Source organism: Epinephelus fuscoguttatus, linkage group LG19, assembly GCF_011397635.1.
Source record: "Epinephelus fuscoguttatus linkage group LG19, E.fuscoguttatus.final_Chr_v1".
NCBI lineage: Eukaryota > Metazoa > Chordata > Actinopteri > Perciformes > Serranidae > Epinephelus > Epinephelus fuscoguttatus.
In genome coordinates, this window is record NC_064770.1 from 18,956,478 (window position 1) to 19,028,566 (window position 72,089).

General features: G+C 41.5%; 3 protein-coding genes across 8 annotated transcripts in view; all 3 read right to left on the reverse strand.

Annotated features, from left to right (window-relative positions):
• Positions 1-10,379, reverse strand: part of baiap2a (BAR/IMD domain containing adaptor protein 2a) — a 73,759-nt gene extending 63,380 nt beyond the window's left edge. For all 6 annotated transcript variants that reach the window (XR_007447974.1, XM_049561907.1, XM_049561910.1 and 3 more), the window contains exon 1: positions 10,154-10,379. Coding sequence is in view for 5 of the 6 variants with exons in the window: in XM_049561907.1 (XP_049417864.1) it covers positions 10,154-10,225 (72 nt within the window). In the remaining variant the exon portion in view is untranslated. The remainder of the gene's footprint in view (positions 1-10,153) is intronic.
• Positions 10,380-12,803: 2,424 nt separating this feature from the next.
• LOC125879818 (charged multivesicular body protein 6-like) lies at positions 12,804-18,199 on the reverse strand. The gene is made up of 8 exons (XM_049561917.1): positions 17,973-18,199; positions 17,253-17,362; positions 16,745-16,832; positions 16,246-16,332; positions 15,770-15,835; positions 14,237-14,317; positions 13,280-13,355; positions 12,804-13,175 (listed from the first exon to the last, which is right to left on the reverse strand). Exons 1-8 carry the CDS (start codon positions 18,036-18,038, stop codon positions 13,126-13,128), a joined length of 624 nt encoding a protein of 207 aa, XP_049417874.1. The 5' UTR covers positions 18,039-18,199; the 3' UTR covers positions 12,804-13,125.
• A 1,787-nt stretch (positions 18,200-19,986) lies between these two features.
• ttyh2l (tweety homolog 2, like) lies at positions 19,987-56,142 on the reverse strand. The gene is made up of 14 exons (XM_049561911.1): positions 55,650-56,142; positions 51,417-51,589; positions 45,680-45,791; positions 37,119-37,339; positions 32,900-32,995; positions 31,287-31,359; positions 28,993-29,062; positions 28,828-28,883; positions 27,177-27,269; positions 26,989-27,081; positions 25,029-25,171; positions 24,685-24,870; positions 24,526-24,604; positions 19,987-21,117 (listed from the first exon to the last, which is right to left on the reverse strand). The coding sequence occupies exons 1-14, from the start codon at positions 55,824-55,826 to the stop codon at positions 21,037-21,039; spliced, it is 1,653 nt and encodes a 550-aa protein (XP_049417868.1). The 5' UTR covers positions 55,827-56,142; the 3' UTR covers positions 19,987-21,036.
• Positions 56,143-72,089: the final 15,947 nt, after the last annotated feature.

The window sequence follows — 72,089 nt, forward strand, 5'->3', positions numbered from 1 at the left end:
TGCATTCCACACAAATCTTATTACATTTCACCAGAAGAATGCCAATTTAATTTAAAGTTCATGCTCAAAATAAACTGAAGTCAGTGTTTTGACTTTTCCTCATAAGGGATAGTGGCAAGCTTCAGTTGAATCTTAGATTTGCACATCAACATCAGTTCCCTGCAAATTAGTGGCATTTTCATGAGTTATCGAAGGGACCACGTAGCGGGGGATGTTGGGTACAAGGAGTCTACAAACTCACCGCAGAGCTACTGTTCAAGTGAAGGGAACACAGCCAACTTCTTACTGCAACACAGTTTACAGACACATTGGAGGACCTTCTAAAGTACACACATCCATACAGAAACCACACACTGACTGTCACATGCTAGTTCCAGAGCAAAGTCCAGGTATACACTATGAGTAGATGCCAAGAAGAAGTTTGTCCTTCTTGCATACCTAAAGCCTTACTAATACTGCAGTAGCCAAAGCATGTGCTTTCAGCAGAAGCCAGGGTGAACATCAGATCCAAGAATACCACGTGAATATCTGTGTCCTTTCCAAGTTGTAGTGAGAAGAGCAAACTTTTCAACATCGTGAGCTGAGAGAAGAGGGTCGGCACAGTTTGAGAGAAGCTCTTGTGTTATTTTGTTACAGCAGTGTACAGAGTATGTTACTGCACATCAGTAATGTCAAACACAGACAGCAATCCATAGGCGTTCTTCTAACTCCACAAAGTGCCAGGCAATTCTTTGTTTGTTGATGCAGCAAATACTGACAGTTTCAGCACTTGCTGAAGATAATGATGTTGCCGATTTCATGCAGACACAAACTGAATAAAATGGGTAATGCCTACGTGCCAGATTGATGATCTTTAAAGCTTTCCTAAATTTAGCAGCACTCAATGGAATTCCTTTCTCTTGGGAAAGTTGGGGAAAGTTTTGTCTCCTCTGACTTGGATAAACAACTAAATGAGAGTCATTTCTCCGGAGTGTCAGAGACAGTGCAAATAAAAAGCTGGCCTCTTGTGATCTCATTGTCCAGCTCAAGTAAACAACATTAAGCACTAGTTATTACAGTTATCTTATTAGTGGCTCAAATCCAATTATGGGTTGTAGCCACTGAAGTCGTATTGCAACTCATGACCTGGCAGAATCTCAAAGACAACCAGACAAGTATCTCAGTGCTCCACTGTCAGTTTAAAGGGTAAGGTTGGTATTTTCACATTGGAGCCTTTTTGTCCCTTAATTTTGAATCCAAGTGACCATTGGAAACAACAGTTTATGAAATTGGTCCAGTATTGAGTGAGACCTCTGCAGCCAACAGCCCCGAAACAGGCTGCAATATAACTAATCGAGGCATGTTTGCACTGTTGATTTACATCCACAAGTGCCTGTTTTGCCATTGATATGTTCAGATTATTGATTTAAGCATGTGCCACTTTATGAAAAGGGTCCCTACAGAGGAAGACCTTTTTGTTAAAGAGTAAGAGCCTTTTTATTTTTACCAGAAGCAGCCCAGAATTCACTATCACTGAATCCCCCATTAAAATAAACTGTTATTTAATCATCATTAAGCACAGTTCACTCAAATTTTGGTCTGATTCATTTCAAGATGGAATAATTCAGCAAGTGCAAAAAGGTTTCATTAACCCAAATCTGTCAGAATACTCTTTTAATTGTTTTAAATTGCAACTTCAGTATTTCTCAACCTGGCCCCTATTTTCCCATGTTTCTGTGTCTAAGTGACTAACAGGAACTGTATTATCTTTAAAGTGGTCCAGTATTTAGCAACACCTCTGCAGTCAGCAGCTGCAAAACAGGCTGCAATGTAACGACATGGGGCAATTATGCACCTTCAATGTACAGTACATCCACTAAAAGTACTTGTTTTGACCACAGTGTCTGACAACATTATGGAAAGGACCCATACTGATAGGGATGGGGTCGATCTAATCCCGTAATTCACGGATCGGAAATTTCCGATCCACGAGCCGCGCCTGTGCTTTCACGTTGTCTGCTGGAATAATATGATGACAGGGCTTGGAGCAAGAAAAAATCCTGTGCCTGAAATTTTTTTAGAGGGCCTTCTGTGCTAGGGGGGTCCAGGGGCATGCCCCCCCCCGGAATAAAATTTTGAACATTTGACGTCTAAATGAATTAATTTGGTCATCAGTTACTACAAAATGGTTGGGGCCGGGCAATTTTAGGCAATTCTGAGAACCAAGTGGCAGAACAGGAAGACAACAAGAACGCATTAAAATGTACGTTTTACATCAGTTGAAGCTTGAACTCACGACCTCTGACACCAAGGAGCATCTTCTATCTGACTGAGCTAATTTGCAAGTGACAACTCATTGGTGGCTTCACAAATTATCTCACTTATCTCTACCACACCGCCTCTTTCTCTTTCTGTATGTGTGAATTGCAACCCCCAACCTGTAGCCATTTCTCTCTCTCTCTCTCTCTCTCTCTGTGTGTGTGTGTGTTTTCATCTCTCTCGTGTCTAGACCAAACTGAACAAATATTTATAGACAGACAAGCAACATCATAATTAAACAGGCTTTTATTTTTTAAATTTATTTTATTTTGAAAATTGGCTGGATTCTCTCGTCTTTTCTGTCCGACTTCCTGTTTGGTATGATCCACTCTATCCAGCTTGACAAAGGCGCTCACGGCTCGTGTGAAAAATAGACCAGATGCCGAACTGAAGCGCTGCAGTGCGCAAGCCTCTGCGGGTGCTCCGCTCTGCTCACCGGCCTGTGTGGACAGTCAGATAGGTTAACACGGACGCCGACTGAAAACTGCCTCCGCTGCTGGGCGCTGCGCTTCGGTTCTGCGTCCGGTGTGTCCGTGGCGTGACTGAATGAGAGACTGTGAAAACTTAAGGCCCGCCCTACTCTGCCTCTGATTGGCTAGAAGTCCTTGTTTACCTTGAGTAATGTGATACACCATTGGTAGTTGGAACTATCACTTTGCTTTGCTTTAAAACGACTGGTTAAATCACTGTTGCTACGGCAAGATGATAAAATATTCACGAGAAAAAAATATTCCTGCACCAGAATATCCCTGTGCCGGAAATCCGGCACCGGGCCGAAGAACTTCAAGCCCTATGATGATTGCTACATAGTAGTGTTGCACTGACAGCGGTACTAAAACACGACGGTACATATGATACCATAATGTTGGAGTACTGTAGTACTACGGTACCTCAGGTAACACTACTGTGGGATAAGATCAAACAACAGGGTAAACAAGCCCTGAGTGGTTTCATTGCAGCCTGTTTCGGGGCTGTTGGCTGCAGCGGTCTCACTCAATACTGGATCAGTTTCAAAAATTGTTGTTCCGATTAGTCAATCAGAAACAAATAAAAACTACAGAACTTACCTTTGAAGTTCTTCTACGTCTTATGTAATTATGTTGTTTTTGCAAATGTGAACATATAACAATAGAAGAAGATTCTGCTTATCCAATAATGGTTCTGAATCTACCTGATTTTGTGAAATGTTAAACAAGGAAATTCAACTGTTGGATGCATGCAAAATGATGCATCTCCATCACCATGAATCTTTAGTCACGCTCCATGCTCTTTCCTTTTTCCGCCATGCTAACACGCAAAACTGTGTGACTGTGTGAAAGCTAAGGGTAGAGGAGAAAGGCACAGGCCTATCATTTGTGATAATCTTCCATCTGCCTGCAACGCAGAAGGCAAATATCAACTGTTCACATGCACTGTATCTGTAAACTTCCTGCAAGTCGACAACAAATGGAGAACAATGCACGCCACGTCATGTGGAAGTAAGCTGCTTAGTCATGCCGAAGGTGCCCCCCACCATGCAAGAAAAAAAGCATTCCTTAGACTTCCGTATTTGTCACCAACAGATACATTATTAGTGTCACAATTTTGTGAATTCATTCACAACTGGACAAGCTGTAAGGTTTTATGACCCCACAGTCATCTACAAGAGGTCTCGGGCAAAGGAGGAAAAATCCAAGCTCCCTCTCATGCAGGTTCCTTGTCCTGCCCCCACCTTCGAACTGCAGTGTCTCCTTCTGCCAGCGCACAACAAATCATTTGCTCACCAGAGACCAACTATTTACTGTGTTTGTTTGCTTTTCTGTCATCTGCAGCCAGTGTGACCCCCTCCCCACTCAGCCCGCCATCAGCCACTCAACTAACCCAACACAGGCGCTGGTTACCACAGCAACCAAGACCCAGACTTATTTGCTAGCTTTAGTTCTTTGACCAGCAAAACACCCATTCATTTTGGGCGGAGGAGAGACATGCATTGCTCTGCAATCTCTCAAAATATTGTCCTAATCAATTGTGAAAGACTCAGAAAGCAGGGAGGTAATAAACAGACAGCTGAGGCTGTTGTTTGTCTAAATGACCATCAGATGAAATAAACAACACATTGTGCAATGACGGACTTCATTTCCGTGTGGGTGGGTTCGATGAAGAGGATATCAGCAAATTCACATTTTGCATGCCAGCTTTAAAGCATTCAGGAAGGTTGTTTATGAATTATGGATGTATTGTGTGAGGGTCCCACTGCTGACCTCCTCCTTGCAACATTGAGATTTCCACACAGCCCTACACAGATATACAACAATACATCTAGTGCTTAACAAATGTAAACTCAAAGTACATTTATATCTGCTGCTTAAGTGTCCCAAGGTGCAGATCTTTCTAAGTGCTCAGTCAATTTGAATGTGACGTAAAGTTGGCACTGTTTTTCACTGTCTTTTTTATTTCATACTAATGCATCTCAGTGAGCTTGTGACAGAAATGTACATCCTGCAGTATTGTCAATTAATAGATACTTTGTGCAGGGGCAATCACATAAATCACATAAATGCATTTTGAATTAAAACCATAAAGAAACTGGAAGTTGGAGGCTGCCGTAACACTGAGTGTGTCGGCTGAATTAGTCATTTTACATCCCAATGGCAAAGTTTCGCAGTGTGTAAATGTCCTTACCGAAAGGAACATTCAAACCATGTGGGCATGCAAGCTACATTTCCTACTTTCGGCACAATAACATGACTGGTGTGGGTCTCAGAGAAGCTGTGGTTGCCTGCTCAGCGAGCCTAGTGGGTGGAGTGTGGCCAATGCTACTGAAAGTAGCAGCATCTGCCACAGAGACATACAGTACCACTAGCCACAGGCATCTTAACTGTAGCCCGTGACCCGTAAATGTAAGGCCATTGTCCACTGCTTCAGCACTAACTGAAATGTTCTGTCTTCTCCTCTGTGTGTCTCTTTCAGTCTGTGTAATTATAGCTTCACCCTCCACAGTAATTAGGGACTATTTCAACAAGGATGTGGAATGTCTCCATCTATTTTTCCTTCTCTTCATCTCCTTCTGTCTTCCACCCCCACAATAAAGCATTTTAAGGCTCCCTATAAAGCAAAGAAAATTCTTATGTGTGCTGTTCTTCGTGCGGATAAGTAATATTTTGGACGATCGCCATGTTAACAAGGTGACTTCAAAAATCAACCTTTCCTGTCAGTTTGGCTGTGAAGCTTCTCTGCAGTCAATACAGTGCAGCTTTGGATTCAGCACTGAACATCTCCAGTCTATGTCCTTGAAAAAAAAAAAAAACAAAAAAAAAAAACAGTGATGAGTAAAAGAAAAGAGAGAATGTCTCTAAACCATCCGCCCCCGGACGTGCAGAGAAGGTGGGTGTGTGCAGCAATAGTCCTCTCTCTGCATCGCAGTCAAAGGCACAGGGAACAAATGTGCTGTTCCACAGGCAATGAACGTTATGATATCTCCTGCAGTGCATAATGCAATCTTTTCAAGGCCCCGGGCACCAGCAGGCATAAACTTGTTGAAACACTATATTCTGGAGGCAGATGTTCAGGAGCTGAAGTCATTTAAAACTCCATTAAATCGCATATTATAAGGCAAGTGGCGCCTGATGTGATATGCTGCCAGAAAAAAAAAAGGTAAATAAAGTGATGGATGGCATCATCCTTCAAGTGACTCCAGCAGTCCAGACGACTTCTTGATGCGAGACCACACAGCTCTGTATATACAGCAGACAGGGCTGGTTTACTCTGGACCCCTTATGGCCTTTTTACGAAGCACTTCTTCACCAATTACCACAGGTTCAACATCTTACTTTTATCTCTGTCTGAAACAAAAATCCATCGCTCTTCCTCCCTCTCACTCGCCTTCTCCAGCCCTTCACCAACTGCAAGTCTTTTAGCACAATGATATGACAGAAACACATAAGAATAATGGCACGTTGTTGCTAAGAGACCACCTGTTCAGATCTCCCACATGAGATTGTGGTGAAACTGTAGTCCTCTTATCATTTTCAGAATATCATTCATTCGAGTGTAGTGAATGTCACGACAATATTGCAACTGAGAGAGAAACCTATTACATAACAGGGCGTCTTTTAGGCAGAAAAACTGATTTTAGATCTGTGACTTTTTTATCATACAGAGTACTGCAGCAGCATCAGACCCATAACACAGTGAGGATCCTTTAACAAGAGAGTATTGAGTATCACGCTTGAGCCGGGGAACGTCAAACAACTATTTTGCCTTCTTCATAACAGCCATTTGAGAAAATGGCATCCGCTGTTTTCCAGGCTGTGTTGACAATAAGGGAGTGGCGCTGCATGGGAAAATGAGTGTTGTCCTGAGGGCTGATAGAGACCAGACACGCCCTTCTAGTCCTTACCTGCTAGGGTGTGTTCAGAACCTGCACTGCATGTATCGAGCACAAAACACACAAGGCTGTCTGTGACAAAGACTTTGAATAAATACAAGTAAAAGTTATATTGTGCTACATGGCGTGTTCAACCGTTTCCAAAACCTTTGGGATTAAAGTTTACTGTGTAAACCGTGGTAGCGACTAAAAAGTTTCATTATTGACTGATTTAAAAGTGCTGAATGAAACTCTGGAGAAACATAGCTGATTGGTGCTTTGGTGCAACCACCAACCCAAAGATTTGGTGTTTGACAACTTGGGAATGAGACTCTACAATCAACTATCTTTGTCCAGAGTCGCATCCAGCACTTTTAACACACAGCCCCATTCTTCCTCAGCCTCTACTCTCATTAATCTGTTTGTTCTCTTCAGTGTGTCCTCCCCCCAGAAGCCAGGTCAGCGCTCAGACTCTATCCATCGGCATGTTAAGAGGCTTGACCCGGGACACCACCTCTCTCAGACACCCAGCGACGAGGCCAGCTGGTGGAAATGACTGTGGTGCACGCACACACGCACACACAAAAACGCAAGCACCGAGTGTCAGTCTTAAGTATCTGGCTCACTCCGTCAGCGCGGGAATGACTCGATGCCAATCGTCACGTCTGGAACTGCATGTCTATGTGAGGGAGGAGAACTGAAGTGAGTCAGAGAGGATCACGCTGGGATTGCTGGGTTTTACCGGGTTGACTCCCCTGTTGATTAAGATAAAGTCATCTCGAGAAACTAAGGAGTGCCTGTGGCCTTTACCAAAAGGGAACAAGGCTTGCAGCGAGATGCTGAATCTCCAGTCTCGCCCTCACCGTGCTTACAGTCCCAGCCCTGTTAAACACACACGCTCAACTGGGCTAACATGAGTCACAGCCGTGCAGTTACCCCCCTCTCCTCCCCTGCGATTACTCAGTATCTGCCCAGCTGCTGGCTGCACAGACTTTGCAGCCACCGTATGTTTTTACATCTCCTCTTCGTCAGGAGAGGTCTGCTTGCATACAAAGCAGACAAACACAATTACTGTCTACGGAGGCATTCAAATGTGTATCCAGGAGAGAAATGGGCAGGGTTATAGCGGGCAGCCAGTGTTGCGGAAGTCCCATTTGCTTTCCCCCCAAACTTATTGTTAGGTGACTTGCTGTTGGAGCTTCTCCAACAATTGAGGGTGCATGACAGTCTTCATAATCATCAATTAGCATCTGCATTTTAAAACGGTAAAATGGAAGAAAGAGACAAAGGTAAAACGCTGTGAACATCAATATTGAGTCTCACTCTGCACTATGTTAAAAAATATCCAAACACTGCGTGCTGCTGTCTGTACCACTAATGATGGGGTGAACTCAGTTTTCAGTGTACTTTTAGATTTTGGATAAATTTTGCATCTTTACTTACATAAGGGTTTTTTTCCCCCTAATTTTAATACTTATGCAACAAGCCTTGCAGCTCCTACATTTCCCTCAATGTGGCTGACAAGCATGGGAAATTAAAGTTGAGACTGCACTTCAACCTATGAGGATGTGTCATTTTACATCTAAACTAACGGCCGCAGATTTCAGTGACAAAACATGCCCACCTATCCCTATAAAAAATAGCATCACTTCAAGGTAAACTCACGCAGTATACTGTGAAAGACTGATGCTTTCATCACTGAGATATGGTGGGAGCCAGATTGAACCCATCTCTTTAAATATTAAAGCACGCTAAAAAAAAAAAAAAAAAAAAAAAAAAAATGTTTTTACACACTGCAGGGTTGGTGAGGAAAGCAAGAGTGCCAAACAAGCAGAGGCTGTATGACACTCTCCGTGACCTACTAGCTTTTGCCACGAGGTTAGCTCCCCAGAGTGGAAGAGGGACTCTGCCTCTCCACTCCGCCCGCCTATCAGCGCTCCCGGCTGTCAGGACTCTGACGGGGTGCTTTCCTCCCCAGAGACAGAGCCCCACTGCTCGGCTCTGCGCTCCAACGAGCAAGACCATCTACGAAGAGACCTGTCGCCCCCTCCCCGAAGGGTTCAGGATCCAGACACCTACAGTATGTCTATGTTGATTAACCCACATCAGTAGGTGTAAACACTTGGACAAACCCCGACAGAGCATGGCGTACAATTCACAATGGACGATACACTGTAGGCTGCGTGACCAATTTGGGACAGAAATAGCCACCTGAAACATTTGCCTCCCTTGTTGGCTCTAAAAGAAGCTCCAGTCGGTCTCTGCTCATCTGACCTCATTTCTGATAGATGTCTATTCCCTGCAGGAGGACGAGCAGCAACCCTCTGCCCATTCTTGGCCTTCTGTTGGGGGGACTACAGCTGGCTTAGGGTGCAGGGGCATTAAAAGTAGTAATTACTAGGAACATACTGAAAGATACTTCCTCTAGTGTGGGTGAGCTCTAATCAAAACAGAAACTTGGAATGGTCACACAGGTGTGGAGCTCTCATAGCGTGAAGTGCTGCGAACATTCCTTCAGTAGGGTGCCTGCAACCCGGAAACAAAGTCACAGAAGCAAAGCCCGGGGTGAGTTCTCATGAATGGTATTGCAAATGCTGCTGGAATGATTTGTCGATTAATGGATCGGTTGCTCCACAGTTACGCAGCAACCATTTTCATTATTAATTAAATGCTCCAGTCATGTATCAGCCAACAATGGAAAGCGTTAAAAGATGACAAATCCCCATATTAACTCCCCATTAGCTGCTTCTCTTCGGTTTGAATGCATTCTTATTTTGGACGGCTGGTTGGACTAAATAAACCAATTTGAAGACATCATTTTGGCACCGAGAAATTGTGATGGACATTTTTCCTTCTATTTCATAGATAAAATGATCGAATAATAAAAATCCTTAAATGCACCAGCAGCAATCCACTCTACTCTTCTTTCACTGAGAGTCTTTCCTCCAGTATTGAAGCTTATTGCAGGCAAAGTTCACACAGGTTTTGAAGGCAGAACAGGTTTGAATGTGGAAATCCCTATGGGGCAAATGTTTACTTGTTGCAACAGATAAGCCCAACCTTCTCTGCCCGTCACACGCTCACTTCTGGAATGCAATATGTCCCCATTTTTTTGCAAGAGAAATGCACTAATATTTCAGGAATAGCCTTGACTACTATCAGAGCAGTTGGTGGACTGTGTGAATAAAAGACAGGCCTACATGTAGAAGAGACAGTCAGTGAGTGACTTTGATTTTCTAAGCAGGGGTGGGGGGGCAGTTTCAGCTGAGGTGTTGCCTCGTGGAGAATTATGTAAAGGTGTGGACAGAGCATTTGAGTCAACTAATATAAAAAAAAAGCAAGTGAGCTGCTGCGCCTCTCCCTGAAGAGATTATCCCTGACAAAAAACACAAGGCTTTGAACGCGTCTTGGCTGATAAATAATAAGTCTGATTCATGGTGCTATTACACTGACAGCTGGGATCATATCATCATACGCGCTCCAAAACTTTATTCATTAGTTCAACCTTACCTTATAGACATTTTCCGTCAAGCGGTGAACCTCGTCGGTGCGAGACATCGTGAAATCTTCAGCCAGGACCATAAACGGTTTTTTCCTTCAAACGAGTATCCGCGGAAAATGAGAGGAAACGGGGTTAAATACACGAGTTGGATCAAACAAAAGGCGAGGCAACGCGCCCGTGAGAGTGAGACGATGCAGCGCTCCCGAAACCCCACTCCAACTAAACACACCTTCCCTCTCCACAGCTGACAGCCCGCTGATGCCTTCACGGACTCCGCGGCGGCTCAGTTTCTCTCAGACGCGTTACAGAGGCGTTCAAAGATACAGTCAGTAATACACAGAAACAACAAAAAGGACACTGTAACATTTACACAAGGTTGCAAAATATAAAATACCATATACTTATAACTAGAAACACACAGTGCACCAGTGCAAGGCAATATAATGGACCACCAAATATTAAAAAAAAAAAGAAACGGAAATACTATCTATCTATCTATCTATCTACTTATTTATATATGTATATTCAGTTCATGCATTCACTGCATCAATTTATGGTCTAAATGTTTTGGAATGTACAATGATATCAGCACTTTAACAATTTAACAATTATGCAATCTTCGTTTTTATCTTTTTCTTCTTTAGTATGATTATTGTTATTAATAAGGGAGGTGTCTTCATAAGCCATTTTGGGCTTCTAACCTCTCCTGCACAATGTTTTGACCTTTAATTTCCTTTTCCTGCATTTTCTATACATGTATGTGTAAATAAACTAAACTAAAACAAAATTTCAACAGTAGTGGTTGATATTGGGTTTAAAATGAAATATCAGAATCGTCCAACATGCTGATAATACCGGTGCGTCATCGGTATCGGTTAAAATCGGCCTTAAAATGAGCTATCTGAATCAGCCAACATGCTTTTTTTCGTAATTTGCACAATAAATGAATATTACATACATTAAACAGTATTGTATTTCATGTCTCCATCTGCTGGTGGGAAATCACGAGGAGTATGCAAACATAATGTGATGTTAATTCCGCTACAAAAGAGACTTGATGATCACTGAAATTAGGTACGGAAAAAATAATATATATCGTTATCGGTGTCGATTGTTGGTCAAATGTGTTGTTATATATCTGCATATCAGATATGGGGGAAAAATTCAGTATCATGCATCCATAGTAAATGTCTTTAATTTTGTCAAAGTAAAAGTTCTCTGCTACTTTCATGTTTTTATTCAGGGGAAATGCCTATGCCTTAAATATTGGGGGACTACAATGAAGACTACACTTATGTCTAATTCTGCAATTTCCTTCTAATGTACTTGGAGTGTTATTTGCAGTATAGTGAAGTCCAGTTATGAAAGTGTTAAGTAATGATGATGAAGACATTTATGTGTAAGGTTGGAGTAATTAATCAAATCGACAAAACTAAGTTTTTAATAATCCTTCAGGATATTGCAGTGATGAAATCTCGCTGAATCTAATAATAAAGGCTCTCATTTAACAAAGCCCATATTATAATGATGTTTCAGTAGGTTATATTCCCCGTTGACATGGCTACTGTTCGCTCAAACCCTAAAACCGAAACTTCCCACAGCATTAGAACGCAGCACTACCTTAACCAGAGCGCACATTTGGTGCACGCCCCCTAAATTTTGGGACCAATTGAGCTCCACCGTTCATATGGGCCTACTATACAGAGGCAAATTTGTTTCTCCACAAATACTATGCAACATGTAAATACTGTTCTTGCCCTTAAAAAACCCACACATATTTGCCTATTTAAACTGGCACTTCTGGTGTGTGTTGTGAACTTAAAAGACACTAAAATTAGTATCAATCTAAAACAATTAGCTGACAGGCAAAGGCTGCTCAAGGTGATGAAGCACAGGAAGACAGGCATGCTGCCTTGAGAGCAAAGGAGCGGATCAAACCTGTTTGTGTCCCCCTCATGCATCATTTGGGCAAAGGCTGACTGCTCTGAATGAAAGGCAGTCGAGCCGAAGAGACTTTAAAAGACAGATTTTCAGTATGTATCTTGCCACCAGTGTCCATACCAGCGTGGTGCATATTGTTTTTCTGCTTGTGCTCATTAAAGCCTTTGCACACACTGCTGCTGTCATCTGAGCTGCCTACTAAACGCTGCACAGTGAAGTTGCTCCCATTAAGTTCCTCTTCTTCGCCTTTACAAAAGAACATTTTATGTATACAGTTGCATTGCATAAGTCTGTAAGCAAGTCATACTCTGTTTTCACTAACACCACGGGTGATGTTTTTCTCACAGTGGATAATTTGTGTTAGTTTCGTTGCACATGCCAATTAGAGTCCAAGTGCCCACTTAGTGTAGGGTTGTAAATATAATACCGGCTTTCTTTGTCTAAACATCTCCCACATATCAGCAACATGAGCTTTCCACTTACTGTCAAGAAGCACACACACTTTGCTCAGGGGATGGGAATGAAGACACCTGCTCTCTGTGCTGTTGAGTCAGGAGAAATAGAAATAAAAAACTAGCAAGGGGTGCCCCCTTCTGGAGAAAGCATGAAACACGACATGAAAATGGGAACTAAATACTGATACCCCATGACAACAGAACCTTACTTGTTTTAACAGTTAAGTTTATGAAAGAAAAACCAAGAAAAGATATTGTTGCCACAGCTCAATTTAATATGGAAAAAACTGAAATTACGTGTAAAACATCTAAAAATGTGTCCCCTCATTCTGTTACACCAGAACATTTATAAAGTAACACTGCTTAGGTTATCAGAGTCAGACAAAGAGAAACACTTCCTGTATGTAGATACTTCAGGGGAGCAGTGAGCCAGAGTACAGACACAGTGCTGATTCTTTAAAATGTGTCACGGTGCACTGATGTCTGCAGGTCCCACCTTCACCGACTAACAATTAAGGATGAAATACTAAAATTAGTGCCCATCGGTACAAAGACGGCCAACTCCCAACCACAAATTTGGCCTGTCAGGCTGCCAACATCTCCCTGTCTGGCTTGTTCTTTGCTTCTCTTCTCTCTAAAAAAGAAAATCACAGTAAAGCAAATGGCATCAACTACTGTACAAATACATCAAGTGTGCGAGGAATGCTTCGTGATGTGAAATAAGGGAAGCAATCTTACCTGGTTCAGCTTTTGCCGCCTCCGGGACCTCAGGTAGTGGCTCAGTGGGGACCTCTGGAAGTGCTACATCTTCTCCCTGTTTCAGGAGAGCGGACAGAGCAACGATAAAAGTTGTAACAATAAATTTTACACTTAGCAACTGGGAAAGTACTTAAATATTTAGTTACTGAGTTTAAAAATGTTTTCAGGCTCTAAGAAGTTGATATTCTGGCGATACAAGCTTCACGATTCAGAATCTTTGACCTTTTGACCTCCTCCCACTGAGCGCTTAGGCTGCAATCTCAGAACCCAATGGCTGCTGGTCTGATGATGATATGCAAATATCTGCTTATGGAGATTACTGAGGCTACGTTTTAAAATGTTCTATTTCAATTCACATATCTAAGCAGAGGCAAGTTATTTAACCCAAACGTGGCACATTCAAAACATTCGTAGACAAACTGGTGAAAGGAATATCACACTACTCGCTCCCTTTTGTTGAACTGAGAAGAATTTGAATCTGTGTTGAAGTGTGAAACATTATAATTTGAGAGTGTGTGTCATTTGGAATAATAATCACATCATAAAAGAGGCAAAATCTGCTGAGGTTTTAATTATTGGGGAATCAACCACATTATTAAACAGCCTATTATTACATACAAATGATGATATTTTGGCTTCTGGCTTTGCTTATTCCTCTCCTTGAGAGACAAATATTGTACAAATCTGGTCAAAATACCAACATGCAGTTTGGGCACGAAATCCGCTCTTGACTCAACTCTGAATCACAGCTTTAACAACAGCACCGCTCCAGTGGAAGCGCTACAGTGAGTGGCAAACAGCTGAAGCCTGTAGTTACACCAGGCCTCGGCATGTGTAACTATAAATGTGAAGTAGGGTGTCACAGGGGAAACAACACGCATGGTCAGCAAACTGTCTCAGTGTTAATAAAGGCTGAACATGCAGCGTGACACCCACCTGAGTGATAGCTTCCAGCTCTGCTAGAACAGCGTCCTCGTCCTCCTGCGTCAGGGCTCCAGCCAGCATTTCATCTATTTGCTGCAGGAGCCAGAAAAAAATGTGTTAGCTGACAGCACAGTGACAGCTCAGTGTTTTTGCTGACTTACTATAAACATGGACAGTTATCTTTATAATGTCTGGAAGAGCTCGGATTTTGGCAGTCTGCATCCTCGAACATGTAGTTTACACTGATCAGCTGAAACATTAAACCACTGACAGATGACATGAACAATACCGACCATCTCGTTACAATGCCATGCTCTACTGGGAACATTTGGTCCTGGCATTCATGTGGATACCACTTCAAGCACTTCACTCATCCAAACACCGCTGCAGACCAAGTCCCCCCCTCATGGCAATAACACTCCACCACAAACAATGCTCAGAAATTGCCTGAGGAACATGACAAAGAGTGAAGGCATCAACCTGGCCTCCAAATTCCCCAGATCCCAATCTGATCGAGCATCCATGGGATGTGCCAGTACCCCACCTCACAACCGACAGGTCTCAAAGGATCCACCGCCAACGCCCAGGTGCCAGACTTCAAAGCAAACCCCCAGAGGTCCCGTGTCCATGCCTTGAGGTACCTCTGGGGTACCGGCACGTTCCACGAATACTCAATCAGAATGGGATCTGGGGAATTTGAAGGGCAGGTCGATGCCCTGAGCTCTCTGTCACGTTCTTCGGGCTACTCCTGAGCAGTTTTTGCATTGAGGCGTGGCGCTTTGCTCCGCTTGGGAGGCCACTGCCATCAAGGTGCATTGTTGCCATTGGGGGCGGGGGTGTACTAGGTCCACAGTGGTGTTTGGGTGGGTGCTGCGTGTCAAGTGGTATCCACATGAATGCCAGGAGCCAAAAGTTTGCCAGCAGAACTCTTACCAGACATGTTAGTTAATATCAAAGGGACGGTTCATCCTAAAAATGTAGTGCTATTCATCAGTCTAGATTGTTTTGGTGTCAGTTGCCAAGAGATATCGGCCATGGAGCTGCCTTCTCTTGAATATAATGGAACTAGATGGCACTGGGCTTGTGGTGTTCAAAGCACAAAAAATACATTTGAAAAACTCAACAGCAATTTCTCTTTCCGGAAATCATGACCTGGTTACTCAAGATAGTCCACAGAACTTGCTGCGAGCAGTTTCTTGTAGGAACTATTTTCTTTCTACTGAACTACACCTGCTGTCAAAAGTTTTTTCCCGTGCTTTGAGCACCACATGCTGAGTGCCATCTAGTTTCATTATACTCAAGAGAAGGCAGACATCTCTGCAGCTGATATTGTCAACGCGCGGCAACTCATACCAAAACAGTCTGGATGGATATTCAGTGCTACAGGTAAGAGCAAAAATATGTATTTTTGATCTTGGGGTGAACTGTACCTTTACGCTTAGAACTAATATAAGCGTATTCAGGACTGGTTTTAATAAACAATTATTGGAAAAGTAGGAATGGCACTGTAAAAGTGTTCTTCCAAGACATCAAGGAGACATTTACCCTTTGATATTCAATTGATTCCTGGGTCTCATCCAGGATTCTCTCCACATCTTCAATTGACATGATCTGTCACGAACAAGAAAAGAAACCCATATTACAGGAGAAAAGTGTTTTTTGGATGAAAAGTGTTCTCCACACATTCTGGCTGGCTTGTGAATTTCCTGAGCAAGATCTGAACACTGTATCCAAGGATGTGCAGCAGCAGTCACACTGCTGTAGTCAAGGCTTTGCTTCTTAATCCCTTAATCTTCAAACAATGTGTACCAGCTATGCTAACACAAACCACAGGCTTCCTCCACTGCTCAATCCTTACCCAAGGATCACATTAAATAAAGTGTGCTTATCAGTGGAAACTTTGACATTGTTGAAGTATACACTCACATATCGAAAGCTTAAGGGTGTATTATTATCACATGGATGTGAGAGGCACATTGCTGAACACAAAAGGAACGGAGAAAACATGAACGCATATCTACCTCGTGCATGCTCTTCAGACAATCGTTGCCAACCTTAAGCCCCTCGATGACTTTCATCTCAATTTGCATGAACTCAATGTCTTGAACCTGTTGACAATATAAGCACATGAAAACATTAAACATGCGAGACAAACAAACAAAAACAACAAAGGCCCAAATATCAGAGATATGATATAAAACTGTATGCTGCTCTAATTCTCTCACACAAGCACTAAGTTCTGACTATTACATTTCAGACAGCCATATATTGTACAAAAAATAACAGCACCTCTCACTCCACACATTTTTGCAGCTCAGGTTAAGCTCGGATTTGCAGGAAAATCAGTAAGCAGACTTTGGAAGATTTTATTTTTTATCATAGTATTTCATATCACACTGAGCCCTTCTCTCTGCTCCTTAAAACAACTGTACAAAGTATAAACCTGATACACCTATGAGCCGTGGCTTGGTTCTTTTTAAAACGCGATGCCATCAAATAATGAAATCTCACAAAACTTACCATGCGCTCTAGGTTTGAAATCTGATTTTCAGTCTTGTCTAGCAGCTGATCCTGATATCGTTTCTTCTTAAGAAGCAGCAGTGCTTTTCTGCAACGGCAAATAAAAGGGAGAAACATAATACAGCAAAGTTTGTTTGTTGCAACTTCTTTTTTCTAAGGTATTCATACAGTATGTAGTATTGCATTACAGAATAAATCAGATTACAGGTGTTGCCACTGAGTCTGTGGTGCAGTCTACACCTCAGTCGATTTCAAAAAGTCAGTATCTGCAAAGTAATGCACGCAGTGTTGTTATTTAATCGAAATCTACATACAGTGTTCCTAATTACAATTAAATGTAGGACACACAGGTTTTCCCAGCTGCTCTTTCGTCAAACATATGTGTCATTTTCAATTAACAGCAACCTTTTCCTTTGTGACCTTTGCCTGCCTTCACAGTGGTGTGAGGACACGGTGATAGATGTGACCTGAAAAGGGCTTACTATCTTTTTCTTTTTTTAATGCTTACTCTTTCCTGCCATCTTTTAGCAACTGCTTTGCAAGGAGTCGCTCTTTCTCCAGCTGTAGGGTGATCCTCTTTTGGTACTGTTTCAGCTTATCTCTCTGCTGCTTCAATTGCTGTAAAAAAAAAAAAAAAAAAAAAAGGAAAAAAAGCACAAATTCAGACACTTTTTTTACACAGCACAAAAAACCTATATGTATCCTTTAAATAATTAATAAAAAAAAGTCTGAATATTATGCAAAATATTACAGAACACACAGAAAAATCAAATAAATAAATAAAATAAAATAGAATACAACCTACTACAGATGTTCTGAAGTGTGGCAATATTTTAGTATAGAATATAATGCCAATAACCTAAAAGAAATACTTATATTTAATTACCACATATTTGACAATGTATCAAAACAATTACAATTAAGTTACACCAATATAATATTCAGCATTTGTCTGTTTTGTGCTGCAGTGCACTGTACAGTGGTTTCTATTTGTCACCCTGTGTTAGACTTAACCACAACACACACACACACACACACACACACACACACACACACACACACACTAAGCTCGTCCCAACAAAGGACTCCTGTTTAATGTTGAATAACACCGAGCTAAACACATCAGCTAGCATTACTCCATGTTGTACCGGAGCTGTGCAGCCTGCTAACTGTCGCCCTGTGTTATTATAACGGGACTAATCCGCTGCTTCCACCGCTGTCAGCTCACCAAAATGGCTTTGTCTTGTTCCGTTACACGCGAAGGTCGGCTCTTTCTCCCAAAAACGTTTCCCATTATTCAGCCACATCCCCTCCACATCCTCCCTCGTCAACAGACAAATTATCACTTGCTGCCGAACATGTTACCATGATAATAAACAGCCGAAAATGGCTAGCAGGCTAACTGACTACCATCATGTCCACAGTTTTTCCGTGTTTCCTACGGCAAGCGAGGCAGGACATTAACTCGGCTGTGACTTCACGTCAGTGCGGAGCTCAGAGAAATATGTCTTAGTGGCAGCAGCGTGATAAGGCAGCCATGTCACAACTGTTGTGGTACATTATTTGATATCAGCAGCACGTATAGCAGCACATCCCTGGTCGTCAGCAGGACCTACAGGCTGGGTACCGGGGACAGCGTCAGGCTCCCCAGGGGGCTCCAGGATCAGCACCCTGGACAGCGACCACGACATTATTGAAAGGGACCCACCTGAGCCAGATAGGAAGACAGGAGGGCGCTGGTAAACATCTACACATAATTTACATTTGCACAATTTCCACCTTACCATTGTTTATAAAAAACATCCTCAGGTCTATTTGAACAAATTTAATTGTACAGATATTATGACTGTAAAATGTGTTTGTATGGTTTTGCTGTGCTGTGGGGTAAAGATGGATCGCACACTCATGGATGGATAAGAGAAGGGACTAAGGGGACAGGCTTAGGAGTCCAAAGTGTCAGGGTGACCCTGGCCTCCACCTGCAAAATGTCACTCAAATGAACACAACTAGGAAGAGAGTCATGATGATCTCAAGAGGGAAGCAAATGAACTGCAAAGCAACACAAAAATAACTACAGAGAGACACAAAACAACCATAAAGAGACACAAAATGACTACAAAGAGACACAAAATAACCACAGACACAAAACGACTACAAACCAGGCAAAAAGACCACAAAGACACACGACAACCCAAAAGAGAAACACAATAACTACTAACAGAGTCAAAACAACCACAAAGAAACACAAAACTACAAAAAGAAGCAAAAACAACCACAAAGATACACAAAATAACTACCAACAGAGGCAAAACAACCACAGAGAAACACAAAACAACTACAAAGAGACACAAAACAACCACAAAGAAACACAAAACAACCACAAAGAGACACAAAACAAAGACACAAAACAACTACAAAAAGAGACAAAAACAACCACAGAGAAACACAAAATAACTACAACAGACACAAAACAACCACAAAGACACACAAAAAAAAACTACAAAATGAGGTAAAACAACCACAAAAAGACACAAAATAACCACAGAGATACAAAATAACTAGCAACAGAGGCAAAACAACCACAAAGAGACACAAAACAACTACAAAAAGAGACAAAAAGAACCACAAAGAAACACAAAATAACTACAATAGACACAAAACAATCACAAAGACACACAAAATAACTACAAAATGAGGCAAAACAACCACAAAAACACAAAACAACCACAAAGAGACACTACATGACTACAAACCAGGCAAAACAACCACAAAGAAACACAGAACAACCACAGAGTCACTACACAGAACTACAAAGGGATATAAAGCAACCAAAAGGAGACATAAAGCAACCAGAGGGAGACAGACAATGACCACAAAATGACAGCACTGGGGCCATTTGCATATCTGTGCCCCAGGGCTAATTGCCTCACGATCCACCCTGTTTAAACTCACTGAAAAGCTCATTTTAGTAAGGTGTGCGAAATGATGACGATGCACAGGTGTACTCCAGGACAGAGCCCAGCCTGCTGTCATTGCTGACATCTCTCTTATAGCTTTTTGTAAAATGTTTTATGGAGTGGAGATGTATGATACTGGCTGAGGACACTGCCTGCTGCGGCATCCTTAAATACTGGACACTAAAAATCCTAATTAGCCTAAACCCATTTCTACTGATCATTGGGCTGTTAGAGAGTAAAAAAAAAAGAGCAATCACAAATAGTAAGTAGAAAAATAATGACACAATAACACACGTCTGAATACAGCATTTATGGTCAAACATGAGTTTACTTTGATACATTATCCAAAACAACAAACAGCACACAGCAGATTTCTCCAGCGCTGAAGAAAACAGTTTCTCTGGGGGCAGATGGATCTGAGAGCAAACCTCAAATTTCTACAAATTCAATTTATATTTTACCAACTGCTCTACAGCACAGAGATAAATGCTTGGAGGTGAATTAAATCCCATTCTGTTGTGCTTATTTTGTCTCGGGGATTTTACCCACATGCAACTGCTATGGTCTCCACATGTAGCAAAACAATAATACACCTCTCAGCTACGACTATTTGACTCATCCCTGATCAGCAGGTCATACATGAATACAGAACGATGAGATGCTTAAACCTGTGGCAGTTATCTAGAAAGATAAAACCGATCACAGATATCAACTTAGTAGCATCTTTGGCTCTTCACAACAAAACCACACCATATAATATGGTTTCATTTTTCTTATCATTTAGAAAAGGTTTAAAATATGGTGTGGTAAGTACTTAACACCATTAAAAGTCACACAAAGGTCTAAAAAATGAAGTAGTTAAGTTGCAGCCAAGGGGGATTTTGCAAAAATCAAAATGCCGTGATGATAGGTCTATGGGTCATACTCAGCCATCTTACTTCATATCAAAATACTGACAGTATCGATGATTGTATCCATGCAGGCCATCAGAATACAGGAAAAAGCGACAAACATTTTTCATCCAATCAGGCTCTTAATGTGGCTCATATCAATGCTAACGTTGGAGTAACAGTGTTTCCACACAAGACAACATCAACAGCAGTCTTGAGACGAACCCATACAGGCCGTCTCTGTTAACAACTGCGTGCTGGGCTTTTGCAGCACTGCACTGGTGAGTTACTGAGGTCAATGTCTCGTGTGGCCCGCTTTCACGTCTCAGAGTGGGACAGCAGCTGCAGCTCCAGTAAACAGGAGTACACCATGAAGACAGCCTCCTCGGTGAGAGCCCAGAGTCTCAGACAGTGTTTCTCTGAAAAGGATTCAGTAGGTTGCAGGCTACACCTGGAAGTCAGTCCCGAAGTGTCTGATCTGGGCGTCAGTCATAGATAGATAGGTGGTCCTCATACTGGGCGAGTACTGCAAGGGAAATGATTGGAAAACACAATTTAGCACATCTGCATTTGAAAAACATTTTATAATCAAATCAAATTAAACATTAAAATGATGATCTGATTCAAGCTCAGAGGATAAGCTGTTCTTTCATTAAAAGGTTGTGGAATCTGGGGATGGTACTTTAATGTTGCCGGGGAATTAAAGGCCCAGTGTGTAGAATTTAGGGGGATATATTGGCAGAAATGGACTATAGTAAGTATGTTTTCTTTGGTGTATAATCACCCAGAAATAGGAATTGTACTGTTTTCGTTAGCTTAGAATGAGCTGTTTATATCTACATAGGGAGCAGGTCCTTGTCTACGGAGGTTGCCATGTTGCAGCATCATGTTCCTACAGTAGCCCCAAATGGACAAACCAAACACTGGCTCTAAATACGGCCATTTGCATTTTTGCGCCGGCCACCAAAGTAAGCAGCTGAACAGCATTAAAAAAACACTGAATTTTAACGTGAAACTGTTTATTTCAGTGTTTTAACCAATTTAAATCACCAGCTGTGTTTATTGTGGAGGGAAAGAGACCTCTGCAGATAATTCGGCTCCTGGTAAAAACCTCCTGAACATCTGGATCTTAAGTCACTAGATGAAGAAGGTGAGCACACACTGGCAGGTGCTGGGCTAGCCGCATGTCTGCGATGAGCTAAACAGCATCAGAGAAACGTGAAACTGCTTTGTTCAGTGTTGCGACCAATTTTAATAACCTGGTCCCTTTGTTTTGAAGAGGAAGAAACCTCTGCAGATAAAGAAGGAATTCTTAACGAGAGTTCATATGTGAGAAGTTTCAGTTGGTTGCAATCTGGAGTTCTCACCACTAGATGCCACTAAATCCTACACACTGTTCCTTTAAAGAGCAGGTGAAGAGCAGACAGAGGGTGAGTCAGGGGTCACAGAATAAGTTACGCTCACATCAAAACAGTGCCAGAAGGTCAGAGGTCACACAGCTGAGCTTTAAGGGTTTTTTTTTTTTTGGTTAAAACATTTTGCATAGCAAGCATTATTACACACATAAGCCCAGACTTTGTGTCAAGGAGTGGAATGAAAATGAAACCAAACAAATCAGGAAGAAGTTTGACAACAACAACAAAAAAACTTACGGTTTTTAAATGTCTGAGTAAAAGAATGAAAATAACAAAAGGGTTAGTTATAAAACACTGGTTAATATTCAGCAGTTAAGATACCTGTTTTTGAAAAACCGCTTAAATAAAAGCAAAAGTAAAATGCATCGCAGAGCTGATTCACAAAAATGAATAAATAAATAAGTTCTGTCAGGTACACAAACAAATGAAACACACAGGTGCCTGTTAAGGATGTGTCTCACGGAGGCAGACTTAAATTTTAAACAATGGTCCACATTCTCTCTTTTTCTTTGCCTCAGAAGGTGTTTTCAAGCCTTTGGTTCGCTGTGAATGCAGTTCAAGCACTGAGTCAGCCACGCACACAGAAAACTTAACAGAAGAGAAACTTGAACGAAAAGAAACCTTAACTGTGGATTTACCAGCGTCATCTATCATGTAGCTCTGGAGACACACCACACGCTTTTAGACTAAAGCCTCGTTTCCACCGAGCAGTTCAGTTCATTACACATTAGAATGGCTATTTTTGTGTTTAGTTTGCAAAAGTTGTGGATATACCAACAGGATCACTTCATTCTGACCTATTTTTCTGTCACTCCCTTGTTGAGGTACTAAGCACAGTGATGTGATACTAAAATGTGGAGGTAGAAACACTGCAGTCTGTTGATTGGTCAATAGAGAATCAACACTCTAGGTCAGACTACAGTGGACTATAACCAGTGTTCCTATAGTGGCAAGTTTACATAAATTAGTCAACTATAACTACAAAATGAAAGGATGTTTTGCTGCCTGTCATCTTTATAAGATAAGAAGTTATCTACATAAGAGTGACATGACATTGCCATAACTATGACATGACACGGTCATGGACCTGTCATGAACATTGTGTACATGTCATAAACATTTATGACTGCTGTCATTAAGTGTCATTCAGTTTTTGTAATGGCAAGTTGACATTGTTTGGGTTGTCTTGATTATGACGACTTGACATTAATCAAAGTGACATTACCAGAAGTTGTCTTTGTCATGACAAGCTGACATTAAATTTGTTTGGGATGTCCTTATTATGACAAGTTGACATTAACCAGGATGACATTACCAGAAGATGTCTTTATGTTAATGTCAAGTTGTCATTATAAGGACATCCCCAACCAATTTAATGTCAGCTTGTCATGACAAAGACGACTTCTGGTGATGTCACTTTAATTAATGTCAAGTTGTCATAATCAAGACAACCCAAACAATGTCAACTTGTCGTTACAAAACCCGAATGACACTTAATGACAGCAGTCTTAAATGTTTATGACATGTACATAATGTTCATGACAGTGTCATGTCATAGTTATGACAGTGTCATGTCACTCTTATGTAGATACCTTCAAGTAAAGTGTTACCAATTTAATTCACCATCTCCTGCATGTTACCCAATGCATGAGCTGACACTATTATTCAATTAACACAACTTAAGTGTCAACATGATGTCCATGCCATTTGTTTTCAGTGGCTCTCTTGCATGACATACGCTTAGCTAATAGTTGGATCATCAAGCACTTGAAAAATGTAAACGAATGTCACCCGGTTTATGCCCACTGCACTTATTCTATTCCCTCATTTGGCGGCGCCTCATTCCTGTGTGCTCCGGCAGCACTACACCCCTGCTTCAAACACCTCAGCCTGCTCTTTTTTGTTCTGTAATGTTGGCGTGCACTCCTGTTCCATGGACAAAAAGCAAAGTGCAGACGTTCCTCTGCATCATTGAAGAGGAAATACAGCAAAAGCTGGATGGAGCAGTGACAAAACTACTATCAAGTAACAATCCTGTCTACATTTTAGAGTACTGTCTGCGGTGGAAACGCAAAACAGATCTCTAGTGTTAGATTGAAAAGCAGCTTGTGAGTTCTACTATTAAAACTAGATAGCTGCACTTTCTTTATCTGACAAAAAGCCATGGTTATTTCACACAGACATATTGCATAGTCTTACAAATGCTTTGCAAGAATTAGAAATAAGATCCAAGTCAGTGGTGAAGCAAACATGAGCATATGTTCAGAGGTTAGTAGTGACAGTGTGTGATGGCACCAGGCTAAAAAAAAAATGCATGCATTTCAGTCTATGGCCAGCAGAGAGCAGTCTTCCATCACATTGTTCTCCTCAGTCAGTGTTGACAGTGCAATTTTATATGTATTGTGTTCATGGTGCTGCTATGCATGCTTTCTGTGAGTGTTGCAGCATTGTCGGGGTCAGTAGTGCCATCATCATCGTCATCACACTAGGGACACTAGAGCCTCATAGGGCCAACGCACCGAGGGGGGTGGGGATCCTCTCCCTATGAGCGGCACATTCTCATACCGAGGACTCCCTCCAAACAGCATGGACTGATTCCTGTGACGGAGAGAGAAAGAAGAGAAGTAAGCAATGAAACACACAGACACAACCATGCTGTCATCATCTATTCAGCTTACATGTATTCAGGAGGTGGTATGGTATTAGAGGCAGACTGCGGAGGAGGGTGAAGGCTGGCCTGGCTGCCGAGGCTGCTGGTATAGCTACAGAAACTGTGGATGTTGGACCTTCTGGGGTTGTAGGATATCCGCCGGGCTTGGGGGTTAAATGGGTCCTCCTCATCTATGTCGTCATACTCTTTGTCCCTGGATGAAAGTGGTACACACACACACACACACACACACACACACACACACGTAACACACAAACAAAAACAGGAACAGAGAGAGTGCATGTGTTAACACTTTCCAGGAGTGCATTGTGGGCAGTGCGTAATGGGATAAGGGGGTTGCTTGGTTCTGACCTGCTGCCCATTAGTGTCCACACTCTGAAAATCGCACACAGCATGGCAGAGAGTGCACAGGCAGCCAGAAGGGAAAACAAAGAGAGGTAGAGGAGCCCTTCCACCCCATCATAGCACACACCCATTAGGGCATCCAGGTAGTCCTAGAAGAATGGACGCACAAAGTACAGTCGGTTATTGACAGTTTCCCGTAAAACATTACTTTTCACAAATACAGTCCCTTTTATCAGAACTCAGTACTATTCCAGGTTGAAAAAGGGTGATTTGAGTTATGGAATTTACAGACAAACATGACATGGGCACACTGATGGACAAAAACATGTTTATTTATGTCACTTTTTGGGGACATTGAATTCACTTTCAGTCAAGTAATTCATTTTTCTTAGGACTCTAAACAACATTAGATCGCTGTTTGAAACTCTTACTGTCTCTCTTAATGTAGCTGATGTGGGGGGAGGGGGAACCACAGTGACAGAAATGCTCAGCCCATGCCTTCACATGCACTTTATACACACAAACACAATGTAGTCTTTTTCCACAGAGACCCTCATGTTACTCTGATGACATGCATGTTTAAAATGCATTCTTTGTTTGTTTCGCTTGTTGCCCTGGTTGTGTATGTTGTCAGAGTTACTGAGTCTCTTCGAACATCCTCACTTTTACATCCACCAAATCAGGCTGTTCTCATTCACTGTTCTTACTTATAGAGTGCTGCAGGAATGAGTCTAAAACCTCAGAAATGAGTTGCACTTCTGGTTCCCTCGTCTCGAAGTCAATGGGTTTTTTGAATAGGTTTTATGGTTTGATGCCTGAAATAAGGTCTGCGGTTAAAACAAGCTCAAGAGACGTTCTCTTTTTGTTTTACGACTCAAAGTATGTCAGTAAATACCCCACTTATGAATTTTTGACGCTTTTACATGTCTTGAAAAAGGCAATCACTTACAATTGGCTACATAACACTAGAAAACATCATCATGTCGGGCATGACTTTAATAGCCTTGTTGTGGTGGTGGGTTTAAAGTCATCTTACCATGGTGTACTTCATTTATAGCCTAACATTAACATTAGCTTTTACCAGGAACCAGGGCAATGCTAATAAAAACATTATCTTTGCACCGCTTTATACCCAAAAAGTACTGCACTATAATGTGTTTATAACCCGCGCAATCGTAAGGCAGGAGGCTGTGATCAGGCTGCGGGCTGTCCTCTCAAAATGACAGGAGAAAAGGAGGAAGTCAGGTGACAAAGTATAAAGAGTTGCAAAGGCTGCAGAGGGAGGTGGTTGGGGTTGACGGAAGGGTCAAACAAACACAGGACTTTGACCCGGGAGCCTGCTGCTCGTGTTTCGTGTAAAAGCAAAAGTCAGCGTTAAGTTATTTTAACATCACGTCATCACATCACGCTGGATGCCCAACCACAGTTCTTATACTAAACACGACCTGACATAAGCTATCATATGGACCATGTGCAGAATCTTTCATAAGATATGATACAAACTGTTTTGCGGCCAAGTTACCACCCTGCTGATATTCTGAATACAGTCTCCCACCCTCCACCTAACCTCATCTCTATTCCGTTTTTTAAAAGAATGACACAGCTGCGGCACATGCTGTATACTGTGTATATAAAGGCTCTATTGATCGAAAAGCCTACATCCTGTGTTGCAATCACAGCAGCGAGAAAGACTCATTTCAGCACTGAGATGCCTTATTCCCTTTACAGATACATCTCTGACAATCTGAAAGTTGCAGGTGTAAAGTTAGATTTTACAGTGAGAAAAACTGGGGGTGGTGAATAGAGCTGGTCTGACTGATACAATGTGTATTGACAATTGCAATAAAGTGTATAAACATGTTAGAGATATGGTTGAAAAATAAGTCAGGTTGGTCCTCTAAGCAGCTTTGAGCTATGCTACAAAGCAGACTTATTAAAAAGTGTCCTGGTTGGAATCTGACCTTACCTTATGTAGCCCACGGCAGTCGAGCAAGGCTGTTAACTGGTGTAGACTGAACTCGGTGGAGTTCAGCAGTCGCTGGATCCCCAAAAGGTCTCTCTGTATATATTAAAAAAAGGGTTTAAAAGAGACGAAAGAATGATACACATTTTTCCACAGTCTGGTGTAATAGTCCGTCTGACAGCCACACTTACCTCAGCTGTGGGGAAGATGGGTACCGAGAACTGCAGCAAGCCCTGGATCTGAATTTGCATGGTGGTCAAAGAACGCTGGCAGACTGTCAAAGACTGCGTAAACATAATCGCCCACCGACATCACACGCACAGACATCCACAACAAACAAAGAGAGGATCACATTAAGGGGAGCATTGTTTGGGAGCAGCATGTCAACAAGTAATTTGGTGTCAAAGAAGGCTTTATAATGCGCTTAACGGAGGACACATTTCTTTCCAGACTGATACGTGGGCCCAGATTATCCTTCGCCACAAACCGTCTCGCCCACCAGTCACTGTCCCTCCTCTCATTCCCACCAACCACATTGCAAGCACAAACAAAAGAGCAATGTTTATATCAACTAGGTCATCGGAGGAATAGATTATCCTTACCTACTTAACAGGCGTCCTTTTAATCCCTAAATGGATGCGGCGACGTTAACTAAGCATGCAGGTTTTAATAATTACTGGTCATGGGTTTATCCTTGACAAATTCCCTTTATACATGCCATACATTTACAGTACTATTCATGAAAGAATCGTGTGTATGAATAATACGAAGCTGCAGGATCACACCATCATAAATTGCATGATAACATGCAAGTGTTGAACTGTGCATGGTGAGAAGGTGGCGCATTACTCAAGAAAGAAAGCCTTGTCATTAGTAAGTGGCCATAAATTCACTCTCTGTGCTCCACAACTTCACATTGGGTTCAGTGATAGATTAGGCGATCGCGGAGGCCGACTTCATCGTCCGGTTCATGAATTTAAAAACATTATCATGTGGCGCACCTGGTCATGTACACAAAGTCGACGTTAACTGTTAACTGCCTCGTGCAAAATTTATTTCCGAGCCATAATGGCTTCGGCAAAAGATACACAGATGTAAACCCATGCTAAGTGAGAAATACAATGAAAAACAACTGGAGTGTTTCCTTTATTTCACAAGGTTATATGGCTGAATCTGCAGGCCTCGGAAGTAAGTGTTTAATGAATAGCAGCCATCAATTACATTCTGGGGTTGTGATGCTCACATTGCAAGGGTTTTGTGTGCAACTGTATCATCTCTACAGTTATTTTTGAGCCACTTTTAATGCACCTGCATTTCAAGCACCAATAATTGGCCTCTTTGGAATGTCTGAGGTATCTAGGTCTTTCTTTGCTGAAGCATCAATGCAAAAAGTGATGGGCAGATGTCTTTATACATAGAAATAATTCAGGATTCTTAATTCCTCTTCCTATTTCCTCAAGATTTTCCAGTTGCCTTTAAACACTAGCTGCCTTTATGCATGATATACAGTAAACTGAATAAATAACTAAAAAATGCTGCCAGTGAGAATACCCCAAGGCTGAGATTATGCACAGGGTAAAAGATACGGCTAATTTTTGGAGACCCACATATGAAAAAAGGAATATTCTTTGATCAAAGTTTATCACTTGAAGTAATTAAATTAGTGTTGGGGGATCATTTTTCAGAACCGATCCGATTAGGGCCCGATAATGATCTAAGCAGCCTGGCGTCTAACAAGGAAAAACTCATTTTAAAATAGCAATACATTTTCCAGTTTGTGACTCTCGGTAAACAACTACACGTGTAAGCAGACAGCTGAGACTTTGGACGTTTCGTCGATACCTGTTGGAAAGGGTTTGGTAGATTCGGGCTGCAGAACAAATAATAGTGTGCAACATCTGGAGGGGGAGAGAAATAGAGAGACAGGGAGAGAGATTAGCATTGTGTCGAAACATTCAGTGACAGAGAACTTGTGTCTGTGCAATTCTGTTTGTAGAGATAAATTACCTGCGCTGAGGAAATCCTTGGTTTGGTTAACAATAAACTTGTCTGGAGAAACACAAAAGTCACTGGTGCCCTGTAGGAAAACAACAGCACGCTGTAATCTATGCAAGTATGCATAACCAGAAAGAGTGCAGTATTTATTTATGAACGAGATCCAATTTCTTGTGCTGCAACTACACTAAATTTGCACTGAGCGCTTTTAGACAATCTCTCAACAACACAAAGTATTTGCTTTACAAGATTTTTAGCCTTGTTTGACTGTGAGCCAAATGAAAGTGCCCGCAGACATGCACACACACACACACACACACACACACACACACACACACACACACACACACACATGCATTAAAAAAAACACACGCAAAGAAAAAAGTGTGGTATGAAGGAATAAATCTCAGGCTATATTGACCATGTACAGCATTACTCGCTTTGCTGACCACGGGTGAAATCTACTAAATATTTCCATGCTCTCACATTCATCCATGGAGACCTGGATGTGTGCATGCATAAACTAATAAGGGTTAAGGTCACGCAGCCTCTGTGCACTTAGTCTGTCCTCGAGCAGGAAAAAGAAGGCACCAAATAAAAGGGCAAATAACAAAAGTAACTAAATAATTCCTCATGCACATGCATAATTAAGAGACAGAGGAAATAAAAGGCCGCTGTTGAAATTGATCAAGTTCAAAGGGATCAGGAAATCCGCTGTGACGCAGACTCATACATCAAAGCCTCGTGCCATTTATTTCCAATCTAGTCTTGTGTCCACTGCTTTTCATGTCAGCTCCAATCAAGTAAAAGTATCTTTCCACAAACTGTTATTGTAAAGCAAAGCTCGACCAACTCCACAAAGCGATGATTAATGAAATCCAGGAAGAAACAAAACACAACCTTCGTTTCTGCTTTGTAGTTTTACGCTTATTCCACCTTGGATTACCAATATATCTCTAAACACCACTGCCATCACATGACATTTGTTGTCAGCGGTAACTGTACAGCAATGTGTGTGTGTGTGTGTGTGTGTGTGTGTGTGTGTGTGTGTGTGTGTTAGGCACTGCTAGGATGTTACCCTTCATCTCTATCTCATTATACTACCGGGGACATTTTGTTTATGCTCCGTCTCATCAAATATGTATAAATTTATGAGCATTTTCTAGGACACCACCACTATCTACCTTCCTTTCAAGATGCACCATGTTTTCGAACCGCACCGTTTTTGAGTAATGATGTACAGGTGCAACAAGTTTACTTGTTTTGCATACTGTCCCATATTCAGATTCTTTTACTGACGACCACATTCTTTGATGCATCCACTTCTGTATGGAGGACGGCCAACCTATTAATAACCAGGCAGGTACAGTTATTCAGCAAATTTGCCTCAGCTCATCTGTGATGGAACTGACTGACAGTGACAGAAGAGATGCATATTTTGGTTTTAATGGGGTTGTCTTCTAATATAATGGGTTAAACTAAGCCTCAGATATTGGTAATCAGGCTTTAAAACTGCAAAGAAGCTCTGCAATCACAGAGAACCGGAAGATATGTCTATTTCACACCTGTGTGGTTAAATTCAGCTTAAAATCAGCTGTCAACCCCACCTCTGCAACATTCTGTTCCCCCTCTGCCTCACGGAAAACAGCTGTCCACATGTAAATTCCTGTGGGATAATGCACAGATGGGATAATCTGCGGGAGGCAAGGAGATCAGGGAGGGGAGACAGTTGGTCTGAAGGAAGGCAGGGAGTAAGGAGGATACTCTGTGTACCCCAGACAGTGCCCCTAATACGAGCTCCATTACACCCTAAGCCCAGATGCGCCGAACACATGGTGCACAGACAGGAAGAGGGAACAATCTGTCAGAAATAAGGGGGACCGAAAGGCAGATAAAGCTGAACACAACAAAAGAAGAGATTTTGAAGAAAGCAGAGCTCGTAATTAATCCTAGAAACAGCTTTGTTTACAACGGCGGGGCTAAGGGTTGATAAACCTAAAACGCTCGGGACTTGTAATCAGCTTTACTGCATGACCGACCATAGAAAAGCGCCTTGCCGTAAACTAAACAAACATATACAGACACTCTTTAACCAGGAGAGATGTCCAAGAACACACGCTGCTTATTGACAGTAAAACCCTCGGGAAGTAATTGCATGAGGTGGGAAGCTAAATACAAGAACCACTGTCCACCAGGATGTCTGTGGATTCAACTCTGTGGGTTAAAAAAGAACCAACTGGGTTTTTAAAACGAATGCATAAACAATACTTTTAAAGAAAGAGGGGGAAAATACTGTGTTTTCTCACCACAGCTGTAGCAGTGCCTGCTCCCAGTGAGGCCCAGCTCAGGATCAGAGACAGCACGACAAAAGCCATGATCCTGGAGGAAAACAGCAAACGGGAAAGAGAGATGGGGTTGACGGAGAGATCCAGACAAAGACAAAGACACATGGGGAGAAGCAGATGAATTAGCGGATCTTTGTACCGATGATCTTCAGCTCTTTCTCTCTCATTTGATTTATTCTTTTCAGCGTTTGCTCGGGAATTGTTCTCCTTCCGCCTAAAGACACAGGCCCGGCTCGCACTTTGTACTGGGGCATCGTAGATTAGACGATACGGCTGGAATTCAATTTATTATGGAGTGATATGAAGATAAATTAACTCATGACTCCTGGCTGAATTCACTTGTTAGCTGCAGAAAAAAAAATTCTACTCAGATATAAGTTGAAAATTGTTCAACAGAGGTCTCAAAAGGCCATAACCAAAGATAATACTTGAGGTCTGTGGGCTTTCCATCTCTGTCTTTTGTCGTTTCTGCTCTGCTGGACCCCACCAGTAACATCTTAATTGGCTGCACTCTCTGTCGATCATGGCTGTCAATCACAGCGCAATGTCGCTGTCAATCAAAGGCTGCCACACACTTTGTATTGGCTTGTCGACCTCTTGTCTTTTACGCCCTCTTTTGTCGGGAAAGAGTGAAGAGCTCAGCTGGGTCTTCACATTTCACACTGTGGGGGTGTTTTATGAAAAAAAATAACATAAAAAAAAATCTTCCCACGATTAAGCAGCATGTCTTAGTGACCACTGGCAGAAGCTTGAGAAAGTGTTGTAAATTAGAGGGATATAAACCAGTAAAAAGAGGAGGAATGGCTCCCTGATGGATGTAAAGAGGTTGCAGAGGGCTTCTGTTCTCAACTCACTCCTCGGACCTTCTTGAAAGCACCAATAAAGTAGCCTGAGAGCACTTAATAATTAGTTAAGGGAGCAGGTTCATCCTGCTCGTGCGATCAATAGGCATTAGTAAGGCCCATCAGAGAGAGATGTGAAGAGGGATCCTGGGCATCATCCGCTAACACTGACACGTAGGCTGCACTAAATTGGCCAAATGGGATGGGAAGTCTGGACTGTGGATTTGCTTGTCAGACATCGGCGTTGGTTTAAATGGATGGCTGCAATTTGCTAAATCAAACGTTCCTCCTCTTAATCTTCCCATTTCTTTCAGAGCTTTGGAAGCTTCTTTTTTATTGTTCAGGGAATAAACAACAAGGTTATGATCTATTTTAGTGTCAAATCTGAAAATTATATTCAGCAAACTGATCGGTCAGCTTTATTGAGCATAGCGCTATAACGTTGCCTTAATTGTAGGTGGAAATACAAGGCAAGTCACTGAGGAGAGGCATAAGGGCAGTGCCATTATCTGTGCTATTTGACAATGTAATGCTATCGTTGGTGTTGTTAATGGAGTGACCTATATGGTGCCAGAGAGGCTGACTGGTGCCCTGCCTGTCTGCGGTCTCTGATCCCGGCAGAGGCCTATGAGAACAGATATGGACTGCTAAGGGAAAATAAAAAGCCTCAGAAACAAGATGAAAAACAAGATGAAAAGCAAGTACGTCCACATACACACTCGGGGTACATACGTGATGAGCAGCCATCGAGACTGCTTGGCCATTCCCAAGCACACAGCCAAGCAGATGACCAGATCCAGGATCAGGAGCAGCAGATAGGTCAGCCATCTACGAGACAGGAAAACCAAGCATCACCATAACAACCCTGATTGATCACTTTCGCTCACAGACAGCATACTTTATGCGCAAGCCTCGGGAAGTGCTGGCCCAACATATGTTTGAGACCGAATGTGTGAGATCTGTGTGTGCTGTATATCAGCATTCTTGTCTTCTAGTTAGAGCCCATCTGTTTCAGGTAATTTCCAGCCTGTTGGCTTAATAATTCAACACCACAAATCCATAGGCATTAATTTTTTAAGCTCTGAAAATGTCCTTCACAGGAATGGCCTACAGTCAGCTTGGACTTGGATAGTGTGTGCGTGTGTGTGTTCTGACCAATGAAACCACGTGGGAATGCTTATGACTCATTCTTAACTCCAGAAGATGTGGTAGCATCATAAATCTTTTAGCAATGACAAAGAAAAAAAAAACAGACTTTGATGTTCGGGGTGTCACACAAACAGGTGAATTCTGAAGATGCTGTATATGGACAGGGACTTACTGTGAAGTACTGTAGTAAATCTGTATACCAAAGGTCACTGGAGAATATGATTCATTCATGCTATGTGACAAAGTCTGGATGTACCCAAACAGACATTGACAGACTGCAGACTGGTTCTTCCTCTGCCCACAGAGGAGGGCATATGGATGGAGAGAAACACTGAAAGAGAACTCACTTTACTTCATCTGCATAAACAGAACTGCAGATTGTTTCCCTGAGCACAGGGACAGGATGATTTCAGAAACAGAATGGGGAAGGGAGGACACAATATTGGACAACATAATGGTGTCATTTTTCCCCTTGTTCGAATAACACTGGGCCTGGCCGTAACATTTGCTGTTCATCAATAAAGCCCTGCCACAGGCTGTTCATAGCTCGATGGCTACATGAAATTCAATCAACACCCAGGAGATTGGTGTCAGAATGCACAAAGTGGAGACTGTAGTCCAAAAGAAGATCTGATCTCATGATAGGACAGAACAACACACCATATGGGAATATGTATGCATGAAATTAATGCTAGGAATATGTCAGTAAAAAGACACTATCAGTGATGCAACTGTGGTTTTTTTGTGCTTGGTCAAAGGAACTTAATATCTCTATAGTTGCCTCAAAGAGAAGTGCAGAAGAAAATATAGACACGTATGTAAGTTAGATATCAACAAGAGTTATCACCTCATGGTTGTGTGCCGCCGCCAAACAGTGAAGTTACAGTTTACATCCATGTCTGTCCAGAATCATATGTAGCCATGGCAGCAGACAATGCTTCAAATATGTTGCTGCAAAAAAGCTACATATTCTAAAACAGCAGTTCCCAACTAGTGGGTCATGGTCCAAAAGAGGGTCCTAGGTCCATTCTGAATGGACTGCAAGTGACTCGCAAACGACACACAAGATGGCCAGATGGGGCAACAACTAACATGTTACCTTAACGACACTGAAACTAAGAGCTCACATGTTAGAATTGAAGAAGCCTCTTGGATGAGAGTTGAAATGAAACTCAAGCAAGTCCAGTTGCCCATGATATAGCACTTATGATCACCATGACTTGGATGACTGAGAATCTTCACCGACACAACCTGCAAACATGTCAAGCTTGAAAAAAAAAACTGCTTTATTTTGAAGTACAATGAATTTCCAGCCGAGAGCTTCTACTTTGAAGTGTCGTTCCCTGCTGTAGAGTGAGTGACCAATGGAGAGCTATATGACAGAAACAGCCAACTAGCTCAATGACAACCCAATTATCAGTCTGAATACACTGAACTCTGTGGACCTTGAACAAATGACTGAGGACAAATCTGGACCCCTTGGCTGGACCAGTTGGGAATCACTGTTCTAAAACATGGATGTTTCAAACACATTCTCAACCTACAGCACAGAAGATCTATGCAAAGGGTCAAAGTCAAGGTGGACACCCAAGATTAGTGTCACCAATTCAGTATCTGACCAAATGTAAGTAATGGTGTTGAATAATGGCCTAAAATGTGTTTTTGCGGAGCATATGATGTCAAAGTGAAGCTGACCTTTTACCTTTTGGGATATAAAATGTCAACACTCATCATTTTATCCTATTAGACGTTCATATGAATTTTTTGGGAAAATCTAATTAGTTCAACTTGGAATCCAAGTGGACGTTTGTGCCAAATTTGAGGACATTCTCTCAAGGCGTTCTTAAGATATTGCATTCACAACAATGAGAGGATTGTGAACTTGTGAACTTGAACTTTGAAAATGTAAATCTAATCAGTTCAACCTTGAGTCCAAGAGAATGTTTGTGCCAAATCTGAGGGAAATTCTCCCAGGGCTTGAAATATTGCATTCATGAGAACAGGATGGGACGGGACGAGTGAAAACACATGAAGATTCCTCATTTCCAGTCAAAATGTTCAAATCAAACAAATAGATTAAACAAATAAAGTCTTAAGCAGCTTATTTTATCAACCAATCAGGCTTTATCGTTTCTATCAGACAAATAAAAGGCCCGATTTAGACCTTGAAGAGCTCTGCAGACATTTTTGCTATATCATTGTGCAGACACACACTTACTGTCTGCTCCAGCAAGATGGACACTTGAGGTCATAAATCATGAATCATCTGCTTTCTTAGATCACTTCGATGCCAACAGTGAAGTCCCTTTGAACACCCATTCTATCTTTGCACCTCTAAAGCTACAGCATGTGTAGAACTCCTTCACATTCGTTATGCAGTTGAAAACTATAAATCTCCTTTTAACAAACACCAAACATAACAAAGGAAGGAATTTTATTTATAACAGTCAAGGAGATATGCATGAATATTAAGCAAAAACACTTAAAAAACACTTTCTTTGAAATGCCCATTTAGGCAGAAAGTAAAACAAATGGAGCTGCAGTGGAGGTTATTTAAGACTGCCTATCTTGTATTAAGCCAGGGGCTAGGTGACTAACACAACTGTCCGTAGACACAGGGAGATGAGCCTCATAACAAGTAAACACAACAATAAACTGTGCTGTTAATCATCATGCTGCTCACAGTTACATAAGTGAGAGCCTTGCATATTTTGTCACTTTTGGGGGCACAGGCTTATTGTAATTTCAACAGCGTGTACTGTGGAATTGACACTTTTATAATATGCAATAAAAAGTGACAAATATGATTCAACATGTGTTTTAACAATTGCCTTAAACTGAAATCAAGCTGAAGAATTAATAGCACTTCAGTGTTTAACGCGTTTTTTAGAGTGAGAGCTTTGCACTTTGCAATTTACGTCCTCTAAAGCTGCAACCTGCTGGGACAGGCAGGAGTTATGGGATGAATTTGATGAGAAGACATCAACTTGGAATCACTATAGCACTAGCTCAAACATACATCCAGATAAGCTCTGTTCCCTGATTAACTTTGTGTCTATAATGTATATCAAACAAATCCTTCTGCATAAGGCTCCGTACTACCCTAAATCTGTTCTCTGCTGGTCTCTCCTTCCAATTTACTCCAAAATACTCCTACAGTACTGTAATGAACAGGTTGCAAATGTGAAACTTCACAGCATAACAGCACTATGAAGTTTTATGTGCTGAGAAATATAGACGCTATTAAATTACACTCACAGTTTGGAGCAGCAGCGTTTGGAGCCTCATAAATTAACACTCCCCTCCTGAATTAATGCCGGATATTTTATTCATTTGGACTACTTTGTTGTTGATTGAGTTTATTATTTATTTTCCTGTTTATTGAATTTTAGTTTTGGCCTTGCAATACATTCCCACAGCCCCCTCTTCAAAAGCACACAGTTCTCGAAAGAGAAAACCACATCAAAATAATAATGACAATCAATGTGAGCAGTGGTCTGCGGGTAAGAAGATCATTTATGGTCTAATAGCAACAGCATAACATTCTGTTAGAGCTAAGTATTAAAGCTCAAACTGCACAGTGGGCAATAAGCTCAATTTCAGCTTTCATTTATTTAGCAATCAGGAGAAAATAGCTTTTCCGGTCTGTGTTCCGGAGGGAGGATCAATAAAATCCCATCTGCTCTGCGTCTGGACTGGATCACTTATAGTCCCATTCTGAGAGGCATGTTTACCTCAGCCAATCACGGATGAAATAAAACACTGTCAATCACCCCAGGGGAGGAACAAAGGCTCCACCTACCTGTAATACTCAACAAAGGCTGTTTGGTCAGCAATTGCTGCCAAGTCAACATTAGCTTTGCTGATATCCGGCAGAGTGGTCATCTCGCGGATGACGTTGTTGACCATCAACTGCATGAAGCGCAGAGCTTGCAGGTAGTCAGACCTTGCGGCAAAGATCTCATCCAGTCGTTCCAGATGCTGCTTGAGTCCAGTTTGAACATTGCCCAGAGATCCTCCAACCTAGGAGATAAAAAAAAAAAAAAAACAGAAGATAAGAGAAAGGAAGAAATAAAAGTAAACAGGAAATGGTAGAAACAGAATAAGAAAGGGAGGGGAGGTAAAGAGGAGTCAGAAAGAAAACAGGGTCAGGAAGAAACAGGAACATAAATAAAATCATAATATTCATAAAAAAGGAAGATTGAAAATATAGAGAAAGGTGAAAGAACCAAAGGAGCACTCCCTCGAGAGAAGATTAACTTTTCTCCTCAACCGTGTGTTTTATTCAGGTAAACAATGTTAGAGTGGAATACTGATAACAATACCGGGGAGACCTGTTATCACAGGGGTCTTTGATAGTGAGAATAGAGTGGGAGGAGGCATGGCGGAGTAAAGTAAATACATTTTACTTTTCTGTTTGAACAAAAACAATGTGATGCAGTAAACGCCTGCACTTTCACAGCATCAATGGAACCAGAAACCGGTCAATTTTAGCCCGATGCTGACGGGGGGAAATTGTTTCTCTGCCGTAGCCGCATTTCACAGAGAGTCACAGCCACAATAGCTTGACCCATTTATACAGATATTTTAAGAAAGGGCAATAAAGGTGCAATCCATTCTGTCGATGTAAACAAAATGGTAACCCTGCCATCCAAACTGAAAACATGTGCTTGAAACCTGCTGTCACTCCAAAATTGATAGATGTCTTTCAAAACATGAATGAATGCTAAACAACTGAATCTCAGATAGGATTTTTAGAGTGAGTTTAATATTTGTGAAAACATGTTTATGTAGTTTGCAGAATGACAAACACTTTCTCCTTGTTTTTTAAAGAGACAGTGCAACATTTTGGGAAATACGCTTACTTCTTTATATTAGAATACAGCCAGTAGCCTATTAGCTTAGCTTAGCACAAAGACTAGAAATGGGGAAACAGCTAGCTTGCCCAACTGTCACAAAATTAGCCTATCAGCAGTCCTTAAGCTCACAACTTGACACATTTCATCTTGTATTTTTAATCTCTACAAAAAATAAGCAGGTTAGTCTCTGATGGTTGCTTGGCTACTGCTCAGAGCCAAGACACAACCTAATGCAAAATGGCGACTTGTCATTTTTATGTTTCTGAAAAGATCAAATAAACAGGACATAATGTGTGAATGTGTAAGCTTTAGAGGTGCAAACGAAGGAGGCAGGTTTTATAACATTCTCATCGAACTAGGCAAGGGTGTCACTTTGTGTTGAAAAGCGGTGTCAACATAAGGGCTCAAATAAAAAAGAACATTTTTGAACGGCCTTCAGGATGTGCAAATTTTAGGCAATGTAATGGAAGGGTCAGTATGAGGTCAGAGTAGATAATTACAGTGGGTTGGGAAAAAGCGGCGCTCCAAAAGGGCATGCCCCTCAGATACTACTAAGGCCATAGATTTCATTATAACATTGGAAGTGTCTGGGTGTCCTTCACAAGAAAATCTGATCATCAAACACTTTATTTCCTGCATTCCTGTGAACTTTTATGAACCAATTTATGGTAGAAATGTCTTTATTTATGTAAAGAAAAACACAAAATCCAGGCGCCAGATGACAATTCAAACTTTGAAACTATAGTGGAATATCACACAGTAAGACTCTTAGGCATTTTGTAATGCTTTCAGATATATCAGTCAGGACCACTTTAGTCAAAGAAAAAACTTTATTTCCATTTGCAGTATTACATTTGGTGGTATGACTTTGTTCTGGGGCCTTTCTGCCTTTTCCTAGGCCTATGCAGAAAGCCTATGGTGGAGAGAGCACACCTGTCTGTCTGCCCTTCCATGCACAAACGAGGAAAACCTAAGGCAGAGAGAGCAAACTTTTCTGACCTTCCATGCACAAACGAGGAAAACCTAAGGCAGAGAGAGCACACCTTTCTGCCCTTCCACGCGCCTACATGAAAAGCCTAAAGGCCAAAACACACCGGCGGCGTCATATGATGGCGGCATCATTGACGCGAGTCAAGTGCCACCCCCAACGCACACAAAAAGCATCGCGCTGCAGGGTGTCAACCAGATATCTATTGCACACCCCAGTCCGGGAAGCTGGGAAGTACAAAATAGCGCTTTTTCAAGGGTGGCGACGCTGGAAAAATAGGACAATAGCGTAAAGTGCCGCGGCGCGGCATGTCGACGGGCATCGAGCCACCGCCGGTGTGGGTTTGTAAATAGAAAATAATGGGGGCGGCTGTTTTGACGTGCGTCGTACAGCGCCGGTGTGTTTTGGCCTTAAGGCGTAAGGAGCAGCAGCAAAGACCCCCCAGGAACAGAACAGAGAAGCATCAATGACAAACAGAAATGACACTGATAAGTCAGATACAGCATGAAAAGGAGGAGCTGGGGTGGAGGTGGGCTGCAGTGCAGCTCGCAGAGGAAGCAGCAACAGTGGGCAAGCCAGAGCAGCTTAAATAGGCTGCCCTGAATGAGATTTGCCAATTAGTTTCATCAAAAGGAATCATGTCATCAATTAGCTGCTCCATCAGTTGATTGGCTGTTTGAGATCAGCTGATGTAGCTGGAAAACCTCGTTGAAATGTGCATGCCATGTCAGTGACACATTATTCATTTCAATTATAAACCCCAGGACTTTAGCACTTATGTGTTACGATGTTCAAAGAAAGAAAATGGAAAACTTGGACAAGGGGGAACTGTATCAAGGATTTGCTAAAGTTGGGGTGACCTCTAACGCACCTGATTCCTTGGCTGCATCCCAGGTTCGATTCTAACCTGCGGCCTTTGGCTGCATGTCATCCCCCTCTCTCTCTCACCTTGCCTGTCAGTCTTCAGCTGTATTATCATTAAAAGGCAAAAACGCCCCAAAAATAATCTTAAGAATTTGTTTAAGTTACTGATCAGGGCATGCATGTTTCAGTTACATTTTTGGACAATGCACATTTGTTTCTCCTGTATTTCAACCCATTGTTTATTCAGGGAAAATTGGCTGAGCATTAAGCTCTTTTACAGCAATGCCCTGAGTTCACTTTCAGTGGGCTAAAGGGATACAAGTATATAATAGCATTGTATTGTATGTTTTCTTATTATGCAAATAAACTTTTCTCAAAGCATTTTCATTTGATAGTTAACATTTTTTTTTTTTTTTACTGCAAGACCATTTTCAACAAATTATGCTTTTAAAAGGTTTAAAAACTGGCCTTTTCAAAAAGTGGTGGGAACATGTCTCCAGCATCCCCAGAGTAAATGACACCAGGCAACCTGTTTCCCATTGTTTCCATTCGGTGTGCTAAACCAAGCTAATCACATGCTGGCTGTAGCCTTGTAATTAACAGACAGATGTGAGAATAGTGTTGATCTTCTCAATTTGCTTTTCAGCTAGAAAGCATAAAATGTTTATCTGTTCCTTGAAGGGTGGGGATTCTACAATAAAACAATTTCTAACCAGAAAAGTTTAGTTATCGGAAGAGCACATACACTGCTAGGGACCTCTGAAACCTACAAGATTTTAGAAAAAGGACCTAAGTTTTAAGAGGACACACCACCCACACCACAATGAGTTTTCTAGAACAGTACATTTCACATTACACCAAGTAGGAGGCTCCACTAATTCTGAACAGATGTTGCTTCTGAACTCTAATCTGAAGCTCTCTGCGGTAGTCCCACTTTAATCTATCATCTTTCCTCCATTATACCGGTGACTTCTTTAACACACTCAAGTATTCGGAGAAGACTGTTCATTCCCACGCTACAAAAACCCACTGCAATGGAGATAAAAACATATCTCAGTCTTGTTGACACTGTCACATTTCAAACAGCCTGATTAAATTCTAAAGTGGATGCTTCTAATGGTTTCGTAAGCAAGAAAGAGTATCCATTGAGGAGATGAAGCAAAGATACAGGCCCATCCTCCACTCCAGAACTCCCAGGGGGGGATATGTGATTGCCAGTAAACTGCTCTCACTCCCCACCTCTATGTTCATCATCTCTCACAGCTCCTGCCACAACGCCCTGAATCTTATCTGCGAGCCAGTGTGCCTGAGTGTGAGAAATGGGATCCATCAGCTAGCTGCTCTGGGTGATCCACATTTCCCTAATCTGGACCGTCCCGTCTTCTCTTAAAATGGATTAAAGCTCACTTTTACTGAAAGCAGGTCACAAGGAGGCTTCTCCATATTGGACACGCCTGTTAAATGAAACTGACTGATTCGAGGCTCACAGCAGCAGCACTCCCTCCAAGTGCAAATTCACATGCGACTGAACTGTTCTGCCCCCGGTGATTTTATGTGTCTGAGATTTACTGTATTAAGCGTGACAATAAAACAATATATATATATGATCACATTAAAGTCAAGCAGGGTAATTCGCTAAGAAATAGGACACTGAGGAGAGACATTCAGAGAGAACTGATGTATGGTGTAGAAAGTAGTAATCATTTTGTTCCAAGAATCACAACACGGCTTTCACTTTCAAAGAGGAAGAGCTATATATAAACCATGCTTGTAAAGTGGAAGCGCACATTCTGATATAGTGTGATTGCCATGTTTTCCCATCCGTTATTTGCGGGCAGCGCTGACGAGCTCTTAATACTGCGAGCCGAACGCTGGAAATAAAGCTCTAATAAAAGGATGCCTGTGAACAATCAAAAGCCCCCTTCAATAGCAAGAGACACAGTGGTCCTCCAGATCAAATCTTTCCGTCTGTGACACATGATGATCCCTTGCAACGTATAAGAGGGCATATTTTATGATGAGAGGAGCCTCAGTGGTACCAAACAACTCCTAGTGTAAATCACTAGTCTCACAGGAGCCTCGTGAATCAGTGACAATGGGTCGCTTTAGTGGCGATGCATTTTCTTTGACAAATCTGATATCATCCCGGTGTGTAAAATCCAACAAAGGAAAATGTATTGAAGGCGTTAAACTACTGAAGTGATTACTTTTGAACCAACTTAATAGAAATACACATGAAAGGCCAAGAACGGATTTGGTAAACCAATAAAGATCAGTGGAGAAATGACTCTCTCAATCACAAGACTAAAGCAGCTTTGGCTTTATGGGATGGACGGCCAGCCAGCTCATCAGCTCTGTAAGTGGAGTATGTTACATCCAGCTATGATCTTGCAAGTGAGAAAGCCTTCATTTCCCTGGGGGAGCGTATGTTTCTCATGCAGCCGGGGCATACATCATGGCACAGGATCAAATCAATACCAAGATACAGCAGCAGAGAAAGTCGGCAGCAAAGATGTGAATTCATCAGAGTTGGATTGCATGTACACTTCCTCCCAGAGCAAAGAAAATGCTGTGCTGCAAACTACAACCCTTTTCCAGGTTATTTGTTACACCAAGCTTCAACCAGCGCACAACTGAAACTGCTTTAGGGAGGCGTTGATTCACCTTTATGCTCATTTTGGAGGATGTAGTTTGCAAAGCTGCTCAGGATGATACCAATATTTCATCCAGTGAATTTATATGAACACAGAGAGTAAACAGAGCTTCCAAAATGAGCATTAAGTTGAATTAACACGTAGATCACCTATTTAACCTTAGTGATTAACACTAGCAATTTGTAGAAACTTAACTACACTAACCATTTTAGAGCATCTTGAAACATGAGTCTAGATCAGTGGTTATTAGGGAATCAGCATATGATTGAGGGTCTCACAGGAAAAGTGCGCACACTATGACTTTTTTATGACATACTATGACTTTTTAATGACAGTTTTATGACATATTTTACTGTGACTTTTTATGAGATACTTTACTATGGATTTATAATGACAATTTTATGACATAATGTAGCCCAGGCCTACTGTGACATTTTTTTTATGACATACCATTGACATTGACAGTGATATAGTCTATGTAACACTCCTACTACATTCTAGTTGTCCACCTTTTAATACATTAGAAAGTAATAAAAGAAGAACAGCACAGTGTTTGACATTGACTGTACCCACAGCAGTTGAGCAACAGCTTCTGCCAGAGTACGCCGCTGCATTACATCATAATACTGAAAATACTGCCTATTTGTTGAATTTATTAAATAGACGATTTGTTTATTTTCAGCAGGAGGCATGGATCATTCCCCTTAACCCCCGGTCCATTTCATTCTTCAACCCATTTAAGAATAAACAGAAATTTACACATCTCAATTTTTCGGTAATTTTAGGCTTTTGTTTGATCTTTGCTGTCATCATTATGCAAACTTTGAAGGCCTTTTTCTCTAAATAATGGCTCGGTGTCGGTCATTATGTAATGTGACATATTTTGCTTCATATTATTTGTGTAATAGTACAAACAATCTTTCTTACTATATAATGACGAAAACTCTGTCTGTGTGTGTGTGTATGTCTGTTCCACGTTTTTCTCCTCACTGACTCGGTCAATCCATGTGAAATTGGGCACAGTGGTAGAGGGTCATGGGAGGATGCGAATAAAGCAATATTACATCAATTGGCCAAAGGGGGCGCTATAGCAACCGATTGAAATTGCAAACTTTGAATGGGCATATCTCATGCCCCGTATGTCGTAGACACATGAAACTTTGCACAGAGATGCCTCTCCTCATGAGGAACACATTTGCTTCAAGAACCCTTAACTTCCGGTTATATAGATTTTCTGCCATTTTGAATTTTTTGAAAAACACTTAAAATCGATCTCTTCCTAGGAAGTTTGACCGATCTGCATGAAACTCGGGGAACATAATCTAGGGACCAATATCTAAAGTTCCCTCTTGGCAAAAGTTGGAAAACTTACTAAAACTGAGCTTCTATAAGGCAATGAATATTGGGGAGGGCGTGGCTCATCACATAAAGGTGTATAACATCTCAAGGGTTTCACCGATCACCACGCAACTTTGTAGGCATATGACCACACATAATCTGAGGGGACCCCTCCATTATTGACCCCATCAAACAAAATGGGGGCGCTAGAGAGCTAATTTCTTATCTAGGCCTAACCGCCATATGGATTTTTACTAAACTTGGTAGATATGTAGAACAGGACGCCTCAAGGGGACTGGAGAAATTTAACTCTAATTGGCAACTGGGTGGCGCTATAACAACAGGAAAATTCTTAAAAATGGCTAAAATGCGACCGATCGCTGTGGCTCCCCCTGTGGCCGAATGTTTGTATTTTTTCCTAATTTTTGGTATGACTAAGTCATGGTATGGTATGCTGTACATAATCACGGAAACTGTTAGTGTGTCATTCTGTCTGTCCTACGTTTTTCTACTCACTGACGTGGTCAGTCTATGTGGAAACTGCACATAGGCATTGAGGATTGGCATAGGTAGAAGGTGACAAAGCTACCAATGGGTATGGACTAGTACTATAATTAGAAAGGTAAGAATCTCCTCCTTCCAATGCCCTCCTTTTGCTGTCGTTTACATTTTTTTTATCGATATACTGAATGTGTATTATAACCACAGCCTAGACTGCAGTGTTTACTGCAGGATGATAATAAACTGGGATGCGTATGTGTATACGTGTACACTGCATCAGTATCCCTTTATCCATCATGACCCAAATTGTCGTGTCACACAAATCAGTGTGTGAGCTACAAATGGATTAAATCTAAATTTAAGCATACACAATGACACACAAAGCTGTTTGTGTCCATACATTAATACAATATGTGCGCATACAAGGCCTTTATGTGGCCGTGCGATACTGTCATGGCCATGCAGACACACACACCCACACACACACAGTCCAGATAGTAAGGCTGAGATAGATGGAAAGAGTAGAGGCTTAACATCCATTAATGCACTGCAGATGGAGTTAATCCTCTTCTTCCTCATTGAGATTATTGCTTCTTGCAGGGCCTTGTTCTGACTCCGTTGCTCTCCTTCCTCTTCCCTATCTCTCCCTCCCTCCCTATAAGCCTCCCAAATAACTTCCCTGAATGCAGGTCAGGAGTTGTATGGAAAGAATCCCCATTTACAAATCCTGAGGCAGCAGTCACCTCAATTCCTTCACTGTGACAAAAAGCGGATACAGACCCCCCGCAGCGAGGTGCTAGCTTTGACACAGTTGCACATCCCATTAGCAGGGGAGGGGTGCTGGTGTCTATTAGCGAATCACTGTTTTGAAGTAGAGTGAGCCATGAAAATATGGTGCTTTGTTTCATCACGGCCAATCAAAAATGTTGAAAAAAGGCACAACATACGCAGCAAGGGACAAGACGTTGTTCACAGCAAGATGAATGTCCATGTTATTTACAACGCTGACATATTTCTTGCTCGGTCAACTCGCCGTAATTCAACCGGAAAATAATTAAATTGAGACTGATATGAATAAAAATCATTTCAATGGCCACATGTAATATTTATGACGCTGATAGGATTGCAAATTGAAGAGAGCTTGGCATGCGTCTCTCACCAGATTGTTGATGCCACCCAATGTGTGATTGGCATTGTAGAGCGAGTAGGTCAGCTGGTACACTCCATCGTTGGTCTCGCTGTTTCCATAGAAACCCACTCCTACAGCAGAACTGTGGAAAAAAAGGACAGATTCAGATTTAATGAATAAATAAATAACATAATTAATGCCCTGTTTGTTTCATCTTGGTACTTGTTGATGAGGTTATGAGAGGACAAGTAAGATAAAGACATATTCTTCATAATTTGCCAAAGGGGGAGGCATAGTGGCTTCAGGGGTAATATGTATCATACCAGTGAAGGCTATGTATTGTTTTTAATAATCTTCTTCTTACTCTTATTATTATTTATTCATAGACTGAAACAAGCTACTGGGAACTGAAAAATGTTAAACAAGTTCAGGGCTAAATGAAGACATGTTTGGTGAGACATACACTGAGTTGTCATTAAAAAAAAGAAAAGATTCAGAGTCATTTTACTCCTACTTTTGTATTCTTCGGATGTCTTAATTAGATTTAATATTAATTTTGCAGCCTTAAAGCATCTTTTGACCTGCTTCCTCTTCTCATCTCTTCCTCCTAGCTGCCATATGTGTATATGCAGCCAATGATAAAGTACCAAAAACTACAGTTCCTCAAATGGCCACTTGAGGCTGGCTCCAGAAGCGAGTCAATCTCCATAGACTCCCATGTGAAAATGTTCAACTTTAAAGCAGAAATACAGCTGTTTACAGCCTGGCATAAAATCAGTTTGGGTTTCTATAGCTAATTCTAGCATACATGACAACTGTGGGGTGTTGTTATAAGGCTTAACGTAATGCATAAGTAACCAGTGGGTGAGTTGACAAGTCGCTACCATGGCAAAGACTTTGGTTAAGTAACCATTGTGTTAGCCCTGATTTACAGAGTACAGGCGTAGTTACTACTGACGCTACTTCAGTGTGTTTTCAGTAGCATGAAAGCTTTTGTACTTGTGCGTCAGCTCTATGCAAAGCCTAGGCTTTTGCCTATGCACGTGGCCTATGCCATTGTGAGCATATATACTTGTGCGGTAGTGTGTCTGTGTCACGCTGCAGTTACACCTCCAATGCACTAGTCAGTGGCTGGGTTTCCTGTGAAGTTCAGTTGATTCAAAACATGCCCAAAACACACGTTAAACATGGCTTAATAGCATCATTTTAACACACAGATACACATATCGACTTCACTATAACTCGCAGCGTTCACAGAAAAAGCGTTTTTCTTTTGCTGGACAATGTTTTTAGCACAAGCCAAAGGCATTTTACATGGTCTAAATTAGCATGCATGCTAACAGAGTTTTCCTCTGCTCATATGAAACCTGGGACAACGGCAACATTTAACAAAGGTAACGTTACTAAATTCAGCTCCATTACAAGTCACGGGGTTCACGAGCAAAATAAGTGTCTTATAATAAACGCGTTTTCCAAACAAGTACAACATGCTAACATTATTAGCACAAGCCTATGGCATTTTGTATAAATTAGCCTAGCGGCAAGCAGAGATTTCCTCCTCTCATATGAAGCCAGGATAAATCCCAAAGTATAAATCCCACATTAGCTGTACTACAAGACCCTCTGAGGTGTCTGATGTTTAGTTTTTCCGGTAAGTAAATTTTGTTGTAATGGTTTTAAGCCTGTTTCTCACTACCGAAATTTAGCATCAGCTTTAACATTAACACTGTTAATCAAAGTTGTAAATGCACCATGCTAACCAAGCTTGCAGCTAGCGTTAGGGTTAGCTCCACCCTTCTGGCTCCAAAAATCCAAGATGGTGACAGCCAAAATGCCAAACTCAAGGTTTCAAAATGGGAGTTCACGAACCAATGGGCAGTGTTACGGTGGCAATGTACACAATATTTAATACAGTCTATGCCCACATGGGTTGCATCTAAACCTGTGATAACAGAAAACATTTTATAGTAGTCATATTTCTTCCTTCCTCCACCCTTTGTTACTTCCATCTGTTTTACCCATTTCTTTCACACACAGATTCTGAGCTATCAAAACCTCTATTTCCAGCAGTATCTTTGATTTTCTTATCCCATTCATGGCTAAAACCACATCAGAAGTCTGCCTGACTTCTGAAAATGTATCTGAGTGGAGTTCAGGGGATCCCCACCTTCCTGCAGCCTGAGATTGTGCTGAGCCTCTGTAATAGGGAGGATTAGTGTCCCTAGAGCCAGTGCACCCCTGCTGCTAGCAGCCTACAGTGACATGAGCAATGATACAATTTCATCATACTTGATTGCAGTAAGGTCACTCTCCCTGAAGGTCAGAGGTTAGAAACACTTTCAACTGCGTTCTCCAAAGCTAGACGAGGGAGCTCATCAATCAAGCTTCAGATAGCAGGAAGTCAGAGCGGGATTGTTGATTCCGGCACAACACGTGTACAGACAAACAGAGAGAAAAAAGGAAAACTAAAATCCTTGTTTATTCTCACAGTGACTCATATGTTGAGGACTTTCAAACCATCTGTGCTGCAAAACCACAGAAATCATGCATAACAGCCAGGTAGACACATGGCTGGGTTAAAACCGTCATCCTCCGCAGCGAGACAAAGACAACGAAGAAGGTTAGTTGTGTGAAAAGAGAAGATGTGGAGTTTTATTTTAGAATTTAATACATCCTGTCAAGGTGTGTGCAATGTGTCACTGTGAGGGCTTATTTGCACAGGTGTGTGTTTGTTTTGTGTCCATTTGCATCCTGTCACTGTAACCTTGTAAGCATAATGAAAACCACTGTCTGCGTCTCATCTATCAAACTAGATCCCTCTGGTTATGATTAGGAGCACCGGGGGCATTCTTTATGCAATTATGCCTGAGAGAAGAAAATAAAAGATACAATTACAGAAATCCTCACAACCACAAATGCATGGATGGGGTTTTTGAAAATGACTACATCCAGTTGGTTAGAGGAAACTAAACAATCTTGCTTTTCAAGACATTTTTGTTTCAGTTGATCTGCAGCGACCTGGACAATGAGTTCTTCATCAACCCCTGTGGCCAACCTAGTGACATGTCAGTGATAAGGAAGACCCGCTAATGAAACAGTAATGACACAGGACATCACGGGTTTAGCCTCCGGGGAAGCAATAGTATTGTTCTGGGTTTGAAAAAGGCTGCAGCAATACAATGAACTATAGGGCTAGAGCATATGTGCACTCCAAGATGCCTGTGTTCCTCCGAGGATGAATCACTTCACAGACTGCGTAATGGCTGGACAACTGCATCTTAGTATTCAAAACATGTTGTGAGCAGAACAAATGGCCACACTGGATGAACAAGTATTAACAGATAAATGCCTTGATTCGGTGGAGACCAGTGTATTGCTGCTATAATAAATCGTATCAGGGTTAACACAGAGCGACACCGGCAGGAAGGATTTTTAGAATATTAGATTTGTTTGCTGTCTTTAACCTTAATTTACCCCCATTCACTCTCCTGGGGTCAGAAATAATCATCCGGAGAGGTGCAGCGGCTCTTAAATCCTTTTTTCTATTTGGGTTCTGCAGTGCGACTGAGCTGTAATTCTTCTTGAGTATCATGCTGAATGAAAAGCTGGGAAAAGTGGATGGGGTGATCATGATAAATAATTCTGTCTTTCTTAAATGACATGAAAGTATGCTTCTACTTATTCTAGCTAATAGCAATCCCATGATCCAGCACAATAAAAGAATAAAAAATATGTACAGTTGAGTGCAGTATTATATACGATAATTTCTGCTTTATATGCATGTCTTTGTGTTCTCTACAAGCCTTCTTTGTTCCAGTCTGGCATATATCAGAAATGAGTAATAAGCACATTTTCAATTAAGCTGCTACAGCTCAAGAATCCCATCAATAGCAACACTATTGAATCAAGGATGGATTACTGAGTGAGCCTACTGGGCACAGGCCCAGGGGCCCAAAGTGACAGAGAGACTCCTGGCCTTCACTTGCAAATTGTCACTCAAATTAACAAGGATCGACCATGAACAGACTCAAATTGATCACAAAGAGGAACAAAAAGCCCACAAAGAGGCACAAAGCAACTGCAAAGAGACAAAAAATGACTACAAAGACACACAAAACAACCACAAAATGACTACAAAGCAACATTAAGTAACCTCAAAGGGACACAAAATGACTGCAATGAAACAAAATGCCTACAAAGAAACACAAATTACATCAAAGAGACACAAAATGACTTAAAAGAAACACAAAATTAGATCAAAGAGAAACAAATGACATCAAAGAGACACAAAACAGCCACCAAGAGACACAAAATGACCATAAAGAAATGCAAAATTACATCAAAGAGAAACAAAACAACCACAGAGACAAAAAATGACTACAAACAAATACAAAATTACCTCAAAGAGACACAAAATTACTTCGAAGAGACACAAAACAACAACAAAGAGACATAAAATGACACAATTACCTCAAACAGACACAAAACAACCACAAAGAGACACAAAACCAAAAGGAACATAACGACTACAAAGAGACCCAAAACCACCACAAAGTCTGTGTGTCATATTCATTTGTAGGAGAGGTGGTGGGGCCCTTTGCATATCTGTGCCCAGGGGTCCACTGTCTCATAATCCGCCCATGCACGGAATTAATACCAAACATTAAAAACATGTCCAAAGGAACAACTTCACAATCTCAAGCCAAAGACAAAATGCTGTTACCAGCAGGTAAACTTGTACATGTATGTAGAGGGAGCAGGCAATACATAAAAAAAAAAACTAACCTGTTGAGATTTTCTTCTAATTTACTTTATGGCAAGATGATCTAAGTGGATGCTGAAAGCAATAGTTTCTTTTTTTAATTTGTTGAGCTGAATATATTAATGTCCTTTGGAACGAGCTTGAGCAGGGAGAGATGAGGGCTCTGAGTAAAGACTAGACATAAGAAGTTCTTTGCTAAACAGCATCATGCCCAGTCACTTAACAACACAACAGGCCTTGTGTGCTGGAGCAGTACTTTGGAGCTAACAAAGTTAAAAACCAACACTGAGATAAATGTCACAAGTTTGAGCGGATCTGTGCGCAAATTTAATCAAGTCGTTTTTGGAGACTAATTAGTTCCCTTTAATTTTTGGCAGGATCATCTTTGTCAAAGTATATTAAATCATAAACAAAAATACAATTGTGGTTGGCAACATGGCTCTGGAAGTTGTTTTTTTTTAAGGAGGCTTACTCACTTAGAGAAAACAACCTGGGGCCATTTCAGATTTTGGTACATGGAATTAACAAGATAATATATTGTAAAAGCACAATGTTCAAAGCCCAAATCTAAGGCTGCAGCATTATAGCTGGGAGAGCAAATGAATCAAGCTGAGCAATCAAAGTTTTGGTGGGTGTGGTCAGCTGAACGGTCAGCTGAGGGGTTTAGCAGTTGGATAACCTAGCTGTCAGCTGATTGGGGGCCCTGCTGATGATGGGGCCTGTCAGAGTTACACAAGCTTAGCCTGCCTTATCATGTGCTCTTTGGAAAGAAAGAGTTAAATCTTGGTTACAAGCAGGGAGGCTGCACATTAGCACTCTTTTATAGCCTTAAATACTGTAGAACTTTACATGCAATAAACAGCAGCTAGAGCCAAGTCATTGGACTCATAATTGTAATTAAGCATCATTTCCTTTGAAAGTCCCCTGCTCTGTTGAAGAGTTACCCTCGCTGTGTGTCTGTGAGTTTAGTGGCACAACAAGAAACACAATGACATTCGCACTCACCATATCACGAGCCCCGTGATGACAGCAGACCAGGTGAGACAGCAGGTTTCAGGTCTTTTGGTGTCTTCATCTATGTCCCTTCGGCAGCAACACAGGCAGACCAGGCATATTGCCAGAACCAGCAGGCTCAGACCCAGACCCACCGCACCAACACATGCTAGAAATATCAGAGACTGGGGCAAAAGAGTGGAGAATAGATTTTTTAAAAATGATATTAGTTAAAGTCAAGACTAAGATTATCCTAAAACATCTTTAAAAGTAAACGCAGGATTGTCGGTTTCTGTCTGCAAACACGCTCACCAAAAAAACTGAGAGTAAAAGCCAACCACAGATTCACTCATTTGGCGTTTCACCTCACTATAATTGTGTTTTTTTGGCGCTGTCTCTCTTGGATGCCTGCTGCTTATAGTCTGGCATTTAGTTGCTACTTTTTTTTACAAAGCCTTGAACTCACCTGAGCACTGTGGCCCATAAATATCCCAAACACAGAAACTAAGGAGAAAATAAGAAACTGCAGGTGGAAGTCAGTTTCTACCTGCCACGATTGGGGAGAGATTACTTCTGTTTGAGTCTATACATTGACTTTTAGGAAAGTCCTGCATAGTATATTTTTAAAGAGGCAGGCAACTGTTGTGAGGTCTGAAATGTCAGGCTGGATGAACCCGACACCTGAAAGGTTGACAGCTTGAGTGAAAACAACCCACCGCTATCTAACAACACTCACGCGTAAAGATATTTTCAAGGTTAGCGTGTAGCTACCTCATCCATTGATCACCATCATCACTACTGGCTGCTGCCTACAGCAAAGGGGATAGAACCACAGAAGTTTGAGGTCTTGGGGGTGAACACAGCCCACGGAGAATGTTGATTTTCTGCAGCTGCAGAACTTGTACTGTGGCTAAGAGGAAAACAGAAATGATTCAAGGGCTGTGGGAGGGGAGGATCATGTGACACAATGGCTTTCGTTCAGTCTTGTGATTTCTGAGTGTACAAAATATTCCAAGCCTGAAGGATGGAGAGAAATACTGTAGGGTAGGAAGGAAATACTGTATTGGAACACTCTGTAAATGGACACTCTGTACACAAAACATTTTTTTCCTCAGACTATTTCATGATAAATCCTCATGGTCCTGCAAAGCTGTTACATTTATCACTAGATAGTGAGTAAATATATACAGAATTGGCAGCTTGCTCCAAGGCAGACAAAAATGGCATCGTGTATGTCTGCAGCAGATTATACTTGGGGGAATATTTTCTTGCTTTACACCAATCAGTTTATAATCCTGTTTGTTTTCACGTCATATGGCCGTTTAGTTATACTTTTCAGTGCCTTATTTCCCACTGCATTAGCTATCTAAAGGCTGGAGACACACTAATTGATATGTTTGTCTTTACAGCAGCATTATAAAGCAAATCCCTGACTGTTTAAAAAGTGTTTACACTGCTGCACAAACATTAGTATTGGCTGATACTTTCTGTTTGGTTTCTGAAACTACAAAATCCCATCTGGGGCCCCCCTGGCGTTGATCATCTCTAGGAACATTAAATTTAGTGGGCTCAAACTCAAAACATTGAGCTCTCGGTTTGTTTAGAGACCTTGACCTTGATTTTACTTGCAAATAATTAGCGCTCAAGTTTTAGTGCCCACAAGTTCAAAAAGTCTGGGTCTGGCTGACTAAGCAGAGCTTTTCCTCAACTACAATGTCTGTGACTAATTATTCCATTTGGATGACATTGACACTGCGGCTGAATTTAAATGATATTCTTTTGCATATTCGGTGCGTAGTCATTCATTGTTCAAACCCTGTTTCAAGTTACGTCGAGCCGAGGCGTATTTTGCCCTTAGTTTCACTAATCAGGTAGGTTGGTAATTAATATATTCCAATTAGAAGTGAGACCATCAACGATTCAGGCGGAGGTAGACTGACGTAAAACAGCGCTCAGGATAAAAACAAGCACACAGTGATAAACACTTTATCTCTGGGATGCTGATGCACGTTGCTTTTCAAGCGAAGAGGCCTTAGAAAAATGCCAATTGTGCTTAACTGGAAAGTTTTTACTGCGAATAATAAAAAATAAAATACAGTCGACCTTACACCCTGTGATGTAACAACAATCGGGCCTTAAATGAAATAGGTCGATACGGAAACGGTGCCAGTGGAGATGCCCTGCCTTAACTGTCTGGCACCAAGGCCAAAACCTTAATCCAATGATTTGCTAATCATTGGTTTCTGAGGACACCATTGATGAGCCAAGAATCACAATGTGTAGTGTCTCAGGGTGGCTTCAACCCTGGTTAGATTTCCTGTCACTATAACTCAGTTCAGGCCCTTCATACACACAATACTGCTAGTTCCACTCTCTCCTCTAATTTTCCACTCCATTGTTTTGTAATTAGACATGCAGGCACTTCAATTTCCAGCGGCTGCAATGCCATAACAAGGCGAAGGATGCATGCGAGGGAGGAAGAAAGAGAGACAGAAAACAACTACAAGGTCTGCGGTATTGACAGGAAGGTCATTGATCTTTTATCTCCCCAAAAGGATGCTCGTATGAAGTAGGCTTCGGTATGTATGCATGTCAAATTTAATTCAACAGTAAACAAGGCGCCTTAGGAAAATGTGTCTGTGGCTGCTCTGCTTTCCTCAAAAGACAACAGACGAGCATGCCAAATGAGGAACATGAGTTATTTTCAGGCTTGAGGGGCTGTGTGAGCCCCATAGACTGCCAAGAGCCTCTGTGTCGCCACCATGGCACTCTTCACTCCTCGCTGACTGGAGCTCAGCTGAGCCAGTGTGACACTGCTGGGATTCAATGACCCACATGGACCTCGGTACACGAAGAGAGAAGTACAGTGAAGTACACAAGTCAGAGCTGGGAGGTTCTCTGTAATGGCGTCTATATTCATAATGGACCTGGGGCAAAAAGGTGCCACATGGGTGTGCACTTACACACAGACACACACTTGTAAATTCATTCACATTTCTTGGGAATACGCTGGGTTGTTGATGTGTTTTTGAAATAATGGGTGATGTAAGGCCCTCCAAGCTGAAAATGAGATCAGTATGCAGTGTTATCCACGTACAGTAAACCAATACGTCCACATTCTCTTAAATTAGATTTGGAAACAGTATTATCAGTCACGCAACAAATTAACACAAGGCTTTTATTTTGTCGGAATAAATCAAATAATGCAGTGCTGATTGTTTGGCTCAAATGAACTTCATTAGTGATTGTTAATTAAATTCATGCCTGTCAAACGACACTGTTGTGACATCATGTGACTTATTTGCATTGCAATGCACTGCGAGAGAGTAAATCCAAGTTATTTGCAGACAAATAACAAATCAATTCTAGACTGTCGATGGAGTCGGACAGACAAAGAGAAAAGAGATTGAAGTCCATAATATAACGGTGATGATGAAGTGATGGAGTGCAGATGGAAAACTACGGCAACAACTGAGCATGAGCATCCCATATTTGTTTTTTCCATCACACAGCCTATTTGGTCCATAATGACTCTGGTCCTGCTGCCCACAGTCAGTCGCCATCACTAAACATGACAGTTTGGGACATTTACATGGCCTCAAATGGCCATAAATGTACTGTGGGGAAATTGAAATATTTAATTTGAGAAATAATCTTTTTACACTGGGAAAATATATCCATACAATCCCATTTCTCTTGCAATAAAATTATGTTTTTGGGGAAAAGGGGAGAACACAACAATCTCTTACAGTGGGTGTGTATATAGTGTGAGAATGGGCAGTCATTCACTTCATTTTTTTACTTAGCTATTGATACTAACAAGACTGCCTGCAAATTACAGTTTGGGATTTGTTGTGTCTGTCTAAGCAGTGTGTGCAAACTCACAGGGATATAGGCATACTTTAGCCTACATAGTTAGTACATCTTGTTTACTACCTGAAATAGTTCATAGCCCAGCTAATACAGGTCATGTGCCATCATGTGAGAGCTGCAGTACAGTATGGGCTCTCACTGAGTTTGGAGCCAACACTTTCCAGCACGCCAGGGAGCCTGACTGATGCATCACAGAGACAAATGGAAGAAAAATAGTCTTCATCACTCAACACAGCAGTTTGTCGAAAAAAACTTTTTGTTTAAATGCACATTTAAATCTGTTGTTTTGTCCAACACAGCTCCGATTTTCTTTTCTCTGTTGAGATTATTTTGAAACTACGTGCGCTTTTACGCACACGTACAGTTACCAACCTGCTGATAGCTCGCCTCCTCCGGTTTGAAAGTGTTGTCGACTGACTGGAAAAAGAAATTGAAGTGAGGGAAATTGTGCAGCCAGTATGTCCACCACGGAGCGACGTATTCGAGCCTTGCTGTGGCCATTCCTGCTTGAAAAGTCAGTCCGGCGAACCACGCGTCCTTCTCTGACATTAACACCCGGATATTCCCAAAAATAAATAAATAAACGCCACTTCAGTGGAGGTTACAGTCACCACAGAGCACTAAAGAGGAAGTTCTTCTTTTGCTATTACATCTCCAGAGCAGGGCACAACATCAACACTTCCCACATCGGTTCCCATAGTTCTGTGTGAACTGTTAGAGTTGCGCCACTACTAAAAAATACAGCCTCAATTCAGGCCGAGCGTTTGTATCCGAGACACGGGATCGAGTGACGATGTGAACCTGCCTCCTTAAACAGAGAAGGCGTGACAAGCACTTCTCAGTGAAGTGGGCCAGGCCACGGTGTACACTGTGCTTTAAATTATGAAAAGTAAACATTAATACGCGCACCTCCTGCACAATATTGGAGGCGAATCTCTCAAGTTGATTGCAAGCAGAAAGAAAAAATATCAAACACCGAGGACACCTGCAGGTCTCAGCTCCGGATGGATGTCAGTGGCCTGCGCCCACTCCTCCACATTATCTGTTGGTTTTTAACGAGGCAGCTCAAAGTGTTGATTACACAATAAAACTGAGCCACATAAAAACATGCAAAAGCTCTACACTCTGGCCTCCACTTGCAGCCGCTGTGTTTGGCATAAAGAGGCAGGGGTATTTAGTGCACTATTTATGACTTGTGCTGTTAATGTCTGACCTCTTGTGGACAATGAGGCGCACTGAGGTGAACAGTAATGAGCATGGTAATGAGAGGCTGCAGCCTGCGGTGCAGAATGTTGGCTTTTTTGTGCTTTTATTTACAGAGAGAGGCTTTTTTTTCATTCAACAGAAGTTGTACAGTATTCCACAGAATCACCACAATAACTGTGGTAAATGTGCAGGAATTAATTTTAGTATCTTGAACAGAGAGACAAGGACATGTTCCACTTGGACAGCCACATGGTGAGTCACAGAGGCACATGGGAGAAGTTGTCCTTGTAGGTTTTCTCTTAGAAAGACCTTTCTGACAGAAATATATTAATTTAAACTCAAACCACGACTTTCCCCCCTAATCTTAACCAAGAGATCCCTTTCTAGTAGAAAGCCCTTTTGGAAAATGTCTCCCAATTGAGTCACAGAATAACTCAGTAAATGACTAAAGGGCATGAATAAATGATTTTATTACTATGGCCATTCAGGCAGTGAGACATACAGATGGTTATAGCTGTGGAGATCTTAACACTGCAGCATGAGAGAGCTGCACTGGGTATGCTGTAATACATGGGAAAATGCATAGGAGTTAGGTTATATGGACCTTAACTGGCAATGGATACCAGTGTTTTTTTCAATTCAGAAAACAAACAAAATAATAATCAGGAATTTTCCTTTCACTTAAGTACTTTTTATCACAAATGTTGTACTTTGCTACAATTTAGGTCGAGCAAAAACGAAAGTCACATAAAAAAAAGTGCTGATAAATTGTGAGAATGGAACAAAAGAAAGTCGATGAATCAGCAGCTACAGCAGGAATACTCAATTTGCTTTGCCCGGGGGCCTCTTTGGCAAAATGACCGGAGGCCAGGGGCCAGTCGCAGCAGCCAGCATATGAATGCAGGGTTGTTTCTAGGATTTAAGGACGTTTAGGGCTTAGCCACCATCAGGGGTCCCTGTGGATTTACGCACTCTGGCACCTTGTGTATATAAAAGTACAAAAAATATTATATACAGATATCACAATTTTAATATGAGTTGCAATTGTAGTTCCTTCATACATTTTCCATAAGCATTTATCCTGTTAGCTGGAGCCTATCCAAGCTGACATTGGGTGAGAGGCAGGCTACACCCTGGACAGGTCGCCAGACTATCACAGGGCTGACACATAGAGACAGACAACCATTCACACTCACATTCACACCTACGAGCAATTTAGAGTCACCAGTTAACAGCATGACTTTGGTTCTGCGGGAGGAAGCCAGAGTACCTGGAGAAAACCCACGCTGACATAGGGAGAAAAAGGGGTTCCCCCACCCAAGGGTTCAAACCAGGAACCCTCTTGCTGTGAGGTGACAATGCTAACCACTGTAGAACTATGCCGTTTATACTGACAATTTGGTCATTTTTGCATTGCATTTTCACTGAAAAAAAAAATGGTAATGATGTGATTTTAGCTGAAGTCTGTATCAAACAAGCCTGTTCCCTCACCTATAATTTGTAGAGCAGGGCATCTCTGTAGCACCACAATGCTTTTTTTATAATGATATGTTGTGGCACATTTTACCTTTATGAAAAAAAAAATAAAAAGTGCAGCTCCTGTGATTTGGATGTTGCATTTGGCTTTATTATTTTGGATTGTGCCGGCCTAGCTGGAAGGCCGCCTGGAACCCTGTTGGGATCCCACTGTTGATTCCATTAGAAGTGTAAAAATATTCAGTTAGTGTGTCTTTATATTGCTCTTTGCAGCTAAGTTCATAGACTTTTTATTCATTGTCGATCATGTTGGTCCGAGTTTTGTCTCATTGCTAATTAGTTAGACAAATCTGATTGATAATCACGTGTATGCACAGGCTGCAAAGTACCATCTATGGAATTTACTGTTGGTTTGGACATAAAGAGTCATGCTGCTGATTTTGTTCCACTCTGGTGTGTACCTCCCATCCCCCGCTCCAAAACACCCTTTCCCTTCCTAAAATATTGGTACTCCTTCCATCTCTACAAATACAGTACAATGTTTGTCAAACAAAAGTCAAATTCATAAAACATGTTTGACATTTGAAAGTAATGCATGACTGTCCTGTAATGTACTCTGTCCTGTTTTAGCCCAGTTCAGAGAAGATTTAATGTCAATATTTTATATAAAAAGAGACGGTGAGTTTTGTAATAATTTTCTTTTTTTATGACTTTTATTTAAAGAAATTTGCAGAAGACATTTATTGTATTTTAACACTATTTTTGCCAACTTCCTGTAAATATTTAATTCATTTTAATTTAATTTAATTTAATTTAATTCTATTTTATTTTATTTTATTTTAAGACTGTTCCTTCTATTGCGTGGGGATGAGTAGTCACGTTTGCGACCAGGACTGTAGGCAGCTTCTGTGTGATGACATTACCTCTGGCTTTGACTCATGCTGCATTTCCTGTAGGTCTCTTTATTTTTCTGTTTATTTATTTAAAAGAAAAGGTTCAATACATCTAGAGTTGCCTACAGCATATCTGTATTAGATGTACTGTGTATATGGTACTTGTCTTTTGTTTAACCACATTGAGATTCTAAATCTTATTTACAAAGGAGACCCACGGCAAATACAGCAGAATCAATGTATAGTTACAGACAGAATGGACCGCTACAGTACCATCACTCAGTAATGTAGATAGCAAGCTTTGGATAATCAACCAAATAAAACGAAATAAAAGTCCATTGGCAGAAAAGGCTCCATTGGCAGATAAAAGGGAAGATGAAAATATGTCATTTACATTTTGCCCCGAGGTAGAGTTGTTTTATCTACACGGAGTACAGAGCACTTTCCTTGCAAGCTTAACCATCTTGATGTCATATGGCTACTGCTGTAATTATTTGGATGCTTTGATGCACCTCCACGGCCAGAGTGCCAAGAGAGTGTGCTCTGAGTCTGAACACCCTGAGTAGGTGACACTTGAAATACACTGTATGAATATGAATTCTTGACTGTGCTCTGCATTTACAAACAGCCGGATTTGGTGCCAGGAAACTCTCCGGTGATTGTGGTGCCAATCACTTTCAGTGTTTAAACCGAGGGACCAATGTGGAGAAAGGGAACAACGTGAATAAAAGCACTTCTGTCTGTGTCTCTTTAATACAGGCCACATGTATCAAGCCTCCTTGCCTGCTGTTCATTTATTCGTGTTATCTCGGGGCAGACAAAACATGTCAGACCCACAAATCACACTGATGCCAGTGTGAACTTCAAGGGTGTATGCGCTTCAGCCACAAAGACCACTATACTTTTGTTTCTTAATACTTGTTTGCAGTCAGGTCTATTCATGTTTTGAGTCTGATTAAACCCAACTGTGTGAGTGCACCTTTGTAAATCAGTGTGCAACATATTTCAGCAGCTCTGCTGGGGCTCGGTTCCTGTAGAGGATTTACTATAAATGTACGTAGTTGTGGTAGCTTAAAGTGCTTCGGATAAAAGCCACCACCTCTTGGGAAATGGTTCAAATGTTCATGCAACACTTCCCTACAGTACGCAGAAAGTGACGCTGAGCCATTAGGTGGCAGCCCAGCACTTTTCAGTAATGCTGAACCTGGAGCTTCTACTGTACACTGTCCAAGTGGTGTCCTCTGGTTGTGTATCTGTGACGAACTCAATCTCAACCCGTCATTGTGCGGAGCTCCTTTACGCATAATACTGTCCATAAAGTGAGATCTTACCTTAATGAACTCTGGCTGATAGATCAGACCCACTGCTCCCTTGGAACAGTCTCTGGGGTCAGCAGTATGGGCATTGATGTTACAGGAAATACATATCAAAGAGGACTTTGAAGTCAAGTAACTTAGACCGCACCTCAAAGTGGGCAGTGAAGGAATAGAGTCATATACTGAGCGACAAGTCTCAAGGTCAGTATTGCTCCAACAGCTCTATTGGAATGTTTTACAGAACGTGGGGGAAAAAAAACCTGCTGAATTTTAAATCGTGGGCCAAATATTCCTTTAGGAGCAGGTGATACTCCGACCTTGATTTCTGTGGGCAGCCACATTTCACCCTGAGCTGACTGGAACTGCCTTGAGAATAATGTCACAGCCCTGACTTGAATTACAGAGAAGTGCTATTGGACTTTCCGATAAACCTGCTTTTTTCATAAGAAATGTATGAGATGCCTTGACACACCCAGACACAACTTGGCCGTGTGCATTGGTTTGCAGGCGCTGTTTTCATGGGGGAAAAAAAGGAGGCAGGAAAAAACACTCTTCACACTCCTTGTAGTCATACAGTTGTTGCTTCTTCCTCATCATGTGCTCAAGTGTCCTCAACAAGCGCTGGATTTACCTCCTGATTGACTGTCTCCATAACAATCACAGGGATGATTGGTTCATTTAAAAGTGTTTTGAAGGGCCTCATGTCCTCTTCCTATATGTACTACTGGGCTCCTTCCAAGCCATAACAGTTACTGCTCAGTGGAATGTAAAAATGTGTTGTATTGGACTTTTCCTCCTTCATGGTTATTGCTTTTTTTGGATTTGTGACTCAAATCCCCTTGCTCTATTTTGAGTGATTTATACATAGGAATGAAGATTCATGCCTGAGAGCTCAATGTGCCGGTATTATCCAATCAAACTGGGCTGCTCAGTGGCTCCTGAGATTGCATTAAAGTGTAATATCAATGCAGCAATCCTCGGGATATTGCCACTTTGAAACACCCAGTGTCCCCCTGATGCTATAGCCGCATGTTATGATCAAGGGGATTTGTCTAAGTAATGTTTCATATAAGAGATTGCTGCGGTAAATTAATGAAAAGTTGCCCACCATGTTTAATTCATTTGATCAATGATCGGATGGAGAGGAAAAAAATGAAATGTCAAAGCGGTGCAGGTGACCTAAAAATAAACAAATAAAAGCAAGGGGAATAACCAGAATACAATTTGTCTTTGTCCGTACAGTAAATTAAATAGAACACAGACCCTGGAATTTATTTCCTTAAGATTGTTCGCATTGCACAACAAACTCCTTTTATTTATTTTAATGTCTCACCTCCTGTAGACATCATAAACATACTTTATTGTTCCAATAGCTTGCAACATTGCAGCGATTACTTGTTGACATGGATTGCTATCTCCAAACTGTGATAAACTGACCAAGGCTCAGCGAGCACTTTGTGTGGAGGTGCTCTCCTTCAGCTGAATTTAAACACCTACAATCACTAGTAACCTCAGAACATTAGAAGATGGTGTAAAGAAAGAGAGGAAGTAAATTCCTCAGTAATATTACAGCCTTGCAAAGTGCTCTGAAGGCCATCACATGTGCATTGTTTATTACTTACTGTACATTTCTTCAATTTCTTTCTGACAAGAAGACTGCCTTGAATCTTAGCCTCTTTATTTTTTTCTACTGGGTAAAATTCTTGTTCAGTGTGTGAATGCTTGGGGCCCAAGGAAACCTTTAGTGCGCAAAGCATTCAGCATGGTCCCCCCACCGAGATGTATCCCTCCAGTGACGCACACATGTTGACTATCTGCTCCATTATTTTGGGTTTTCCACTCTCTGTGTGGTTAGGCATTTGAAATTAGGAACTCAGACATCGGAGCTGTGTGAGACAGCAGTTTTGATGTCATGATTATACTATTATTTCATACAGCTGCCCAGTGCTATAAGGGCTATTTCATGCAGTAATGATTTTTGTAAGGAGAAAAAACTAAACTGACATTGGCACATTTGTCCCTTTTTTCATTCCCCTGCAGGAAAATGGCTTTCTTAGCATGCAATTTATCCAATTACGGATTTACAGCAGTGCGAAGTCAACCGTATGATACAGCCTAAGTCTATTTTTCAGCCTTTGGAGCAAATCCAATCATTCCGAATGGTTGCTGATGGTAATAATTGCAACAACATTGTATTGATAGTGGCTCCATAGAGTGGAAACAAACAAAGCACACATGGAAAAGGAGAGGGTGCTACCCTGTGCAGTTAAAGTAAATAAATGGCCCCGCCCCATGCTCCTCTAACCCTCACCCAATAACTCTGATACTTTGTCTACAGCACTGGAACACCCTCCAACAAACTCCAGGGCCCCTAACCCTCACCTGTGACCCCTAAGGGCTCATTTATGTTCAACATTAGGTATGTGTATGCAGCCTTCTGTCCATACTCTGGGTTCATTTTGTTCATATGTCTGCACATTTTCTGAAAGCTTACATAGGAAACAGAGTAGTACCACAAGAAATCATTGGGGCAGTGTAGTGTGGTCCAAGTGAGACACAACCGTAGGACACATAAAAGACATTTAGTGGTGATACAGTGAAAAGAATTATCCGCTCACATGTTACGATGCATTTAAAGTCCTCACAGTGCACCGGTGTCTACAGCACTACCTCCATTAAAAGGTATATTATTATGACTTCCTCTACTGTCGCCTTATTTGTTGTTGTCAAAAACTTTTGACTCTGCCCTTCTGTGCCATCAGGTGGATGTATTAATGCCAGCGTAAAGGACACATATAAGTATGTGGGCAGTGACATTTACAAGGTTTAAAATGAAAGCATCTCTTTTCGGACATAAAGGGAGTATAAATAAGCCTTAGTACTGTCTCTACTGAGACCAGGCCAGCATCCAGCAACATCTCAACCAAACATTTAGAAAAAATACCAATTGAGATTTCATCTGCAAAAATCTACCAGAATACCAGAGGCACAACAATCTTTGGGTGCAGCGTCTGGGTAGCTGACTGGTTATGTGATCGCAATGTCCTTGGTTTGATTCCAGTTTGTTACAACAGAGTACAAGAAGCACCGTGATGTTTGACAGATTTTTTTCCTAGGTGTCACCACAGAGTACCAGAGGAACGGAAGCTGTGTGCCCCCAAGTGGGCACCCAGTGGGCACGCTGTGGGCCCGCACAGCATGCCTATGTTGTCTGACATAATACTTTGATATTGTTGATTTATACAGAAGTCAACTGAGAGGGATCCCTGCAAACTGGCGTAGAGGGTTATATTGTACACAGGCCCGAGGGAAATCTTGCACTCTTCACATTTGCATAATTATTTCCCTCAAATATCAGCTAATAAATGGCTTTTGTCACCACTGGATCACATTCACCTTTTCTCCACACGCTTTACACTCAGCAAAGCACTGGAGACATACTATTTCAATTCAAAGCAATATGTGACAGCTTGCTTTACTATTCCTCCTATCATAATTACATCTAAACTGTTCTGAGCTCCTGTTCTACAGTTTAAGCTACTGCTACTCTTAGCCGCACTCATTGCAAACCTTAAGCTTATTTCCACGAACTGATGGTCATCTGCTGCTTATCAATGCTACTTAACATTTCATAGAGAGAGATTATCTGCTCCAAGCTACGAATTTTTGTAAGTTTAATATGCTTAAGTTCATAATTATCTGCTGCATAGCTGATGTGTCTCGGCCTGATGCTGCATATCAAGTGGGCAGCAGCGTTAGGATTTATCCATCTTAATTCATTACACATAGCTCCTTGCTCATTAGTTAACTGCTCATGAGCCTGTGTACCCTGTTGTAAAGTGTTACCGAAATTGACTTCATACCACATTGATACGTACTAAGAGTCTTATGTATGTGGCTGATGTTGTTTATGAGAGCACATTCTCGGCGCAGCTTGTTGAGTTGTGTGCTAATTAAAAAAAAAATGGGTGAAACTGCCACTTTATGTAGGCGGAGGACGTGATGTTAGATTGCTGGTAGAAGCTCTGTCCTTGTTGACGCTGACAACGAGTCCTCCTCCAAGAAGGAACCAAGCCAAATTCATTCAAGGCTAACTGGAGAGGGCTATCACATACAATAAAATTATCTTTCTGTCAATGACACCTCTCAGCCTCAGTCATTTAATGCGAGTATTTTAATTTTTTTTTTTTTTTTAAAGAACTGGCAAAATTTCAGAGACTCAACTGGGTGGCTGACTTATTCAATATCTGCTATTGAAAAACCAAGAGTGCTCATTCGTACATTTGAATGCCTAACTAGACAAGGGTACAAATGAGAGCATTTCAGTGGCACATGGGTAATGCATTCCAAACAGCTGACAACCATTACACATAATGGCCCCTGCTAAGGACAGGGTCTCAGATTCATTCTCATGTTAAGTGCCTTGTCTGAGTGACGGATAAGGACTCATTAAAGACTGGTTTGCGATACATGCAACAAACAATAACAGCGGACTGAGAGTAGGAAATGCAGTGCGAAAGTGAAGGTGCTGATCCCAGATAAATGTAATAAATGGAGGGAGTGGTGATGCTGGTGGGAGCTCTTGAGTCTGTACCACAAGCTGGTGGTGTGCATCCAAAGTATTTCATGGTAGATATGTACTCTCAAAACTGCTGATATACTTCAATGAGTTTAATCACTGAATTTTAAGTAGTTGTGTCAGTGTTTAAAATGCACCGTATTGTACCATTTGAATAGCTAAGAATGCAAATCAATGGAGTGTAAAGTCAGTGGGTAATTAGACAGATAGGGCTCCTGGTGGAATAATGTCCAATTGTTTCTAGGATGTGAAGGGAATATATGGAGCCACGGTTGGGGAAATTAAACACTGTATGCAGACAATACAGTAAATGCCAATTTATTCGAGGACAATAAACAAAGAGCATTCGGTGAAAGCTGTAATTTCAATCTCCCTGCACATCTTGACAACTAGTCAAGATATCAGACATGAAGTGCAAGGTCACAGAAAGCAGACAGCGTTGTCCTACATGGCATATTTAACATTCTGGGGCTTTTCACTTCTCTGCAAAGGTTGTACTTTTTATTTGGCGGTGAAGGAGCTGGAGAGTAGGAGAGATTGATTTAGTGTGCTTCAGCTACATGGGCTGCCTTTGTGTCTGGAGTTGCAATTTAGATTTAGAAGACAGAGGGGCTGCAATCAGGAAGAGGTGGTAATCAATTTTTCTTGTTTATGTGTGTGCGGGTGTGTGCATGTTCACGTATATATGTGTGTGTGAGTGTATGTGTGTGTGTTGTGCTTGTAAACAGCAGCTGCAGAGAACAGATCCACGGCCAGTGGCAAATGAGAGGAGCCTGTAATGATAACCATTCTGCTTTCCTCACTGATGTGCAGATACTGGCCATATATATGTACGTATATATGTACGTGTATATATGTAAACAAGAGAAAAAGTGAGACACAATAAAAACAAAACAACAACAATGTGTTTTCGGTATCGTCAATAATAGCAACACCTACCTGTTAACACTTGTGTGTTGCCTAATGGAGTCTCTTTGTCACTGAATAATGAGGGGTTTGTGCAGTTTGTTAGCCTGAACATTTGCCCCTGTACAGCACAAAGGAGGTTTTTCAGAGAGTTCCACTGAATGCTTTATTACAGCTTGAGGACAGTTGAGCCAGCTGGATCTTCATTAGTTTTAAACTACACGGCTGTTTTTTTTGGCGGGCACTGTTAGTGCGGAACATGTTTTCACCAAGAGCCACAATCCTGTGAATGAGAGAAGCAAGATAGATGAGCATACACGAAAGAGTTAGTTTTCACCTTGAACACGCTATCACTCTTCTTGACTAATTCTCAGGTTCAGGCTGTACATCCGGTCAAAGCACTGCTGCCTGACAGAGAGGCACATGGCATGTCTGGCAGACTACTAAAAGATCTATCACTGATTTGGATTCTACAATCCCAGGGAGCATCAAACACAGCGTCAAGCAGAGCTTGGGGTGGAATTATCATTGTGACGATGGCAAAATCGAAATAAAAATAGATAATTGGAGCTGTTAAAGGGAGATCTTCCCCTTTAAGGAACAGCTGAATCAGATGCTGACAAGGCACTGATTTAATTCATCTTTGAGAGATGAAGTGTATGATTCATATAATGACTTCAAAGCACAGGAGAGGGTGCATGGACATGCCTGGTGGAAGTTTCTTGATGATGTCCGGTGGGGGAAGACAGCCTCGACCTGGAGTGCCAGCAGCCTAACAGTACATGTATCCACTCTGAGTGAAGAGCAGGTGGCACTGTGAGCCCCGGGTCTGCTATTAATCCATGCAACTGTCTGGAAGATGAGCTTGTGATGTGAGCGAGCATGCAGTTCTTCCATCTTCACAGCTGTGTCAACGGATGGGCTGAAAGCACAGCTGGGGAATGAATACTTTTTTTTATAAAAGTTGGGAGCAACATGTATGATCTGTCTCCACAGCAGTGTGACATCAGCACCGTATATTTCTCTCAGCGTTCAACACGGTGCCCATCATTTACTCCGTAGGTCTCAGTCACCCTGCTGATGTCCAATCTAATGTGATGGGCAGAGCTAATACAGAGATAAACCACTATAGGCTACATAATGCAAGGACAATAATGTGGGCTCCCATGTGAGTCCCTGAAGCCAAGGCTCACTCTCCTGTCTCTCATTATAGCAGATGTGTGGAATAGAGGGACAAGACAGGACTGGAGTGACACACACAGCACATAAACTGGACCGTGAAATAGACGGGGTGCCTGCAGGTTGGCTAGGAATGGTAGAGGTAGTTTATTGTGTGTGAGGATGAGATTGGAGGAACTGATTTTCATTTAATGACCAGCTGTGTGATGTGGACTCCTACAGACCCATCTAAAAACATTGGCATCCACACACTGAGGGGAGGAAAAAAAAAAAAAAAAAAGGGTCCAGGATCAGTATGCCAGTATACCTTCAGCTGGGAAAGGATAATAAGATTTGGCTCCTGCTGACTTGAATGGTAAGATTTGTCACTGAAGACTGGTGGGAGCTGCCTTTCATGTGAAGGAGTGATCTCACACCGCTGATAGATGGCCTTAAATCTGCTGCTCCCATTCAAACTCGCCGTGTATTCACAATATATGAGCCCTCAGCATATTATAAAGACTAGAACATGGCATCATATGTCGACGGTATCAGTATACAGTGTTGGTCTTTCATCAAACCTGCGATGACTGATTTGTTTGGCTGCTTGGGGACAGCAGAAACAAGACGTGTACCATTATTTTGAGGCTGTTTTATTATTCAAATCTGAACACTCATATTTGGCTAGTATGTGTGTTTTACCGTCTGTCTGACAATGTTTTACCACATGACCCGACGTAGGTTTCTGTATGATGACAGTCACAGTTTTAAAAACAGCCTTAGCATTATGAAACACTTGTACTAGACTATAAAACTTTGTGGTTAGATTTTGGCAGCAAAACTCGGTGGTTAGGTTTAGAAAAAATGTCAGGGTTTGGCTTTGAAAAAGTACTTTTGCTCAGTGTCTGACGCAAATTCACTAACAAAGCTGTGGTATTTGATGACTTGATAACAACAATAGGCTGCAAACTCACTCTAAAGCTGTGTAAAGCTGAGGGGAGCTGCAGATAACTCTGTCTAGACTCATCACCACAACCGACACCTTTCACATTGTTCCACGTTTTTCACCCTGTCATTTGACACATTGTTGTAAAAATGTTGATGCCAACTGTTAAATAATTGTGCAGCGATTCTGTACCCATTCTGCCACTAATTGATTAATGTAGAAATTGTTTTGTTTTTCTTAACCTAAAATGCCTTTAACCTTGCGTGTGACCTCGCACGTCTTAGACTCTCCAACAGGGTCAAATCGACTCCGAGTAAAATCAATTGAATTACTCTCCATTAAATCTGCATTTTACTTTCATCATTTTCAGCTTAATGACATTAATTATGATTCTGACCTTTTTATTTTTCATCCACTGAACTCTGTAATTGAAACAATTAATTCACAGTAATAATGGTTTCTGCATTGCTCAGAATGCAATTTTGAATCTTCCTGTGTGACGCATCATGGTTTTATTGTTGATAAAACATTCAAGGTTTAAGTCGAGGCTGGGGTTACAGTCTTTTTCTACATTGCCTAAATAAAATCCTGAGAGCCATGGTCCACTGGTGCGACATAAATATGCTGGAGTACAAAGATTTCCTAAACTGTAGCTTCTCATGACAGTATTAAATATTCTAAATAGTCAGACAGTCCCAGAAGTCAGAAATGCAAATGTTTCCCTCAAGGATGTGTACTGAAATGAATAATAATAAAAAAGGCAAAAAAGACCATCCTTGAACTTACTAGGCACAGCATGCCTGGCAATCACTAGTCAATATGTTAATAATAATATTTTTAAGAGGTCATTAATGGTTCACTGATACAGTAACACAACTGATTGGGATTTTTCATCTCTGCTGACATTACCTTGCATTGAAGAGTTGCTATGAAAACCAACACACCTAAAGAAACATATTTGCCATTGAAATAGTAAAGTCATGGCAGAAATTAACATTACTGGGATACTTAACATATTAATATAGACATCAGTGCTTGCAGGCTGTTCTCATGCTCTATTCATATATATACCTACAAAATGTAATGCACTAAAATTCATGTTATCCCACATATGAGCCAGTAATTTCTGTATAACTCATGTATTTGGGCTGAGATCACCTGACCAGTGCACTGATGGGATTAAAGAAGGAAGTAGTCTGTGTGATGAGGCAGATTAGGGTGGTGGATCGGTCACAAAACACAGGACTTTTCCCTATGAGACCAGTGTTTGAAACCATTTCCATGTTTTGTTTTTTTACCCCTAAACCTAAGCTTCTTTGCTTAACTTACCTTAACCTACAGACACCCGACTATGATCCTCTTCCTAATTCTAACCTAAGTAATCTTACTTGCTTAAACCTGACCTTGGTAACTTCAACCTAAGTATGTAACTTTATGTTAAACATTCGTGGGGTGATATCATATGAACTACTGTGTGTGCATTTTTCTACAATATCATAACAACTGTTGTATGAGGATTTGTTGAAGCCCGACATATTGTTTTCCTTTTGGAAAGCAGTTAAATCATAGCTCACTAGTAAACACTTCAAACCAGATGAGACTGTGACCTTGATTGTTATTTCCCATCAATCTAACTGAAGGAGCGGAATCATCCCTTAACAAGATTACTTTACTTTGATCTAATGGATCTGACTCTTGAGACAAAGTGATGTGGCTGCATCCATTCTGTTATTTATATAAAACATAAACACTCTGTCACCACCCACGAACAGACATCCCAACTGATGCCTTATTGCAAAAAATCGATCGCAGACCTTTACTCTCACTGTATTTCCTCAATTTGTCATTGCAGAAGGAAGAGTGCACCCCATCTCCTTCTTTTTTTCTCTTAGTCTTTTTCTCACATTCATTTGTCTCTCTCCCTCTCAGATGTGCCAACAAAGTCTGTGTGACAATCCCATAGGTGCATTGTGCAGTTTGCTTCAAGTTTAGCTTGAGAGGCTGTTCTATTTGGCAGCCACTTAATGGAGACCCCTCCCTTCTTCTAACCGTGTCTGTTCTGTTCAGCAGGTTAGATTGCAGCCCGTCAGGTAGATGCGCCGACTGTCACCGCAGAATGACAGTGTCCTGACCAGCCAGATTCTTTTGAAGCCGATGCCTCCGGGTCTGCCCCGGGGTTGTTCAGGCATGCTGGAGTCTGCCATAGGTGGAGGAGTCCTGCAGTACCTCAGCTCATTTTGATTAATGGACCTCTCTCTGCCCCTGAGTGAGCAATTATCAGAGGGTAGGCAAAGTCGTTCATCACTGTAACTGAGCAGCAGGTCTCTTCCAACTGTCGAACATCACACCTGCAGGGCGAGGGGTCTATACGTCCACATCCCCCACGTCCTCCGCCTCTTCCTCCCCATCAACCAGGCTGCTGCCTCATGTTTGACCAGGAGGGTCTGTCTACAGAGGGTCAGAGAGGTGGAGGCAGGCCTGTGCGTTATCAGCGAATCAGATTTCCCCACGGTAATTGTTTAGCCTGGGCTCTCTTACCTTGACCAAATTGAAGCCTGCATGTTACTGAGAGATCAAGTTCCTACTCAGTTCTGTGGCACCAAGCCTGGAATTCACTTAGTCTTTGCAACATGACTGATACTGTGTTGTGAACAGCCAACCATTGTCCGCAACTGTTAGGGGATGTGTTCAGCATACTAACTGTCCTTCACAGACTGAAAGAAAGCTACAGTATTTCCATTTCATTGAAACTTGTGCAATTTTATTGCTCAACATATCCTCATACAAAGGTTTGTATTGACATCTAACAAATTAGTGCCCCACGAATCACATCGACACATTATGTACTTAAAGTAAAGGTATGTACTTAATGTAAAAGTTACATAGGTTAGGTTTGGGCAGGTACAGTTAGTTAGTTGTCACATTACATACTTTATGTACCGTTACGTAGGTAAGTTTTAAGAAAGTGAAGTTACATAGGTTAGGTTTAGGTAAGTACTGTCACGTTGGTTTGATTTCGAAAAACAATCATGGTTGGGTGTCATCCCATACAGTAATGTAAAGTTACGTAGGTTAGATTTAGGTCCACACAATTACATATGTTAAGTTTGGGCAACTGAAGTTATGTCGATAAGGTTTCAAAAACAATCACGGTTGGCCATCATCACATTACGTACTTAACATAAACTTAGGTTAGCTTTAAGCAAGTTGTTGCAAGGTGAGGTGCAGGGAGGCATGGTGAGACTTTAGGACAAAAATATCACACTGGCAGGGAGTTATGCTGATGCATAGGTTAGGTTAAGGTACGTACAGTTACATATGTTCAGTTTAGGTAAGTACAGTTACGTAGGTGAGTTATCGGAAAACAATTGTGGTTGGGCATCATCACGTTACATACTTGTTATATAGATTAGATTTAGGTAAGTACAGTTATATAGGTCAGGTTTCTGAAAACAGTCATGGTTGGCAGCCATCATGTTACATACTTGTTATATAGATTAGGTGTAGGTAAGTACAGTTATGTAGGTTAGGTTTAGGAAAACAATTATGTTGGGCATCATCACGTTTCGTACTTACTTTCGTGAAGTTATGTAGGTTAGCTTTAGGCAAGTTAAGTTAGTTTAAGTTAGGTTAAGGAAAATAATCATGGTTGGGCATCATTGTGTTACATAAAGTAAGCTTACATAGGTTAGGTTTAGGTTACTCAATTGCGTAATATTGCAAAAATTAGGCCTATCCTGACCCGAAAAGATGCAGAAAAATTGGTCCACGCTTTTGTTACCTCAAGGCTGGATTACTGTAACTCTCTATTATCAGGTAGCTCTAGTAAGTCCTTAAAAACTCTCCAGCTAATTCAGAATGCAGCAGCACGTGTACTAACAGGAACTAAGAAACGAGATCATATTTCTCCTGTTTTAGCTTCTCTGCACTGGCTCCCTGTAAAATCCAGAATTGAATTTAAAATCCTACTGTTAACTTATAAAGCTCTAAATGGTCAAGCTCCGTCATATCTTAGAGAGCTCATAGTGCCATATTATCCCACCAGAACACTGCGCTCTGAGAACGCAGGGTTACTTGTGGTCCCTAAAGTCTCCAAAAGTAGATCAGGAGCCAGAGCCTTCAGCTATCAGGCTCCTCTCCTGTGGAATCATCTTCCTGTTATGGTCCGGGAGGCAGACACCGTCTTCACATTTAAGACTAGACTTAAGACTTTCCTCTTTGATAAAGCTTATAGTTAGGGCTGGCTCAGGCTTGCCCTGTACCAGCCTCTAGTTAGACTGACTTAGGCCTAGTCTGCCGGAGGACCCCCCCTATAATACACCGGGCACCTTC

What these genes read in the sequence shown, in the direction of transcription:
- LOC125879818 (XM_049561917.1), bottom strand. Translation starts at nt 18,038, where the DNA reads ATGGGAAACGTTTTTGGGAGAAAGAGCCGACCTTCGCGTGTAACGGAA. An exon ending in AACAAGACAAAGCCATTTTG is followed by an intron (nt 17,363 to 17,972) that starts GTGAGCTGACAG and finishes TTTTTTTTACAG; the next exon opens with CAATTGAAGCAGCAGAGAGA. An exon ending in CTAAAAGATGGCAGGAAAGA is followed by an intron (nt 16,833 to 17,252) that starts GTAAGCATTAAA and finishes TTGCCGTTGCAG; the next exon opens with AAAAGCACTGCTGCTTCTTA.
- ttyh2l (XM_049561911.1), bottom strand. Translation starts at nt 55,826, where the DNA reads ATGTCAGAGAAGGACGCGTGGTTCGCCGGACTGACTTTTCAAGCAGGA. An exon ending in TACCAAACCCTTTCCAACAG is followed by an intron (nt 27,270 to 28,827) that starts GTATCGACGAAA and finishes ATGTTTACGCAG; the next exon opens with TCTTTGACAGTCTGCCAGCG. An exon ending in CCATCTTCCCCACAGCTGAG is followed by an intron (nt 27,082 to 27,176) that starts GTAAGTGTGGCT and finishes TAATATATACAG; the next exon opens with AGAGACCTTTTGGGGATCCA.